This window comes from Dioscorea cayenensis, chromosome 7, assembly GCF_009730915.1.
Source record: "Dioscorea cayenensis subsp. rotundata cultivar TDr96_F1 chromosome 7, TDr96_F1_v2_PseudoChromosome.rev07_lg8_w22 25.fasta, whole genome shotgun sequence".
NCBI lineage: Eukaryota > Viridiplantae > Streptophyta > Magnoliopsida > Dioscoreales > Dioscoreaceae > Dioscorea > Dioscorea cayenensis.
In genome coordinates, this window is record NC_052477.1 from 2,998,372 (window position 1) to 3,070,460 (window position 72,089).

General features: G+C 33.9%; 5 protein-coding genes across 6 annotated transcripts; 2 read left to right on the forward strand and 3 right to left on the reverse strand.

Annotated features, from left to right (window-relative positions):
• The first annotated feature begins 15,158 nt into the window (after window positions 1–15,158).
• LOC120265623 (60S ribosomal protein L10a-like) lies at window positions 15,159–18,791 on the forward strand. Of its 2 annotated transcripts, none has more exons than XM_039273572.1 (6): window positions 15,159–15,240; window positions 15,379–15,423; window positions 16,025–16,244; window positions 16,663–16,828; window positions 17,646–17,851; window positions 18,491–18,791. In XM_039273572.1, exons 2-6 carry the CDS (start codon window positions 15,419–15,421, stop codon window positions 18,542–18,544), a joined length of 651 nt encoding a protein of 216 aa, XP_039129506.1. In that variant the 5' UTR covers window positions 15,159–15,240; window positions 15,379–15,418; the 3' UTR covers window positions 18,545–18,791. The 2 variants fall into 2 exon arrangements, with proteins under 2 accessions (XP_039129506.1, XP_039129507.1); XM_039273573.1 differs by having other exon boundaries at window positions 15,166–15,310.
• Window positions 18,792–24,947: 6,156 nt separating this feature from the next.
• On the reverse strand, window positions 24,948–26,014 carry LOC120265571 (cuticle collagen 2-like). Its single transcript, XM_039273509.1, has 2 exons — window positions 25,743–26,014; window positions 24,948–25,226 (listed from the first exon to the last, which is right to left on the reverse strand). Exons 1-2 carry the CDS (start codon window positions 25,982–25,984, stop codon window positions 25,112–25,114), a joined length of 357 nt encoding a protein of 118 aa, XP_039129443.1. The 5' UTR covers window positions 25,985–26,014; the 3' UTR covers window positions 24,948–25,111.
• A 4,148-nt stretch (window positions 26,015–30,162) lies between these two features.
• Window positions 30,163–33,833, forward strand: LOC120265788 (zinc finger protein CONSTANS-LIKE 13-like). The gene is made up of 4 exons (XM_039273754.1): window positions 30,163–30,906; window positions 31,740–31,952; window positions 32,731–33,038; window positions 33,336–33,833. Exons 1-4 carry the CDS (start codon window positions 30,253–30,255, stop codon window positions 33,433–33,435), a joined length of 1,275 nt encoding a protein of 424 aa, XP_039129688.1. The 5' UTR covers window positions 30,163–30,252; the 3' UTR covers window positions 33,436–33,833.
• A 5,554-nt stretch (window positions 33,834–39,387) lies between these two features.
• LOC120265866 (protein TOPLESS-RELATED PROTEIN 2-like) lies at window positions 39,388–43,346 on the reverse strand. The gene is made up of 5 exons (XM_039273834.1): window positions 43,279–43,346; window positions 42,786–43,190; window positions 40,472–40,611; window positions 40,190–40,285; window positions 39,388–39,524 (listed from the first exon to the last, which is right to left on the reverse strand). The coding sequence occupies exons 2-5, from the start codon at window positions 42,934–42,936 to the stop codon at window positions 39,522–39,524; spliced, it is 390 nt and encodes a 129-aa protein (XP_039129768.1). The 5' UTR covers window positions 42,937–43,190; window positions 43,279–43,346; the 3' UTR covers window positions 39,388–39,521.
• A 21,377-nt stretch (window positions 43,347–64,723) lies between these two features.
• On the reverse strand, window positions 64,724–71,312 carry LOC120265363 (CASP-like protein 1E1). The gene is made up of 3 exons (XM_039273236.1): window positions 71,176–71,312; window positions 66,350–66,514; window positions 64,724–65,302 (listed from the first exon to the last, which is right to left on the reverse strand). The coding sequence occupies exons 1-3, from the start codon at window positions 71,250–71,252 to the stop codon at window positions 64,963–64,965; spliced, it is 582 nt and encodes a 193-aa protein (XP_039129170.1). The 5' UTR covers window positions 71,253–71,312; the 3' UTR covers window positions 64,724–64,962.
• Between the last annotated feature and the right edge of the window lie 777 nt (window positions 71,313–72,089).

A 72,089-nucleotide genomic window follows, 5' to 3' on the forward strand; every position in this document is an offset into this window, starting at 1 on the left:
TATACCCATTAGGATCCCCTATGTCATTCAATTTACCTTTGAATCTCATGCTGGACCAACAAGAAAGAAACCACATTGATAACTTATGGGCAAACAATCGTAACCCTTTTTTTTCCCCAAAAATTCTTACCTAGTTTTGTGACTACTTCCACTCCAAAAATCTTAAAACCCAACTGAATGATCCAATCTTGCTGCGAAGATCTTTAGATGCATTTCTCGACTTACAACATATAAATCAAATTCTGGCCGGAGAGATAAGTGATCTCAAACAAAAAATAGAGAAAATCGAAAAAGAATGGGGAAATGATGAAATTGAAAAAGAAATGTTGAAAAAAGAATGGGAAAAAGAAATCATGGCAAAAGAAGCAATCTATGAAAAATTTCCAGGAGCCTTGAGTCCTCTACAAGCAGTTATCATAAAAATCGTTTACTCTGAGAAGCATGCAAGGTGTAAAAACCTAATCGAACTATTACAAGATATGACGACATCAACACTCCTCAGACAAGAAGGACTTAGTTTTTGTTTAACCAAGTATAAAGGCCAACCTCATCCGGAAGCTCAAACCTGCATATGCCTTGAAGGATTCTCTATAATACATGCTACTGTCAATCTTCTAGAATGGAAAGAAAGTCCTTAGGTTGGCAATATTATTATCACTCCTGATCTCTTATTTGAATATGGCCTATTAAAAAAATCGGTCATCTCTGATGTAAAACAAATGCAATTCCTAACACAGTTCCCATGGAAGCTAAAACATATTATTAACTCTATGATAGAGAGTCATCCTAAACACTTTGTGGTACTTGAAATCTTAAGTGTTCCCCAAAGCTATCAAGGCTATCCTGTTCAAGCCCAACACTATATCAGAATCGATCTTGTTTACCATGGAAGACCCAAAGTCTATCAATGGGATGAAAACTCATTTCTTGCCCACCATATCAATATTCCAACAGATGAGAGGTTGAAAAGATGGAGGGCTTATTCTTTAGGAGTTGCACCAAAAAGGTTCCAAACTTATTATTTTATAGGAGAACAACTTAATTTGAAGATTTACTCAGCAGTCAGTGCTAGGAATTATAAGTCTCCTATGCAAGGAACTCTCATTACTGAGCCAAATTTGACTAAACACCTGAAAGTTTGCAATGCGGCTAGGTATGAAACTATTGTCGGAGATAACATGATCCATGTCAATGAAGAAGACAATGATTTTCTTGACTATGCTATTGGCGCTTTAGACACAGATGACCTTAATGACATTGATGAAATTGGACAAGCCAATATCGATAATGCAATGAAAACTTGAGGATAAAGCTAACAGAGTATGCTACCTATAGCCTAGCATGTAAACGTGTCCTAGATTCGCTCTTATCCTAAGTTAGAGTCATGTGTCAGAAAAGAAGAAATTGGTACAAATTCAAAGTAAGCTATGATGCCTACTACTTTGTAATTTTTCAACTTTTCCAAAAATACCCCTTAAGTAAAATAAAGTAAGGGTATTTTGAGTCATGTAAAAAGGTTTGCTTGCCTATATAAGTCTGAGTCTTGTAATATATTAAGTGGAAGTGAATGAATAAAACAATCCTCTTGAGCTATTGTTTGTGAATCCAACCACTCTAAAACAAAGTTAGTGTTCTTTACTTATTAGAATAGAAGTATAAGTAGTTTATTATTTTAGTTTGCATAATATTAGGTTCATGATAGCTTAGTTCTCCCTCCCGAAAGGGAAAATGAGGTCTAATAGGAGTAATCCTTGCCAAAGGTTGATGGTAAGCAACCAAGGATAGTCTTTAACCATTGGGTTGGTGAAGATGTCAAATAGTCGCGGTGAAAGGTGATTGGTGAAGTAAGTCTTGCCAGCTGTGAGGTGAAGTATTTTAACTGACCAGTGCCGAACCAGGTTGAACAAATAAGGTATGGTGTTTATTATATTATATATTCTTAAGGCTAAAGGACCAGTGAACAAAGTACCCATTGAGGAAGCTGGCCATTTGAGTGGAAAAGAGTAGCGTAGGTATGATGCCTGAAGGAATATATGGTATGATATGATCATCTAACTTGGTTTTGTAGGCTTGTGACTGAGGCAAATAGTAAGAAAAACAAATACCTTGGCAAGAAGAGAAAAACTGAAATCTAGTAACATAAGGTTATGGCATCAGAAGTAAGGCATGAATCTAGGAAAGACAGGGAAGGTGTAACGATTATTTCTTTAAGATACTCCTGAGTACTGAGTACAAAATTTTCATAAAAATGATTTACGAAAATAGTTTAATGGTTAAAGTAGTTTTAGTTGCTAAAGTAGTTTTTATTCCTACAAATATAATCTTGAAAGCTAAAATAATTTTTATCTCTGCAAAAGTAATTTTAGAATTTATTTCAGTTTCTACTATAAATAATCTAGCTAGTAGGTAAAATAGTTATTATTATTATAAGTTCCCTTGGTTTTGCTACGGCAATAATCCATGGAACTAATAGGATTAATTTTAAGATTTAATCTTTATTTCATTCTGTTTAGTAGAAATTAATCTATGGATATAATAGAGTTATATAATTATATCAGAGATATTTATCATAATAAGTATGCCCAGTATGTTATAGAAATAGATTTACATAATAGCATAAATCTATATTATCAATTAGATTTGTTATACCAAATATTAAGAGAGATTAGGGATAGATATGTGAATTATGGTCCACCTTAAATTATAGCTTAGAATGATACTAGTCTCCCTCCTATAATACCTCATTGACTTTAGGTCGGTAGAAAGACTCCCCCGTCTAAAATTGGTATCAAAGCTATGTTATTTCTTTTAGACATACATGATAAAATAGATTTATTGAATTATATTTAAAATTAGTAAGAAAATACTTAACTAGGCATCATATTAGGATAGAAGACCAGATTAGATACAGATTCGCAGTTTGGTTACTCACCGTAGAAGACTATTTATTACTAAAATTTAGATATATGCATGAGTATGAAGAAAGTGTTCCAATAATAAAACATGCAACAGATAATAATGGTAATATTATTGGAAACTGTAGAAGTACAATATATATAAAGGGGTAAAGTTTAAAAAATAATATTTAAAATTGTACAAAATTTCTAAATGGATGAGTAAAAAGGAACAAAGAAAAGCTCCAAAATATAACAAGTAAAAAGGAATAGAGGGATTAATAGATTTTCTAAATAGCTTTCAAATAACTTTTTTGTATAATGTGTTAGAATTTGTGTCATTTTTCCTCTAATAAACTTTAAACCATAAACTCTAAAGTAAAAAAAAATACAGTAAAAACAATAAGCTCAAAACCCTAAACGCTATAATATCTTAAACCCCTTAAACCTTAAAAAACTCTATAGAGTCTAGAGATCTAAGGGCGTGTTTGGTTGGCTTCAAATGGGCCTGAAGTGGCGGAAGTCAGTGTCTGACTTGATAGCTCACTTTGTTTGGTTGGCTTCATTTGTTGGCGAAGTGCCGAAGTCTGACTTCTGAGAACCTCCACTTCCAGCTTTTGACTTCAGGCAAAATAGTTCCGAAGTTGGACTTCGGCCAAAGTTACGTTGCGTGCCGAAGTCCCACTTCCTCACATAATACCACGTGGGGGCTTTTATGGTCACCCACCACTATCATGTTTCCCACCTTCCAATCCTTTTGTCTCCCAGCCACTCTCTAGGGTTTCCCATACCCTTGCCTTTCACTGCTCCGCTCCTCTTCAACTCTCCACCTTCCACTGAGGGTGTTCATCCCCTTGTCCTCGCATACCCTAGTTGTATACCATATCCTCGTTGCCAAGATATCCCGTAAGAACATAGTTTTAACCCGTACATCCTCACTGGTTGTGATGTTGTTTGTGTTTTTCAGCGATCTCCTATTCTTCTTGTTGATTTGTTTGGTTTTCCACAAACTATTTCATTTGTTCTTCAGATCTTCTTATTTCCTTTGGAATCTGCAAAGTATTAATTATGGAGATGTTGTGCTATTCACTCATGCTTTTATGTTTTCATGTGTTACATTTTTTTCCTGTGGGATATTGCCGAGATTCACATGTTTTGAAAGGAGTGTATGTCTTATTCTCGACATGTTTTTTTCCCACATATGATTGTTTTCTTCACTGAAAAATCATTTTGCTTGTTCTTGTTTTTCATGGATCTTGTGGAATTTTTCCCAGTCTTTTTTTCTTGTGTTTTACATAGTTGGTGCTTGTACCTCTCAGGATTGTTGCTTGTTACTCGACGATGCAGCATTTTTTTAACTCTGTATCTCTTGCTTCCCTTATAGTTATGTGTTTTCATCACTTAAACATACTTTTTTTTTTTTACTCTATTACTTGCTACCCTTGTGAAATACTTGTATGGATGAAATATTGAGTGACACACATGCAAAACAATAGCTAGATTGTTGTCATGCTTTCCTAAGCCGTGTTGGTCATGTTTTTGGCAAATAATTTTAGTGTTATTGTCCCCTTCATGTGTAATTGTTGTTTATGCATTATGCTTTATTGACACTATAAAATCAATTGGAATGTGTTTTAACTGTAGTTATACATTGCTTCATTTTAATTCACAATGCATTGGGGTTCACTACTTCCCCCATTTACAACTCTATAATTGCCGACAATGTAGATGGATACTTGGGCTCAAAATGAATGTGCAAGGCCTTTGGCTGTTGCATTCACCACAATTGTGATCATCATTGCTTTCTTGGTTGAAGAGTTACAATTACATAAACCTTTGAGGTATGCGGAGCCTTCATTGTTCCGGGATTTAACTAGGAAGCGTCACATGCAACGTATCTTAAGAAGTGGCCGAGATTATTGCATTTCTTACCTTAGAATGAACGTAGGACCCTTTATGCACATGTGTTCGATTATGCACAACAAATATCTTCTAATTGACATCAAATATGTGACAGTGGAAGAACAACTATCTATATTCCTACATATAATAGGTCACAATACAAAAAATAGAACCATGCGTATTGAGTTTCTTCGTTCTAGAGAAACGATCAGCCGTTATTTCAATGCTGCACTGAAAGCTATTTGCGCAGTCTGTGATGAATTTCTCCATCCTCCAACTGGTCTTTGTCATCCTGATATTGAAAATAGTTCTAATTGATACCCTTACTTTAAAGTGAGTAAACAAATCTTGAGTTACAAATAAATAAAATACCTTTCATCCTATTGAAATGATGTGCTATTTTTTACTATATTTAGGATTGTATTGGGCTGTTAGATGGCACACACATTAACGCATCTGTCCCAGCACAAGAACTGGCCCAATTTCGTGGTCGTAAAGGACCCACTCAAAACGTGCTTGCGGTAGTCAACCTTGACCTAAGGTTCACATACGTCTTAGCAGGTTGGGAAGGGTCTGCCTTTACAGTTCTCAGAGATGCTTTATCTAGGCCACAACTTGAGGGTATGAAATTAATAGAAGGTAAAAAATAATGCATCATCCACACATAACCAATGCACTTATTCATCTTTTAAAATTACCTATTTGTTGTAGGAAAATATTATTTGGTAGATGCCGGTTACACGACCATGAATGGTTTCATTGCTCCATACCGTTGTGTTAGGTATCACTTAAAAGAACATAGTGGAGGACCGCCAACAAATCCTAAAGAATTATTCAATCTTAGGCATTCAATGTTGCGCTCGCGTGTGGAACGCGCATTTGGAATACTGAAGAATCGTTTCAAAATATTAACTACACACCCTTCCTTCCCATTTCGGACTCAAGTGAAGTTAGTTCTTGCTAGTTGCATCATCCACAACTACATAGCTGGCATTGACCTAAATGATTGTATCATTCAAGAAAGCATTACTCAGGTGGAATACCAACCAGTTCACTCGCAACAACAATCACAACAGGAGCAACGTGAAGAGAATAGACAATGGGTCGAGCTCCATGACAAAATAGCTTCTGAAATGTGGACCCAATATAGTCATTCAGTCTGAAATTTCAGACATGCGCAATTGTGGACTTGTTCAATATTTTGGGTTATCTTGATGCTTTCTTTTGTTTATGCATGTTTTAGTTTTATAATTGAAACCTTTCTCATTCTCTCATGTGTTATACTGACAACTATTGAAATCCAAGGACAATGGATGGTGACAATGGCAAGCCTAACAACAAGGGTGGCACTCCCAACAAGTGTTAGAAGCCTGAATTTGACAACTTCCTTATTCCGGTGCTCATTGATCATGCTAGTAAAGGTTTCAAGTGTGACAAGTCCTTCAAAAGAGTTGTATTTGTATTCGCAGTGACATCTGTGAATACCAGGTTTAACATAAACTTTACAACTGAAAACATTGAGAACCATTTGACACACCCCTTGCGTGTGTGTACCGCAAGTGCACGGGTCGTCGAGGTAATAAAATACCTCGGTGAGTGGGTAGTCGAATCCACAGAGAATAGATGCTTAGAAACAAAAAGAATTTCTATTTAGCTAGAATGAAAACCAATTTGTGATTTGATTCAAGATATTAATGTAAAAAAAAAGTAAAAGAGAAAAGAGAGCAAACAAGAGTAATTGAAGAGAACAATCAATGGTAAAATGGGGTACCCTGACAATGCTCACTCTAGGACTAATGTTTCGAGTGTAAGACTGGTATTATGCCTCCCAATCGAAGTTTAATGAGTCGTAGAGATCCAAAGACACACGGTCCAAAACCTAAGGTCAACCGTGACTAACCCTCTGCACTATGCCCCGGCGGAAGGGGATAATCTCGACACTTCACACTGTGTGGGACTGCTTGAAGCTCTAGGGATTCTAAGTGATAAACCCTATTCCCTAACCTAAATCTAACACTTTGGTCCATGCGAAAGATCCCTAATCACGATTAAGCCCTAGCACTAAGGACTACTCGACACTTCACTCTGTTGCTCGCGCAATAAAACCCCAATGGAGTTCGTCACTTAACACTTCACTCTATCATGATCGCAAAGAACTCTTGGAACACAGAGGTAGGAAAAATCACGTCAGAGGGGAAAGGGGATGTTCACTACCTCTCGACTCATACTCTCAATCCTCTTCAATCTTACTAAGTCTAACCCTAATGAAGTTGCCACCCATTCAAAGGATTACCTAGGTGGATTCTCAACTTTAGTGTCACTCTAAGGGAAAATCACGACAATAATCATGGAAGATTGAAACTCAATTAAAGCATCAATTAAAGAAGCATAATAAAAGTCAATGAAACAAAATCATCCTAGGGTTTACAAGTCCAAATACCCACTAGGGGTTTAGCTCTCCATGGAGCAATACAAGGTTAAAGATGAATTCGAAAATAAGTGCAAGCAATCCATAGAGATAACCCCTTTGTTGTCCGTGTCGATGGTTTTCAAGAACCGCCTCGTCTTCTCCAAAGACTCCTTCGTCAAGCCTAGGGCACACCTCGCTGAATCAATGTCGACGAAAGCTCCCCCAATAGCTCTCCTCCAAAGAAAATTGATGTCGAATGCCATATAACCGCTCCTAAATCCCAGCAAAAAACCTCTCCAAACTTTAGCCACGCTCTCCCCAAAAGATAGGCAAAAGATAGGAAGAAGATCTCCAATTCAAACTCTCAAAGCGGTATTTATAGGGTTGAAATCGGGCATCCACAAGGGCATGTGAAAATTCCATACGGCAGTGTAGATTTCCAGGCTTCATTTTCCTGCTCGCTGTGAACAGTAACTGTTACAGTGATTTTGCTACAGTAAACTACTACAATCCTTTTACTACAGTGCTCCCGACTTCATTTTCTTCATCGAGGCCACCAAGTTGGGCACACAACCATGCGGTAGATCACGTTGCGTCTTGCTTTTCTAGCACATTGATGGAGCTCTTAACAATGTTACATGAGTCAGAACATATGAGTGTGACTGCCTTTGTGCCCCTCCAATTTGTGTATCTACTTGAACATTTTGGAGGTTGGCATACACCCACATGTCTATGAGCACAACTTGTGCTTTGATCATTGTTTGGTCCAAGAGTTACCTCAACAATTGCGTCCATGATCTATTTTTTTGCTTCCTTTCTTCCAAACTTGTCTCCACAACCCTAAATGCACAAAAAAACACAAATACACACGAATGAGACATAAAATCTGATAAAAGTAATGCTCAATGTAAGAAAAATATACTTCGCAATACTTATACACAAGCACTTATCACCATTATAGAACTCTGAAGGTTCGTTACATGAGATTAAGAAAGTAAAGGATTTGAGTAGGGCTGGTTGGGATGAAGAGAACAAGGTTATTACTCTAGACCCTGTTGTCGCTACAACTTACACTGAGGTAATAAGCACTGAAAACTGAATACCATATGTTATATTACAACTGAATTTGACTGTATTATAAATTTGTTTTAGGCTTATCCTGTGGCAAAACCTTTCATTAATAGGCCCACAGAAAACTATGAAGGTCTTAGAATCATTTGTGGCGATGATAATGCAACGGGGTCACATGTGACTTCCGTATTCGGTGATTTTGCAGGAAGTCCTGGTGACAATGATGTTAACGTTGACAATATTCATTCTGTTCAAGGGGAGGAGCATGATAATAATGAGGATGATGCCAATGGCACCTCCCCTCCTACTGTCCCAAACAGCCCAGCAACATCTGCTGCTGCTCAGGGTCAGTCCTCACAGAGGGCTACTAGAGACTTCTCAATGATGACTGACTTGATTGATGTTGTGGATGAAATGGCTGCAGCCATTAAAAACCCAACACACTGGGTTGAAACATTGTACGCGAAGATAATGGAGGTGGAGGGGTTTGGTGATGATGTGTTGGAGGGGGTCTTCGATTATCTACAGGAAAAGGGAAAATGTTGGTAGATAATTCATGGTTAAGCAAATAGACATGAGGCACACATGGATTGAGAAGGACATTTCCTTTAGGGAATGAATTCATGCTTGCTATATATATATATGTTGTTTGTCTGCACGCATGTAGTGCATTAGTTCAAGACTGTCTCCTTATGGCTTCTACTTGATCTGCGCAAGCTACCTTCCTGCTTTATCTGCATGTTAACTATCTACCTGCAGCTTCATTATTGATGTCTGCAACTTTTAAATTTTTATGTTATGAACTATTTGGACTATTTACTTGTGTGCATTTGCCATTATGGTGTGAACTACATGCAACAATATGTTTTTATTGTTATCAAAGGTTGCTTGACTAGATGCCATCAGGGGTATATGGTTTTATATCTTTATCTAGGAAACCAAGTTTGATGTTTGTCAACATTTTTTCTCAAACATGAAAAAGTTAATTTTGTGAACTTGCAAGTAATGAATGCCAGTTGTGATCAATGCAACTTTTAATAATAGAGTTTTTTAAACAAGATTATGATTTCTTTATTTCAACAACAAGTGAAACCATTGATGTCACACCCACCCCTTCTACCGAGGTAAATGTGGCACCCATCAGTTAAAATTCCCTTTTAACTGGAAACTGACACCCTGCTTTAAACAAAATCAGACCTACAAATCATAATTTACAATTTTACACAAACTACAGGTTCAAATACAGAAATACAATAAATACAAATACTCAAATTTGCGGGTACAACCGCTACAAGATCACAACACCAATAACAAGAAAGAAAGAAAGGGGGACCCACTGCAGTCATGGACTCAACCCTGACTAGCTCTATACTCGATCAGGCAATCTAGGGGTCCCTGCTCCCTGCATTTACTGAGACATTCGGGTTGGTAGGTAGTGGCTTAATAATTTCAAATACTTAAATACGATGATATATAAAAATATATAAATACCAACTGCTCAAATAATTTTTCCAATTTTTTTCCAAAAATACCGTAATTCTAGCAAAAATACAATCTTTAAAGAACTTTCGAAACATAAATTCAACATAAATCAACATCAATTTGATTTTCTCGGAAAACACAATTTTTTTGTGAGACCCGCCTCATCACAATTCAAAAATAACATAAATCTCAAATTCAAAATACAGCAATACCCAACACTCACCCAGCATAACATGGTCTAGAAAACTCTCTAAACCTTCGCCGTGGCTGGCTAGGGTTCGAGCCGTCAAGGAACTCATGTCCCTTAACGTTGACCCATCGGTTCACCGGTCGGTGACCCCGGCTACCCGATGAATATCCGATCGGGGCTCTGCACTCCCACCCGAACCGGCCCTCGTAGTAATCAACACCCGGGTCCACCACGCCACCTCTAAAGGGTCGACCCGTGGGGACCCACTCATCGCAGATAGTCGGGCCTTAGCCCGTCACCATCAAAACCATCAAGTAAATACAACAATAATACCATCTGTATAAATCATAACACAGGATCCTTTTCCAGGACAAGTATTCACATCACGGAAATAACCATTATTTTCCACAAAGCCAATGTCAAAAGTATAACAATGCATAATGCCAGTAAAGCCCAGATCCACGATACCATTCCTATACCAAGAATGAAAACCAATTCTACTAACAATGCCGATAAAACATCTTTAATATGCTCACATGGTTTCGCAAATCACTCCAAATCAAAGCATATATACCCATCAAAAATAAATACAAGAATTGAATAATTAAATCACATATACATGTATTTTTACTATTCACAAATACATATAATTATACAAAACGAATGTATCAATACGGTTATCATGAACATCAATGGCAAACAAATATACGTATATTTCAACTATATATGGAATCAAACATGATAAAATGAAATACTTAAACATTTATTTCCAAAATACTAGCCATTAAACAATTATTTCAAAAATAATAATAATTAATCAATTATTTAAAAATAATAGCCACTACCAACTCACCCTGGTCTCCTTGGGTTTCACTAGACACTGGAACTCCTCCCAGCCTAATCAACACCCTAGCGAGGGATAACATAATAAAAAAATAAATAACACATTTAAATAAAAAGAAAAACAATGAACAATAATAGACTCTCTATTGGGCCCACTCATTCCAATCGGTTAAAATCCGACCTTGCATAATCAAATTGGTCTCCAATTGCACTTAAGCCCAACTCAAATTGGGCTGACCATTCTCGAACCAACCTCAATTCCATTGAACCAAACTCAAATTCACTGAACCAAACTCAATTTCACTGAACCAGCCTTGAACCAACTCAATTCTTATACAAAATCCATTGAACCAACTTGGTTCAGTCCAAAATCTTTAACCCAAATCAATTGAACCAAACCCAAACCATCTCAACATGATTTGATCAAACCCAGACCAGATTAATTCAATTAAACCCAAACACTTCAATTCTCATCCAAACCCAACTCAATCAAATCAATTCTAACTTGGTTTGATCCAACCAAACCAACTTGGCTAACTCAACCAATTCCAATCTAACCATCATCATTAACACCTTATTAATCATCATCATCAACTTAATTAATCAAACCAAACCCTAATCTCGGTGATACAGTAATTGCTACAGTAAAACCGAAAATCTCATCCTCCATTTCAAGCAATTTCAACTCAAATACAAGATTTTTCCAAATAACTTCAAGCATTCAATCATCACTAACAACAATCTCATCATTTTTCATCACCAAACTTTATCTTTTCAAAGCAAAACATGAAAATTCAAACCAAAATACACACAAACATTCATCCAAGTATATCAATAAATAAATTACCAAAATACTTACCAAGAATACTTCATCCATTCTCCTCTCAAAGTACTAAGTTTTATCTCATCAAATTTCTCTCCAAACCTCTCACTCTTTTCTTCTCTTTTTTTTTTTCCTCTCGGGTACTGTAGCACAAAGATGAAGAAGAAGATGAACCATCAAAATCTAGAGTTTTCTCCAACTTAAGTTTTCAGCCGAAATTCACGTTTAGTCCCTCAAAATATAATTTCTTACAAAACAGTCCCTGAAAAACTCACCAATGATCCCTGAATTATGAAATAGTATTCTCAAACGGTCCTTTCAAATTACCCAACGGTCCCTGGATTATAACACAACATTCCAAATGATCCCTTCCATCTTACCTTTCAGTCCTCGGTTTCCATAAACATTTCATGTCCATCCTTTTCATTTATTCTTTAACCCAAAATCTTTTAAAAACTTTTACACTTAGGTCCTTATTCTTTCCACTTGGGGTTTCTCAACAAGATTACTCTGTAGAAAAATCTTACTGCAACTATAGTAATACCCTGAATATATTTTCCAACAGGTATCCAAAGGTTCAGGGTATTACAATTGAGGTTTTTGAAGAGCATGTCTGAAGAGGGTCATGTTGGCTTGGGTGCAGGTTTTTAAGTATTATTACTGATTTAAACGTTTTTTTTTTTGGAAAACATGTTAGGTTTGTTAATTAAAGGATTGACAACATTTTTGATAAACTGTTTGGCTAGCTTTAGTGATACATTTATCAAATGTAATTTCAGACTATAATATTTTTTTCATGTGTAATTTTAATTTTAGAAGAAATAATTTTTGCAATGTGAAAACATAAATCAAAGAAAAATATTTTTAAATTTTAATATTTTAACAATTCTAATTTTCCTATGTGTAATTACAAAAAATAAATGTAATATTTTAATTAAATCAATTTATATATGTGTGTTTTGTAAATACTCATAGAAATACATAAGTTGTCTAAATATTACCACATTGGGGTAATCTCACCCACATACCTGAAGTGGTGAGTGAAACTCCACTTCCATCCAACCAAACACTATGAAGTGTGGAAGTCACATTTCCCCAATCTCCACTTCCACCAAACAAAAAAAAAATGGTTACTGATTTGACACTTTCTTTTTTAACTAAACACATGGAAGTGAAACTTCTAACCGAACTCTTCACTTCAACAGAAGTGTCACTTCCAGACTTCAGTCACTTCGGTGACAATGAAATATACCAAACACCTCCTTAGTGGCAAAGAGGAATTGTTTTTTTTTTTTAATAAATTACTTTTTAACTAGATATTAAGAGAGAGAGAAATAATTGAGAAATCTATTCTAAAATTCAATTACTTACGTAAATCATTACTTATTTTAGTGGAGGTTTATGTATGATTTAATTGAATTGAATTGAATCAAACTTGACTTTTTGGTAAGTTGTAATTAAATATTAACTCTTTCAATTGATTTACAAAAATTAAATCGATTAATAAAGTAATTAGTAAAATATAATTTAAGATTTTTGATAATTATGTTTCATTGTGTTTGGTATTATATATATATTGCCATGATAAACGATTAGGCTGCTAAGAAAGACAAGAGTATGCACAAACCTTAATGAAGCAAGAGGGGGCGAGGCCCGCACACACATAGGGTCCATTTGATACGCAAAATTTTGTGGTACAGCACAGCACAACTTCTCTTGTTCTTTGTTTGGTTTGTTATGAAGTTGAAAGTACAGCACAAGAGGATGTCAGAGTATAACACAAGTAGTTAAAATTTTTGTACTACCAAAACCTCGGTACAAAAGTTTTATCGTGGTACAACACAATTAAAGACTAAATTACCCTTAATAAAAAATTAAAAATACAATCATGTATATCACATCCCACGACGCTCATCAAGTCTAATCAATTTTAATAATATAATATTTTTTTAAATATAAGATCGATATCTTAAGATTAAAATTTTAAAACATAAAAATTAACATAATTTTTTTTAATATTTCAATTTAAAAATTAAAAATTTAAATTGTATAAAAAATAAATATAAATCTCTTTATATCTTATATTCCTGAATCATAGATATGATTTTCATAGATATATCAAACATATTAGCAATCTCATATAAAAAATAATATTATTTAACTGATTGATATATTAACATGAATTTATCATGTATTTTTTTAAAAAAAATTAATTTTGCATATATTTTTAAAATTTTTAAAAAATATAATTATGATTTACTAAATTGATTAATTATAAAAAAAATTAATTAAAATATTGAAAACGATATCTTATTGTGAAGTTGTTTATTGTAAAACAAACATAACATAATATAAAGGGTATTAGAAGTAATTTTATAATATTTTTGTCTAGTACTCGTAATTTTATAATATTTTTGTCTAGTACTCGAGAAGTTATCCATAGAATATCAAACATGGTACAAGACAAATAGTTGTGTTGTACCATAACTATTTGTTCTGTTATGTACTGTTTGTGCTGTTCTTAGCTGCGTATCAAAGGCACCCATAGGTATTGAGACCAACAGCACACAACCACTAGCACACTCATAGAAACCCAATAGACTACTTGATTTTTAGTTTTGGTATTATATTTGAAAGAGTTATTTTAAAAACAAAGCATATTCTTTGTACATTTTTGTAAACAAATTAGACTATAAAAATATATATTAGAAATTAAGAAAATTTATGAAAAAAATATTATATTATAAATTAAAGAAATTAGTTCAAATATAAAAAAAATATAAACAAAAATAAAACTCTTATTAAGATGAAAATGCATAAAACAGATAAATACATAAATCCCTTTTAGCTATAATACAATGTGTGCATATTTTCAATTCTACGTAATTAATTATTCATATTATTATGATGATGATTATTATTATTTACAAATGCAACAAACACAGTAGTCAAGATTGAAAGAGTGGATGCATAGATCAAAAATTGATGGTCCAGTCTGCGTTTCCTCACTTAGGGCACATGAGATTCAGGCTATGAATTCGAACCCATAATGGAAGATTCTTTACAGCCATTGCGTTTAATGAAACTTCAACTTAAGACATTTGAACATCGTTTAGAAATAAATTCATTATCAAATTATTATTATTATTATTTTTGAAACGGTTGTTTATTCGTTATGAGAATGTTTTTCTAATTTCTCAAAATTTATAATATGTAACAAGCATAAATTAAAACAAATCCAAATATTAAAAAAAATACTTAAAATTATGATAGAAAAAATGGCAAATATTTTATCTAAATAAAAGAAACAATTAATTTTATCCAAAATTCTAGATTTTATATTCTCTGCTCTGATTTATTATCTTATTCTCCCCCAAATATTTATTCATAATTAATTTTAAATAAATAAAAAATTCTACAAATCCAAGGCCTTCTCCGTTTTTTGGCCCAAATTCAGGCCCAAGTCCACCAAACCGCTGCAACATCAGGGCCTGTTCGATATTTTAGAAAAGCTCAAGGGTAAGATAGTAATATAACATCACAGGTGCCCTAGGGTTAGGGTTTTATACTCTTCTCGCCTCCGCAGCTTGTGTTCTTCCTCTCTTGAGCCCTTCTTCTCTTCAAGGTTCGTGCTGCTTATCTTCGATTCCTTGGCCATTTTTCTTCGAAGATCTCTTCGATTTTCTCGTTTTCTGGTGTGTTTTTGTGTCTGGGTTTACGTGGATCTTGTTATTTCTGATCTTACTTTGATTTTGTCTTGTAGGCGACGAGGAAAGGAGCAATCCTTTAAGGGCTTTCTAACCATGAGGTGATTCATTTGGTTCTGTTTCCTTAATTTTGATTTTCTTTTATTGTTCTAGTGCTATTTCAATTGTTTGGCCTTGGTTTTACTTCAAAGCTGTGAGCTTTCTGAGTAGAGATCATGGCATGTTTTCTAACTTATTTTGTGAAGTGTATGAATGCATGTTTTTGAATAATATATGTTTGGCAAGAAGTTTGTGGTGTTGTTTTTGATTATTTGATTCTTTTGAGGCGCTCTGCTTTCATCTTTTGTTTGTTAATATCAAAAGATTTGAAGGCGAGAGTGTTTGAAGTGTTGTAATCGCAGTTTTGTAGTTTACTTGGGTCTTCTTTACGTATTTGTGGTGGAAGGTACTATTCATATGCGGAAAGATTGGTGCATTTTGTGCGTGTTTGTGAGATGTTGAATTGGGATGCATAAATTGGCCCATGGTGGCAAGGAAAGCACATTTTATATCAGTTTAAATCTCTTGGAATTATTTTGATTGCACCATCTGGCGAATAAAATTTTGTATATGTTGCACATTCTGAAATCTGAATTTTTAATTATTTTGTATTGATCCATAGATTTGACTGTTTTTGGTCTTTTTGTTGTTTTCCCCTTGCAGTAAGCTACAGAGTGATGTGTTGAGAGAGGCTATCACTCAGGTTGTTGGGGATGCAAAGACTAAGAAGAGGAACTTCACAGAAACTATTGAGCTACAGATTGGACTGAAGAATTATGACCCTCAGAAGGATAAGCGTTTTAGTGGCTCTGTGAAGCTGCCACACATTCCCCGTCCTAAGATGAAAGTTTGCATGCTCGGTGATGCTCAGCATGTGGAAGAGGTATTTTATTGCTGGAAAATTTTGCTCTACAAATCAAATTGTTTGACTCTATATGTGTTTTGGCTGTTGATAAGCCGTATTGGATTGTTTTATCTTGTGACCTTTTTTCCTGCTTTCCCTCGTGTTAAATATAGCACAGGCTGTCATTTTTATGCACAATATGGTTTCATATTTAACATTTTATACGGCCGCTCTCTTCCGCTGGCGATGTTTTTCTTGTATACTGTTTAGGTTTTTTTTAAGTGCAAGCCGCACATTGAACTACCTCCTTTAATTCAATTCTGAGAATCTACTGTTTTTGTTTTGGTTTGCTATTTTCTTTTTAGTTGAAAATTTTGTATTTCCGTAGATGTTTAACTATTTAAGCTACGTAAGTGATAGGTTGGCTATAATCTCTGTGTTGGCATGTCACATATAGGCTGAGAAGATTGGGTTGGACTATATGGATGTTGAAGGACTTAAGAAAATGAACAAGAATAAGAAACTGGTGAAGAAGCTGGCCAAGAAGTATCATGCCTTCTTAGCATCAGAGGCAATCATCAAGCAAATTCCTCGTCTTCTTGGTCCTGGTCTTAACAAGGCAGGCAAGTATTTTATGTTCGTGTTATTTGGTTATACATCTTTTTCCTTTCTTGTTTTAGACTGAAGTCTTTTACATTGTTTTGATGGATGAGCTGATTTGATAAGATGTGTATGGTTGGCGTTGGTGATACTCTGGTACTTGTTGAAGAGCTTGAGTTCTTGTGTTTTCTACTTATATGGATGTTTGATACTAAGTGGCTTGGGTGGTAGAGAGTAGGAGTTTGTGAAATTCTCGTTGCCTTGTTTATGACCTTATGCTAATTTATGTGAAATTTCTTTCTACAATGTTCTTTTCTGTGGTATGTGCATCAAATAGCTACTTAATCAACTCCAGATTTAGCCAGATTGTTCTGATCTTGCTAATCTTGGGGCAATATCTCGAGCCTTTCTTACTTGATAGATTTGTGAGGAATTTTTTCTTACATGTTATTGCTGATTATGAATCTTCGGCATCCATTTAAGACAATGTTTTTTCCCCCTGTAACCCATTGGAAGTTATTGTTTGATGTTGCAAGTGGGAAGATACATACCAGTGGCATGCATCTAATATCTCAAAATTAACTCAATGCAGACATTTTTTTTAATGGCATTTATTACTTTGCAAGTTTTAATATAGTCAGTCATTAATGCTGTAGCTGAACTGATTCAAAGTTCTTATTGCTAGCCAATTTCTCATGTTCATTTAATTGTAGGAAAATTCTTGCAGTGTGTATTTCTGTATTCTATATACCTTTATGTTTTTGTTGATAAATAACCCAGAGCTTCTTTTTGTGTGTTTCCAATTTATACTTGTTAATAATTTACTTGTTTTTATTACAGGAAAGTTTCCCACCTTGGTTACTCATCAGGAATCCCTGGAAGCCAAAGTGAATGAGACCAAGGCAATGGTGAAATTCCAGCTGAAGAAAGTCCTGTGCATGGGTGTTGCTGTTGGAAATTGTTCAATGGAGGACAAACAAATCTTCCAAAACGTGCAACTCAGTGTCAACTTCTTGGTCTCCCTTTTGAAGAAGAATTGGCAAAATGTGAGTTACTTCTACTATGCATGTGAACCAATATTATTTTCTTGCTCTTTGTTTTCCTAATTCTTTGAACTTGTTGATTTTCTGCATACAAAAATCCATTTCCTTTATTCATTGGCACAGGGAATATATACATTTTGGGATTTGTATTTAATCTACGTGTCAGTTTTTCAAGAAGTTCAATTTTTGCAGCTAAACATTTATAACTAGATAAGACTTTCAATTATTATTTTTCCCTTTAAACAGTTCTAATTGGATGGTAACTTAAGCAAATTAGAAATCATTTTGTATGACATTTATTAATGAAGGAACACATGGTGGTATTTTTTATTCTTCTCAGTGATTTGTTTTTCTCAAGTTGAGTTCCCATTAATTGATTGAATATGTACCATGTTTTCATGTTAGAGTGCACCTGATGTCGAAATCTGAAATGTTCTTGAATACGTACTGTCATAATAATCAATCATCAAATCTTGTTTTTCTCAAGTTGAGTTACCCATTATATGATTGAATATATACCTTGTTTGCCTGTTAGAGTGCGCCTGATGTTGAAACCTGAAATGTTTCTTCTTGAATATGTTTTCTTTCTGCTGTCATAATAATCATCAACACTGACTTTTTACGGGTTTGCCAATAAAACAGGTACGGTGTTTGTATTTGAAGAGCACAATGGGAAAGCCGGTCCGGGTCTTCTAAGCTACCTTTTTGTCTCGTCTGGAACTTGTTTACAGTGCCCACAGGAGATGCTGAACTCTTTTCGTCACATATTTGTTTGCAAGTTTATGTGTTTTTCCTTAAAATGTCTTTAGAGTACTTGCCCCTGTCCTCATTTTAATCATCACTAGAACATTTTTGTTTTTGTGTCATCATTTGTGTGAACCTTCTTTAAACTAAGCATATGGTTTTGATTTCAGTTCACTATTGCCAATGCTACATTCTTCAATCTAGTGAAACTAATGCTAGGATTTAAACTTGAATGTTGATTACTTGAATCAATAATTTGAATAATGCTGTGCAAGTTATCTAAGTTAAGTGTTTTTAAATGACATGCAAACAGGTTATGGGAAAACACTGAAAAATGTATTTTTGTTACTTGTTTTAACCTGATCACTCTGTTGCACAAGCTGGGCAGAGTTGCAGGAATTCTCAAGAGAATTGGGTAAGAGAAGAAGAAGAAAGAGAAGGATTGAGACAAGAGGGAATGAGAGGAAGGAGAGAGATAGAGATGAGATTCAGGCCAAAAGATACTCTCATTCCATTAATCATCATTCTTATAGTCCTTCATTACATAATCCTAACAACTTGTAACCACTTGCTAGCTTGCATTTCATCAAGCACCTATTGTGCCAGGACAACATGCTAACCGAATAGCACCTCCCCATTAATCCTTAAATCTAACTCAGTAAATGTCTTTGAGCCTTTGGCAACAATGGCTCCCCCTTCAGAAATATCCTTGTCCTCAAGGATAAACTTAGTAAATGTCTCCTTGAAAGCAATTAAATCCTCCCAGGTTGCATCTTCTGCTGGTTGTGCCTCCCATTGAACTAGTAACTCAGGAAAAACTCTTTCTTAATTAATAACCTCCCGGTATTTGAGTATGTGACTGGGCTCCAGCAAAGGATGCTGATTCAAAAATTCACCAGGTAGTGGATTATTGACAGCCTCCGGGTCTCCACTTTTTTAATTTTGACACCTGAAACACGTCATGTATTTTAGCTGATGCTGGTAACTTCAATCGATACGCCACCGCGCCAATCCGTTCTGTGATTTGAAACGGCCCAAAAAATCTTCGTGATAGTTTGTGAGAAACCCGGCACGCCAAAGAAGACTGACGATAAGGCTGTAATTTTAGAAGCACCACTCGCCTGGACTAAATTGAATATCAGTGCGGCCCACATTAGCCTGATTCCTTATACGCAGCTGAGCCCTCTGTAAATTCTCCCTCAATGTGGACATGATCACAGTGCGATCAGTGAGCAATTCATCCACCGCTACTACTGTAGAGGTGCCAACCAAGTAGTCAACCAAAGATGGTGGTGCTCGGCCAAAAACAGCTTCGAAGGGAGACATTTTTATCGCCGAATGCCAGGAGGTATTATAGTGCCACTCGGCCCACGGTAAGAAATTCGACCACTGACGGGGATTGTCTCCGGCAAAGCAACGCAGATAGTCTTCTAAATACCGATTCAACACCTCGGTTTGACCACGGTAAGAAATGGACATGAATACTGGATCACGGTCGGAGACGATTTGGGTTGGCACGCCATGTACTTTGATTACCTCGAGAACCATGAGGTCCGCCACCTGCTGGGCTATAAATGTATAAGTCAAAGATGAAAAATGTGCATGCTTCGACAACCTGTCTACCACGACCATAATTGTCATCTTCCCGTGAGACGGTGGAAGGCCGGTAATGAAATCCATTGAAACCAATTGACATATTTTCTCAGGTATAGGCAATGGTTGTAAAAGTCCCTGCGGTGCTCGATTGAAAGGTTTGGTTGTTTGACAAATGGTACACTTAGATACATACTCGTGCACCGCTCTTCGAAGCTCCGGCAAATAGAAGACACTGGCAACACGCGATAGTGTCCGTTGCACGCCGGCATGACCACCAGTTGGCGTAATGTGAAATTCGGCCAGTAATAACGGTTGTAATGCCGAATTCTCTGGGATCCACACTTTTCCTTTGAAGAGTAAGATACCATCCCGAATTGAGAACTCCACATTCTGGCCGTGGTCATTGGTAACGACAGCAATCAACTTTACTGTGTCCGGATGAGAAGTATAAGATTTGCGAATTTCTTTCCAGAGGATTGGCTGTGGCCTTGAGTCAGTGCACAAAGCATGATAGGATACTCTGTTAATTCTCGACAGAGCATCAGCAGGGCCATTGGTGACATCTGGCTTGTATTCTATATCAAAATCATACCCCACAAGCTTGTACAACCATTGTTGTTGCTCGGGAGTTTGAATAGTTTGGTGAAGCAAGGCTCGCAAACTCCGATGATCGGTTTGTACCGTGAAACGCCTCCCCAACAAGTATTGGCGCCATTTCTTCACGGCCTCCGTAATAGCTAGCATTTCTCGAACATAGGTTGAGGCGGCTTGCTGCCGAGAAGACAGTTGTTTGCTGAAATAAGAGATTGGATGCCCATTTTGCAATAAAATCGCCCCAATGCCCACTCCAGATGCATCTGTTTGGATGATGAAGGGCAAGTTGAAATTTGGTAGTTGAAGTACAGGAGTTTGCATTAAAGCTTCTTGGAGCTTCTGAAAAACCTGGGTAGCGGTTGGTGTCCAGAGAAAGGCATCTTTGCGAAGGAGTTCTGTTAAGGGTGCTGCCAAAGCGGAATATCTAGGCACAAACCTCCGGTAATACCCACATAGCCCTAGAAAACCTTGTAAAGCCTTCACAGAAGACGGTAATGGCCAATCCCGGATAGCTTGAATCTTATCGGGGTTGACGGCCACCCTTTCGCCTGAAATGATGTGGTCTACGTAACCAAGTGAATCACATCCAAATTCACATTTGGTGAGCTTGGCGAATAATTGATGGTCTCGCAGGCGAGTGAAAACCTCATGGAGATGAAGTAAATGGGACTCCCAATCTTCGTTGTAAATTAAGATGTCATAAAAAAAAAACAAGCACTAATTTCCTTAATACTTGCCTGAACGTTGAGTTCATCATGGATTGGAATGTCGACGGAGCATTGGACAGCCCGAACGGCATGACGAGGAATTCGTAATGGCCTTCGTGGGTTCGGAACACCGTCTTCTGGATATCATTTGAGTGTATACAAACTTGATGATATCCGGCTCGGAGGTCAAGCTTGGAGAATACCCAGGCACTGGCGATCTCATCCAACAGTTCCTCCACCGTTGATGGAGTTTAATGCTCTGTAATCCACGCAAAATCTCCAAGTTCCGTCCTTCTTCTTGACCAAAAGCATCGGCGATGAAAAGGGCTTGTGCTCGGACGAATTATCCCATTGGAGAGCATCTCACCGACCAGCTTCTCAATTTCAGACTTTTGAAAATATGGATATCGGTAAGGCCGAACATTAACAGGAGCGGTACCCGGCACAAGGTGAATCTAGTGATCTTGTGCTCTGATCGGTGGTAATCCAATGGGCTTTCTAAACACCTCTGAGAATTTACCGAGACGGGACTTCATGCCATCGAGGAAGACGACTGGAGCATTGTTTCCCATTTTCGGATTCGGGTCCGAGTTAAGTGGTTCCACCGTCAATTGATAGAATTGAGCTGCACCTGTATTTGCTTTTCTCATTGATGCGGGTCAGATCATATCATACTGGACTTGATTGAGTCCATGTAACCTGATGCACTTCCCTTGATGCGAGAATTCCATCCAAAGTTTGTCATAATCAAACAAAATCGGGCCCAATTGTCGCATCCACTGTACCCCCAGAACTAAATCAGCGCCATAGATGGGTAATAGAATCAAATCAACCGCAAAGATAGCATCTCTCATCTTTAGCTTCACCCCCGAACACTCACCACCGCACATCAGTGCATTGCTATTGCCGACGGTAACTCTCATGTGAGACGAGGGTTGTACCGTGAGCTTGAATTGGCCGGCCAGACGAGACTGAATAAAATTATTCGTGGAACCCTCGTCCACAAGCACGATGTCCTCCTGGCCATTGATTGAACCGGCGATCTTCAGAGTAGACGGTACGAGCTTGCCCATCAATGCGTGAAATGATATACAGGGAGCATCGGGCATCCCTAAGGTGTTCGTCGTCTCTTCCAGTGCCGTCACCGGATAGTCTTGTGGCGGGTCTTCTTCTGGGGAAACAGAGTAACCCTGTTCAACCATTAAACAAAGAAAGAGAGCAGGATTACACATGTGGCCTGGAGTGAATTAAGAATCACAGTTAAAACAGAGACCCTTCTCCCTCCGAGCAGCCATCTCCGTTGGGGTGAGTCTCTTAATGGGTAGAGAAGCCGAGGAATACACTGTCGGTGAGTGAATGGGAACTGGTGGCCAAGGCAACGATGGGCGGCTCATGGCAGCGTGTGCAGCGTTGTATTTATCTTCTACAAGGTTCGCCATACCAACTGCATCATGGAGGTTGCTGGGCTTCAACAAGTACAACTCGCGCTAAATGTCCTCTTTCAATCCAGACAGGAAACAATTCAAGAGACTTTGCTGGCTTAATCCCGTAACCCGTGTGGAAAACCACTCAAAATCATCAAGGAACGCCGTCACAGTGGTGGATTGCTTCAATTTGAACAGAGATGCTTCATGGTTCACGAAGGAAGACGGTCCGAAACGCAACTCTAACTTGCGGACGAAGTCGTCCCAATGAGTGAGTTGATCGGTAGAATAAAGCCACTAGAACCACTGTCGAGCTGAACCCGCGATATAGAAAGCAGCAATTACAATCCGTTGATCCTCAGGGATTTGATTGAATACAAAATAATGGTTGATCTGAAAAAGCCAACCCAGGACGTCGTCACCGAAGTAGAAAGGGACCTCGATTTTGGGTAAACGAGGAGTTGGAAGGGATAAACTGGAGTGGATAGATGGTAGGTTTAATGGAGAAGGATGATGGATCTGACCGACTGGCATAGATGGAGGTAACGGTAGTAATGGAGGTTGATGTGATGAAGACGAAGAGGAACCCTTGTCGAGCTGCTGGAGTTTCACCATCATCTCGGCCATAACCGTTTGCTGGGCTGCCAACGAGCTGCGGAGAATATCAAATGAATCGGAGTGACTCTTGCGTAAGAGCTCGAAGGATTCAGAATGATGCTGAACGGTGGAGCAGAGATAATCGATATCGGAGAAGACGGAGTCGTGACTGGCGAGTTGATCAGCGATCGCAGACAGCTGCTTGTCCACAGCACGCGCTCTCGTCACCATACCTTCCGTCATGAGTCAATGAAAGCACCAAATTGTTGCACAAGCTGAACAGAGTTGAAGGAATTCTCAAGAGAATTGGGTAAAAGAAGAAGAAGAAGAAAGAGAAGGATTGAGACAAGAGGGAATGAGAGGAACGAGAGAGAGATAGAGATGAGATTCAGGCCAAAAGATACTTTCATTCCATTCATCATCATTCTTATAGTCCCTCATTACAGAATCCTAACAACCTGTAACAACATGCTAGCTGGCATTTCATCAAGCACCTACTGTGCCAGGACAACATGCTAACCGAATACGACCTCCCCACTAACCCTTAAATCTCCTAATTACAACCATTCATCAAACGAACAATCATTTCTATCATTTCATTAAATAATCATCAAACTTGACGTGCTTTTTTCCCTGATTCATGCGCCCACTCTCTCTGGTTGTTACGCCTCCTTGGGTCTTTGAGCCTTTGGCAACACACTCCGAAGTTGATTCATGTATTATTTTACAGTATTTTTTTGTACTTGGTCAATTTTTGTGTTATTGTAAATTGTTGTTGTGTTGTGCCACTTTAGATTCATGTTTGGAAAAGTAAATAAAATATAAAGATCAAGAGACTCTGGATCAAGGTTGAAGATATAGGTATATTTTGTAAAGTATTTATATTAATATATATTTTTATCAGTTGCATCTTCTAATTTTTGGTCAAAAGTGAGAAAAGTGAGTGAATGTATGCTATTGTTAGTTTATATATCTACTTACAGGTATGCAAATGATATTTGCATGTATACCCTTTGTAAAATATAAATTTTTGTGCATAATATTCTATCTAAAATTGCATATATGGTAAAATTGAAAATATAATATTTGTGAGCTTGAAGGAAGGTAGCTACTTGGGTTTTGTTTTGTTATTTTATTTTATTTTATTTTATTTTTCTTTATTGCTTGCTAATGTTTTAGATGTAGAGTTATTTTTTTTTAGAGGTTTCACTGATTAATATATTGCAAATCCACATTATTTTCAATCTATATATATATATATATTTATATATGTTTTTTCTCAGTTCTCATAACATGACAAAGATGATTTGTCATACACAATTTTGACTGGATGCTGCTATGTAAAATTTGGTCTTTTTTAAAGTTATACACTTAATTATGAGTTATATATATATATATACTTGTAATTTAATATTTTTATTACACAAACAAAAAGAGTAGAATTGCAAATAAAATTTGATTATAAAATAGGCACAACATAAGGATAAGAAAGAGTGCAAATGTTTAAACACAAATCATTGATCCATTGATATCACAGAGACTCACTCAGTAACTCATTCAGGTTTGTTAATTATTTTGGCACATAATAAATCACAGTAATATCAGAAGGGGCCCGGAGGACCTGGTGGGCCTGATGGGCCTAGAGGGCCAGGTGCAAACCCAAACATAGGCCCGAAACAGTCTTGAATTAAACAACAGCAACACAGGAAGTAAAAGCTGCAAAAAAAAAATAAAAAAATCCACAAATAAATATGTTATTAGTCCATTTCACATCATAAAAAAAGAAAAAAATATCTTAATTATATAACATAAATATATTTTTGGCTTTAAAAAATAGAATTTAAAATTTTTTAACATAAAATTAAAATGGTAGGTTTTTTTTTTGCTTATAAGTCCTTGCAAAAATGAGAAATTGTATACCTACACTTCCAAAAATGGTTTTTTTTTTGGCTTATATACCACTCGAGCTAAAAGTTAGCTAAAAAAATTTTTTTTTACAAACTAAATTATTCTGTTTTTTCTTCATTCATTTTGGAAAATAAAAAAAAATTAATTTTTTAACCAGAGAAAATTTATAAGTTATCTTTTAACCAAAAAAAGTAAATAAACAAATATGTTTTTTTTTTTTTTATAAATACATATCAGCAATTATTCACTATTACAGGATTTCGCTAGCAAAATTTCTATAAAAGAAAAATTAGAAGTGCTAGCAAAGAGTAACAAAATGCTAACCAAGATGCAAAGGGATCACAAAATCCACCACCCCAAAAGGGTCCCCAACCTGGTCCAGGCCCAGGCCCAGGTCCTGAAGGTCCTCCAGGCAACGGAGCCCAACCAAATCCGGGTCCAGGCCCAGGTCCAAATCCAGGTCCCCCTGGCCCAGGTCCAAATCCAGGTCCAGGCCCAGCACCTGGACCTGGTGCTCCACCAGGCCCTCCAGGTCCTCCAGGCCCACCAGGCCCACCAGGCCACATTATTTTATCCAAACTACACCACCGGCATCATGATCAAACCATTATGTGCATATATATAGAATTTGATAAGAATAAAAGTAAAGCTAACGAACATTCAAAGCAATGTATCCAACTACCTGAATCTACCATTCAATGACAATTAAATTGACCTGCTGGTCACCACCTACCACAGCTCCATTTTCTTTAATTCAAACACTGTACAACCTTGGTTTTGTTAGGGTTTACAACCTACTGTCATTGTGTTAAGGGTATTAAATTCACCTGCCTGTACAACCTTCGTCAGAAATAATTTTTTAAATTCAAAATCATTTTTATTCAATTATATATATATATATATATATATATATATATATATATATATGAGAAAATGAATAACTAGTTCAAAATGTATTAAAAATAAAGCAAGTACAAAGTGTTAAAAGACATGCAAAACATAAAAATATTATGAGTCTCTCAAACAAGGATAATATGTAGGTGAGGACAAGTGAGAGAATGATAAGGGTTTTAAGAAAAAACTGCCAAAGAGAATTATTCATCTGTGACAGTTCTGTCACTCTTAAATCTCAAGAGTTTTGGGTCTGATTTACAATTGGAGGGAATTTTTCATTTACACTAGAATTGGTGCATATATAAGAAATTGAGACTACAATTGAAAGGTATTGCATAATCTTTCAAAATTTTGGATTACAACTGACCAAGAAGTAAATCAATGCACGATCAATTTTAATTAGAATTGAAATGTGCATGATGAAGCAATGATTGCAAATGCAATTATTTCTATTCAACTTGATTTTTCAGAAAATAGTATGAATCAGAAATTTCTAGGTGCCCCTACTTTAGGACCTCAAGTTGGGTTTCCAAAATGATGAGAATTTAGCCATGAAAGTTGGAAATCTAGTGCAGAGAAAATGTGACTAAAGTGATTCTAAATTTGGGTTGCTCGTGCGATTACCTATCACTTCGGCAATTTTTGGCAAGCTATATTACAGTTAGAGCTTGTTTATTAGAGAATTATCACTCACCCTTGGCATGAGTTCACTCTAGGAGTGGTAAAAATCTGGGTCTGAACAAAACTGGGTCCAAACAACTACTATTATAGATAGATAAACTTTTTATTTGGATTTGGTCCGATTTTAAATCCGGGTAAACCTAACTTGTTTAAACCTAGTTTCTTTTGAAACCAGGTTGCCCAAATGTTAGAATTTTGTCCGAATAATATAATCTATATTTAAGTTCACTCAAATATTAAACTATATAAAAATTATTTAATCCACGATAAATGCATAAAAAAAATAATACCCAACTGTCCAAATCCAAATCCAAATCAAATTAAACAAAAATCAAAGATTTATTAGAGAAAACTTTATAAATTTGAAGTTTTTGGAAGATTGGGCTTAAGATTGTGGGTTTTTTAAATTTTAGAGGTAAAAGGGCCCGATTGTTTAGATTTTACAAGGCATGGATTTAAATTCGGATAACTAAGCCATATTAAGACTTGACCTGCATTAGCACAATTTATGCCCAAACTCATTTTATTTCGGGCAAAATAGAACCAGACAAATAAATTTGGACAAAATATTGGCAACCCTAATTCACTCTAAGAGTCTAGGCGTACATTTCACCGTAAGTGAGGGAAAGTCAGGAAGTGGGAGAAGTGTCATTTTTCCTAAAGTGGAGGGAAGTGATATCATTTCAACAACTTCTGATATTCATTTGTCAGAAAGTGAGAATAGAACCGAAGAATTTAGGTGTTGGATGAAGTTCTATGAGTTCAAAAAAAAACAAATGAATGGAAGTAGTTTTTATAAATTAACATATTTTCCCCCATTTCAGTATAAAAAATTTATTGAAATTGGCTTAGTTCAAAATCCACTTCAGTCGAAAGTAGGGGAAGTGCCACTTATCCTGAAATGAATCGGAAAAACAGTTTAGAATGAAATATATATATATATATATATATATATATATATATATATATATATATATATATATATATATATATATATATATAATAAGAATAAAAGTATTACTGGGACTAATAAGGATGTGTTTATGCAAATAAAAATTTAAAAGTAATTAAAAAAAATTCCAGAGGTTAGTTTGTTTTTAACTATCTAGCTCTCTAAGCGATAGTTGATTACTTGACTTCCCTTCCAACTCAAAAGTTGAACGCTCAAATACTGTTTGTGATTTCTTCACATTTTTTAAAATAAATAAAAAAAATATTAAACCGCTTAATAATTTATTAGTGTTTTTAAAATCTTTTTAATAAATCTTTCAATCATTTGTCTTTTACTATTTTACCTATACAATCATGTTTGTAACTGAGATTTGAAATATAAATCTCAAAACATGTTATTGTCACATTTACATATTTTGATATTGTTATTACGAAACTGATAGTCATGTTAATATATTTTTAATTTGGTTCATAACTAAGATATTTTTTTAAGGGTTTTTTTTTTCCATCTAAATTTTGCTTAATTTTGATGAAACATATAACACAAATTTAAAATTATAATTTTTATAATTTCATAAATAAATATTGAGGTGCTACTCTACACCACTTGTCATTTGTCAACAAATTAAAATTAAGTTTACATGCAATGTCAAAGTAAAAAAATTATGGACATGGAGAATAATATGAAAATAAAACTCGTTTTAAAACAAAGCAAGATCAAAAATTAGCCCAACATTTTTTCAATCTCACTATATTTTATTTTACATCTAATATAAATAATTATCATGTATTTATTACAGTTTAAACACAATGTATCATTTTCAACCTAATTTTTTTTAATAATAATTTATTTAAATTTAAGTTATTTTTTTATTGATCAACAATAATTTGTCAAAATGATAGAGGTTTAAGTCACTTTTTTTTCTTGGACAATGTAAGCAAGCCACTTTATATGAGAGTCGAACTCTCGATTTTTTTATATAGGAGTCAAATGTTTAATTGCTAAGTTATAGACTGAGTGATTTTGAATTCAGATTCTTATATACCCCCCTTCTATTATTTTTTATTTGCCATTTTCTAAAAAGCTTTTGATTTTTTTTGTTATTTATCACTTTAAAAACCTGAGAGAATGTTAATCATTTTTCCCCCAAGTTCTTTTACCACTATTTTCTTGAATTATGATGAAAGAATTAAATGCATTACTCCTTCAAAATACATATCATAATTAAGCCAAAGGTGACTCCAACTATAAGTAGGTTGCTCTTTTGTTTTTCATAAAAAAATAAATTTTTGTTTTTTTTATGAATCACATTACCAATATCCTTTGCTTATTATTGTTTTTTTTTGGGTGAGAATAAATGTTCAAATTCAAATGGAATTTTTTTTTCACATTTTAAAAATTATGGAAAAGATGGAATATTTTTTTGATTGAAAATATGTCTTTGATTTTTAATTTTTAAATTAAAGTTTGGTGGGAATGAATATACAAATTTTCAAATTGAATATTTTCATATTTTAATAATTATAATAGGAGGGGTATATATATTTTAATTTATTTTTGATTGAAAACATACATTTTCGGTCTTTTTGATTTCCAAAACAAATTTTGGCGGACATGAATCTAAATTTTTCATATTTAATTTTTTTCATATTTTAAAAATTACGAAAAGAGTGAATATTTTTCTAGAAGATAAACATGTATTATATTTACTGCACTATCTCATATCAATTACTGAAAGAGAGAGTACAATAGTGCATTTAAGAATGCAGAGAGCGTAAACTTAAATATGGTATGTAACAAAGTAAAAAGTAATTTTAAAAACTAGGTGATACTTTAATAAAATAATTAATTTTTGTAATGCATGTGATATAATTAAAAGTGACAATTAGATAATAACACCGGACGTAAATTAAATAAAAAAAATATTTCTAAAGAAAAAAAAATAAAAATTTACTTTGATAAAGATGTTTTTTTTATATAAAAATAATAAATACGCGTCACATGAATGAATAAATAAAGCTCATTACTCATACAACCTCCTTTTCATTTATGGCAAGTGACTTGTTTCCCAAGTTACAAAGTTCCGTTTCCCATTTCCCATTTCCCGTTTCCCGTTTCTCGCTCCATCCGATGAATCATTTACCGCACGTTTTCGTTTCTCGGGGTCGTTTTCCACTTCGTTCTCGCTGAGATGTTTCTGGGTTTTCGAGCAACTCTAATCAATCTCATCCGTTTACACTGCCTCAAGATCACAACCCAAATCAAAATCTCTGATTTTTACGCTTATCTCGAGGCAAATTAACGGTCATGATGAGCAGCTTACCCGTTCCCTCTCTCGATAGCACCTTCATTCAAAGTCCTTCATCAGAAGACGAAGCTCCATTGACGACCACTCGATCGAAGAAGACGATGGGAGAGGAGGCGGCGACGGCAACGGCGACGGAGACGGCGACGGAAACGACGGTGGCGGAGAAGGAGGCTGGGAGTGGTGGCGCTTGTGAGTTCTGCGGTGAGGCGCCGGCGTTGGTGCACTGCCGGGCGGATTCTGCTCGGCTTTGCCTAGCCTGCGATCGCCACGTCCACGCCGCCAACACCGTGTCGTCCCGGCACTCCCGTGCGCTCCTCTGCGACACCTGCCGCACCGCGCGGGCCACCATCCTCTGTGCTTCCCACAACTCCATGCTCTGCCCTAACTGCGATTTCGATGCTCATCAGGATGCCGCGCAGCAGCATGATCGCCGTCCTGTTGAGCCGTTCTCTGGATGTCCGACAGCGGTGGAGCTGGTGGATGTTCTTGGTGTGGGTGGGGATGGGAAGGAGATTGGTGGGGGAGGGGATGAGGGTTTTGGGGAGGATGGGTGGGTTTGGGAGGCGCAGCCGATACTTAGCTTGGAGGATTACATTGTTCCTACGACTTCTTGCCATGGGTTTCAAGCTCTGGGATTTGCCCCTCTCAACAAGGTATCCTTTGCTTTTGATTGATAAAGGTATTGTTTTTATTGTTGCTTGGATATTAATCAAATGAATGGAGGTGTTCTTAGCTTGATTAATCCAACTTGTAAAGCATGATTCATAAATTCTATATATCATTTTTTATTGTGCTTGTTCTTTGTTGTTCTTTCTCATGTGTTTATTAGATTTAGTATGATTTATCTTTGGTAATATTTATTTATTGATTTTTTTTTTTTCTTATGCTTGTTGATGTAAGCAGATGAATTGCAGCTGCTCTTTTTATTTTATTTGTGAGCTAACTCTGAAATTAATATTTGTCTTACTGTATTTCTCTGAGGATTAGCAAATAAATAGAAATAATTCTGTGTGAGTTACAAATCATTTTCTATTTCAATATATACAAGAACTAAAATGCAATAACTTATCTTTATAAAAATTAAAAAAAAAAAACCTTTGTTAAAGTTCTCAAGTTGCAGGAATGTTTCTGGAAAGTGTAATTGATTGTCAAATTTAGATTCACATTGAAAAGCTTTTAATTTTATCTCATATATATCATTATTAAGCACACGCACAAAATCCCCATGGTCTTGAGGTCGACAAAAAGTCTATGCATGTAGGGTCAATGGTTATGTAAATTTAACCTTTCCTAGAACCATGTTAATGCTAGGGCTGTACACTGGGCTGCCCTAAAGACCAAGGGGATTTTGATAGCTTTTGTTTGGCTTCATTTATATTCATCATCTTCTCTGCTACATTTTTGTTTTTTTTTTGTTTTTAATCCTTCGGTGATGTAAGACCATGGGAGGAACAATTTGAGTAATTAGTTGTTTCCTCTGTGTCAGAATCGAAAGGCAGCCTGTGGGAAGCATAGAGAAGAGATACTGCGGCAACTTCGTGAACTAATGAAATCTGAATCCTATGTGGCTACTGATTGCTGGCAGCAGGAATCAGCTGTAGAATTCATACCTATGGAGCAAGAACAAATTCTTCAAGAGGGGAACATGGAATTTAACTTGAATCAGGATACCACATGCTTTAATGTGCCTACTTATGAGGTTAGACCCACTTTGTTGTACTAGCCTTGATATGAACAGTTTGACATTTTCTTTGTGAATAAATAATTGCTATATCCAAATTATAAATTATTTTTGCGTCTTTCATTTGTTACCATTAACAATTCTTTTGATTTTCATCCTAACAAAGCCCTCGAGGAGTTCAAACTTCCGATATTTCTGATGCTTTCCTAGTCATTTATAACAGAATTATTACTGTGATAGCTTAATTTTGAGAGTTTTTTCTATACAAATATAGGATCTAAAGTTGGTAACAATTCTATCAATATATATATTTATATATATATATATATATTTCATAGCTCTATGTTTTAAAACATTAAAGTAGCACTATGGTTTTTTTTTACCAACATAACCAACATAAAAAGAGGAATGCCACCAACGGAAAAACATAGTGCTATATTGAGAACACTTGCATTGTTTATTTTTCATTATAAACTTTTTTTGTGGGTTTGGGATTGTGTTTATTTTTTAATTTGAACACCAATGAAAATAAGCAGATTGATCACTCATATCTGCGCTCAGGCAGGAAATTGCTTGCATAATTTATGAGAATGCATTCAAGGTGAGGTCTATTTAAAATTATGAAAGTTCTGTGGATGAAGAGGGGAACATGATATGTAGATACTTAATTTTCTTTTATTGTTATTGGTCCACATTTTTTGATATTTCAGCTTAATACTTGTGCATGACTGAACTTTACAGTCTTTTGCCCAAGGAAGAAGTGAGTGATGTTTTGGTCGGATTTTCTTGCTTGCAGGTTAATTTTTTCCAATGGGACCATAGTGACAACCATGACCTAACCCATACAGTAGCCTTTCCATTTGAACAATTTACTGGAAGCTCCTTAATTGCAAACCATACAAAAACTGAAGAGGCTGGAGATATTGATGCAAGTGCAAACCAGGTCAGTGGTAGTGGTGATGGTGGTGGTGGAGGTGGTGAGTCAGGGGATGCAATAATCAAAGACAAAATTTTGTCATTGCCAAAGAGAAGTGGTTATGATCTGGCCTTGCCTGATCGTGACTCTGTTCTTTCCCGGTACAAGGAAAAGAGAAAAGCACGAAGGTATGTTATCGGTTTTTCAATTCTGAAATTAATCAGGGGTGAGTTCGCCCTACATTGAAATGGTCGTCCTAGTAGATTTATGATTATACAAATTTTAATGAATCTTTTTTTTTTTTGGACACTTAGGTCCATTTGTTAGGAAGATAACTTGATATGATTTCAAATAATCAAAATGTATTCATGATGCCCAGCACCTTTCCATTTTGAGTTTTTTCATTGTGAACCTATTATATATTAAACTGTGAAAAAGAAGGGACATTTCTGATATATTGCTTTGATTTCTACATTGAAATACAGATATGATAAACTCATACGATATGAATCACGGAAGGTTCGGGCAGATAGCAGGGTGCGAATCAAAGGCCGTTTTGCAAAGGCAAATCAAGCTGAGAAGTAATGAGAGAACTTCATATGATCTTTCATCGTTGCGAAATGAACAAAGTCTGCCCACTGATAATTCAGATTGCTGATGCTGGTAGTCCCTGAATGTGTTGTTCCAACTTAAATAGTATGCACATACTTTAAACAAGCAAAGAACTGCAACATTAAGGATAATAATTATTCGATCAAGAGATTGCGTTGTGATTGTTGCCCTGTTGGTGAATATGAGGACATCGATTATGTTGAATTATAGTTGGAGTGTGTATGTATTGTATATTAATGTGTTAGGGACCAAAGTTGTTTTACGGCCAGTCAAAACTTCATTGTAAACTGAATGAGCTAGATGAAGGTTGTTGTATACGTCATTGTAAAAAGATTTATTTATTTACATGGAGGTTTATGATGCCGTTCACACCCAACAGACTCTGCCCTACAAATAAAGAGTAATTCATGCATTCATCCAAATTTTTATAAGAGAACTCATCTTCTTTTTTGGGAGAATTAAGAAGATATTTGGGACAAGATTCTTGAAAATACTAAGATAATGACCATAACATTAATATGTTGAAATTTTAATAATCACTTTTTTTTTATTTTGAATTATTTTTTTTTTCTTATAATATCTTTTAAATCTTTTGTCGGTCTTTAGATTTTTTTTTTTTTTTGTTACAAATACGATAAGCACATATTAGTCAGGTTTGCATAGAACCAGGAATTGAATATTCAGTCATGCACTTTCACTTGATGGCATGGAGTTTGATCTGCAAGCCTACAAACAATAATTGAGAACTCAATATCAAAATTTAGGTAATAAAATTTTTGTACCATATGCTTTCACATTGAGACCAATACCAATGGCCCAAAAGCATGTTGCCAATTGCCATCCTTGTTTAGTGTCAATAATTCAGATACAACACATGGAATTAGAAAACTTTGGTAACATGTCCCTTTCAAAAGTTCACTGACTTGCTTTTACAACTTACTGTGCTTCATTGCATTTATTCTGAAAGAGTGTAGATTTGGCAATGGAGCTCTTGGCACAAAGGCCACAAGCATGCTAAACATTTTGCATAGGAAGCTACTTTTTTAGTAGATCAGGAAGGGCAAAATCAATGAAGTCTTTTTTTTAAAAAAAACCATTTGTCTATTTATCAACCATCTCTAGTTTTATTGGCGGGATTTTTTTGCACAGAGTGTTCTTGTTTTTTGACGAGAAGGCGAGTTTGAATCTTAGCTTATGTAAGATGAAAGACAGGTGTATTTAAGTATTAATTTTACATCTATGTACGTCTTTGATATGGTTTGTCTAGATTTTTATACCATTATCTAGATATTAATATATTATCAAAGGTTTTGATTTGTTTTTAACAATTAGCATGTATAATACCCAAGTATATATTAACTTTACATATGTGTACATTTGCATGTATAATGCCCTTCTTTATGCTTTCATATATATGGACTAGAGGTGGGCACGGGCCCGACCCGTCGGGTCCGGTTCACTAGAAGCCGGACACGGAACCGGCCGGTGCTACAGAGGAGACCCGCCGGGCCGGGTTGACCCGGCAGGCCCGCCGGGTCAGGGCCAAGCCCGTTTGACCCCGCCGCTCGCATGAGAAAATAACATTAACCAATTGACCAACAAATTTTTCTTGTTTTAGTATAAAATATAAATAAATATAAATAAGTTGCAAAATATTTTTAAAATTTAATCCCAAACAACAAAAAATTTAAAATAATTTATAATAACTTAAAAAATTTTAAGATATATCAAAATAATTTTAAAAAAGGATAAAAAAAAGCTACATTTTTAATTTATTTATCTATCAAATTAAATTATTAGCACACTCTTTTAAGTGTAACAAAATGTGTATATCAAGTAGTATTCTTATTTTAAATTGAAGTTATTATCAACTTATTTATTTATTATAATTAGGGTTGGCTCTAGATTTTACTTTGGTCTCTAACAATAGGGTTATTATTGTGCTTATCATGTTGTCATTGAAAAAAAAGTTACAAATCAAAATAATATGGTGTGAACCATTATTTAAAGATATTGTTTTTTACTAATATATTTTTTTATAAATTGATATACATAATTTAAAAACAAATTTTTGTAATTTTATTTTTTATTTTATAAATTGAAATAAAATAATCTAATATATATGTGGCAAATAAGAGTGCGCTATTTAAGAGAATTTAAGAGTGCATATGTAGGGATTTGGTGCTTATGAGCCAAAAGAAGATTAACAAAATAATTATTTTTTAAAAAAATATTTATGAAAATTTATTGTTTGATACTTTGATATTTTACTAATTGATTTGCATAATTTTTTAATTTATTATATGGTTTCTTAATTTTTTATAAACTAAATATATATGTAAAATATTTTGATTCATATCCTACATCTATGTATATATAATTCTTTCCAATAAATATTCAAAACAAATTGTAGCTCAAGTAGTTGGGTTTTTGCTATCCAAGTTCAAGATCATGGGTTCAAATCCTATGACCAATATGTACTTGGTATTAAAAAACAAACAATAACATTAACCCGGTTTGGAACCGGGTTTGGCCCGGCCCGCCGTGTTATAACCAGGGTTTACTATAGATTGCTTTAGCCCATTGCTATAGATTTTTCACCCAGATCGATTTTTTTAGCAAACCGGTTACATGAGCGGGATCGATTCAGTAGCGATCATTCATCGTAGAAGCTCGGGTTTGATAGCGATCCGTTCATCGTAGCAACCCTGCTCCTCGTAGCAAAGCACGATTTTTCCCTAAAACCTATCTTCTTCTTTTCTTCTCCTTCTTCTTCCCTACTTGGCCGAACCCTTCCCTCTTCCTAAATTCTTTTCCGGCGAGATTCTTGTCCTCTTCCTTCCTTCCTCACTCTTGAACTTGGTAAGCTTGGATTTATAGTTTCATACCGTATTTATTCTTGTATTTTCCTTGTTTTAGTTTTTTAAAAACCTAGATTTTCTCCATGGATTTGCATGTTTGTAGGCTTAAATTGAAGCCATTGATTTGTTGTTCATGTTTGAGGATGCTTGTGGTGAAATTTCTTGAATTGGTATTGTAAATTTGGAGAAAAATCTTAGTTTTAAGGTCGGTTTCTATCGTAGCAATTCCGAGGTTACTTGTAGCACCGACAATCTTTAGTTGTTTCTTTTTATTTCTTTTGGATTAGATTGAAGCTAAAAACCCCTAGAAACTCATTGGGAACCTTTAAACCTAGTTTTGAGCCAACCCTAGGATCGAATTAGGGTTGTTTGTTAGAAACTTGGGGTTTTCTTGTTTGTTTCGCTTTTTTTGCTAATTTTTTTGTTGTGATTTGTCATGCTTTGGCAAGGAGAAGAAGTCTTGGATGGAGGCAAAGGCTTAGCCGAGGAGTAGCTTGCGAGGAAGACAAATTTCCTTTTTCTCGTGAGTGGAATTATTTAGCATAGCTTTTATTAGAAGAATGCCAATAGCTATATATATATATATATATATATATATATATATATATATATATATATATATATATATGCATATCATGTTTTTAAGTAAGTTTTTATTGATTTATACTTGTTTGGTATTTTTGGTGAATGATAGTTATTACTTGAGAAAAATCTTGGATGTCTCGTTTGGCATTTGAATTGTTATCGTGGGAATTGTGATTAATATACATATTCATGAGTTCGTGAAATCTTTATTTAGTATAAAACTTGAGAATTGTTGTGGAAACCTTTGTTTCTGTGAAATGTTAGGCTTGGAACAAATTTTGAATTGTTGAGAGGAAAAAGGATTTCCATGTTGTTGCTTGTGTTGGGACTTGCAAATTATTTTTGTGTTAAAAAGTTTGGGCTTTGCTTATGTGTTTATCTTGTTCTCGTGCAAATGGCCGAGGTATTCTTGATTTATGATTATGACCGTATATTGTACTCCGAGTGGAGTTGTATTTTTATTGTGGTGATTGTTTTGGTGATATCCTCATCGCAGATAGGGCGGTCTTCACGGCCAGCCTTTTGAGGTGGCGTGTTGACCGGCTGATTACTACGAGGGCCGCCTGTGGGAGTGTAGAGCCCCTGACTCGGATATTCATCGGTAGCCGGAGTCACCAACCGGTGAACTCGATGGGTCAACGTCAAGGGCATGAGTACCTTGGCGGCTCGAACTCAGCCATGGCCACTAGCGAAAAGTTTAGAGAGTTTTTCTAGACCATGCTATGTTGGGTGAGTGTTGGGTATTATGTTTATTTCAAAACCATGTTTTATGATTTTTGTGTTGTAAACCCTAGTTGGGGTAAAAAGGGTTTTCTTGGTATTATTATGTTGTTTTACTTCTTTTTAAAGACTTCTATTATGTATGTTAATGTTTCTAAACTTGTATTATTTTGGTAAAGCATTTATTTTGATGATTCATTATTATTATTTTTTTTGTTGCAGTGTATTTTTTTCCGCTAAGGTTGTGCTAACCTCCCTCACCGAGTAACTTTTAGTTACTCATCCCTCTTTCTTTCTCCCACCTGCTGCAAGTAGTAGGTGTGACTGTGTGGCAGCAGACTCGGGCATTTGCTTCTGCTCTATCCCCTATTGTATTTTCTTCGGGCTCATGTATGTTATTATTGTCATGGAACATGTTATAAGACCTATGGATCCACTAGTGTGTAAAAAAACCTTGTTGCATGGTTTAGTATTTAAATACTCTTAAACTCGTGTATTACCATTTCCTACTATTGTTAGGGTGTTTCCCGTGTATTTTTTTGTGAACCTCTATATTCCCGTGATCCCTATTGTTGTTGTTGTTGTTGTTGTTGTTGTTACTGTCGTTGTGTAACATTGTTTTTTTCTCGCTCTATATCCGCGATATGTATATTGTTGAATTCCAGGTGTGTTGATTAGCCTTGCGGCATCCTGAGGGTTGAGTGGCGGGGTATTCCTCCTCGGGATTGCTGCGGCGATTGTCGCATCCCGTGGGCCCGCGGGTCGGGGCGTGACACGCCGGGCCCAACCTGGTTCCAAACCGGGTTTTGACCAGGCGGGTCAACCTGCCGGGTCACGGGTTGGGAAAACCCCAACCCGTAACCGGCCCGTCTACGATGACGGGCGGTTACGGGTCATTGAACCGGCCCGCCGGGTCATTGAACTGGCGGGCCGGTTTTCCGGACGGCCCGTGCCCACCTATGATATGGACTACGTTTTTGGTAATTACCGTTGTTTGGTCCTCTCTCTCTCTCTCTTTGAGAGCTTTTAGACTGATGTGTAAATGATTATTTTCTAAAGGTTTTGTATAAAAATGTAACTATATTAATTTTGCCATGTTAATACACTACACCAAAAGAAGGTTTTAAAGGTGGTTTTCAAGCCCTATAGAGGCGGTTTAAACCGCCTCTATAGCTATAGTGTTGGTTTTTTTACCCGTCTCGTATCAAGCCGGCTCTACACTTTAGAGCCGGTTTATACCAACCGTTGGGGTAAATTTTTTTTATTGAGGCGGTTTTTAATAATAAGTGTAGAGGTGGTTATAACCGTCTCTATTGCTAAATTTTTTTTATTCCTCCACAATGGTTTTAGAGGCGGTTATAACCGCCTCTATAGTTAATAATTTTTTATTTCTTTTAAATAGTTTTTAGAGGCGGTTATAACCACCTCTATAGCTCATGATTTCTTATACCTTTCCAATATAGTTTTAGAAACGGTTATAACCGCTTCCATAGTTAATAATTTTTATCCCTCCCTAAAAGTTTTAGAGGCGGTTATAACCGCCTCTATAACTAATAATTTTTTATCCCAAACTTTTAGAGGCAGTTATAACCACTTCTACATTTGTTAACTGTATGTTAATTTATTTATTTACTAATAATAAATAGATTTATTTAACCTATAAATCAAAAACACAAATCTTTAAATACATTCAAAAATATCCAAAATTTAAATTCATTGACTTTCATAGACAAGTAATGAGCTCAAGTGGTATTTTGATTAATAACAAAATGCAAAGAGTTTTACACTATTTGTCTAGTTTTATTACAAAATATTTTTTTGCTTAACTAAACAAAGTAAAAAGCTTCATGCATCCTCTTAATCTTCGACTCTTTCGATCTTTAACCATGAATTCTACTACATAAAAAAACAAACAATATCAAATAAAAAACTATAATTCTAATTAAAATCAAATAAAAAACAATTAAATGCTAAACCTCTAAAAATCAAATAATGAACAAATATCCCAACAATTGAACAACATAGCATGAACAATGTCCATAGTTAAAAATCAAAGAATCTTTTTACTTTTTCCACAAAAACCTCTAAAAATCCCATCTCTGCCACAAATCTATTAGAACATTCACTTACATTGCAAAATCTCATCAAAAGAACCAAGATTTAATACCTAATCCCCATCAAAATTAAATTTAAAAACCAATGCGAACACTCACATAGCTCGAAAACCCAACTTTAGCAAAGCATTCTATGCATGGTACTGTTCAATTATTGAACTTTTATTTAAAGGAAAGAAACTAAAAGCACAACTCTCTCAAAATAAATAAATGAATAAAAGATATTTCACCAATTCAGAAGTGAAAGGCTAATGACACCAAAAATTAACAGGAGAATGTATGCCTCCAGTCAAGAGAAATATTCACCTTGTCTAAGTAAAAATATGTTCTAATCAGTCATTTAATATAACATCATATCAGTTATCCTATAGCAGGATGCCTTTAGAAATATCCAAAAATCAGATTAACCAAAGCAAAGTAATTAAGGCAGGTTTTAGAAGTGCATACTTGTGCATCTGCCCTTGAAGAGACTAGCACATTCATCATCTGGGAAAATACAAGTCCTGTGATCTTCTTCTGGTGACCTTTTAGTTTTGTTTTAACCTGCATGCATGCAGTAAACAAAAGTGGAGGGAAAAAAGAGCTCAGAAACAAGGCACAGAATAAGTTTATTGCCCCCATCAAACTTCTGACTGACCTACCAATTACTTAAATGAATTGAATTGTTAAATGTACACATACACAAATGAAAGAATACACACAATACTCAATTAAGACTGCTGTAGTTACCTCATCAATTCGGACATTATAAATTTGAATAGAAGAGTCATCCGTTCCAATTGCAATAATGTTATTATCTTGAGGATGAAATGCCAAATAAGTGGCCGCAGGGGGTGGTGCCATGAAAGCTGTCATTACCTGAAGCAAGACTAAAATGACAAATTCAAATCAGAGAGACAGAAAAACTGTTTGTTTAGTTCTAATATGATGAATATCTGTTTTTGCACAAAGCCCATCATCGATGGTCTTCTGAGCACTGCATGTTGCAGACTCTTACTCATTCAGGTGAAACAATGCATGATGATTTGAAAATTGCAAGAGTCAAAATTGTTGACCTAATTGAAAGAATACACCCATAAACAAACTTGAACATAGATTTACAGCTGCGTATCAGTATGGCATTCATAAAGAGAGACATATACAACATCTCTCAAAGCCAAGGTCAATATTCAACTTTAGTGTGCTTAAACACCAACATATTTTTATAATTTTCCGGCTGAGCAAAAACCCATACTTGGATCAGAATGTGAAAATCATGCAAACAACAAAATTACATTACAAAGTGGCTTTCCAAAATATTATTAGAAGAGTGAAAGGGGGTTAATATATATACCTTGAAGGTCATCATGTTGAACACAGAAACCTTTCCCCTAGAGGTAGTCATAACATGGAATTCATTCTTTGACAAAGCTATACAACCAGTTGATTCTTCAGTCATGTTGTTGTCACCAGTTTCATTAGACATGACAATACCATTTGTTGGTTGCCATAACTGAACAACTTGTGATTTTTCAGTCATGCTGTTGTCACCAGTTGATTCTTATGTATTTATTAAAAAAATTTAAAAAATATGTGGACTTGCAGGGCTGGTACTTCTAATTATAAGGATTGCAGGAGTGTAGGTATGAAAGTTCCTAACTTAACAACCAAACTTATGGCTTAGATTAATCCCAAACTTATGAAGTATCAACCTCTTATTAATTTATTTAGCCAACCTGACAATGATGATTGATGGAAAAATGACATGTATGATTGATGGCAAAAACATACATGTAAAAGCATAAATTATAAGCACAGCAACGTTCAAGTCAGAGAAGTTCACCTTAAACCATTTGCACTATATGGAAAACATGACTAGAAATGACACCAAACTGCAGAGCTGAAAGGTAGCAGCAAAATCATGACTGCAGAGATTATGGAAAACTTTACTAGTATAGGAAGCTACTAATAAACAAACCAACCAACCTCTATGAGAATAAAGGTAGGGCGCTTTGGTTTCCCAAAATTGATGCATGGCAAATCAGCAGAATATCTCAGCTCTACACCACGAATCTTCACAAAATAAGCAAATACTATAATTTCAGTAGACTGGACATCACAGTCACTATTCCTATTTCTCCCACTTCCCTACTTAAGGGTGAACCTGAAAAAAAAATTGAATCAATTCCCACGAAGTAAGAACAACCCTTAGACACTTGAATAAAAATACTAGGAAACTAGGACAACAAAGCTAACAATTAAGGACAAAAAATTGTACATAGACAAGCTAAACCAATTAATGACTGGTGGAGTTAATGCAAAGATCAACTGTACATTTCAAAGACAAGGAAGCTCTTATAGATTAACAAATATGTTTGCCAACATTTAGCAGTTTGAAAATACTAATGCTCTCATTTTTTTCTAGGTTTCTTTTTTAACAAACTCAAAATCCAACATGTTGTGCAGTTCCCAACATAAACGTGAAAAAGACAAACTCAAAATCCAACAAAGGCCAACAAGTTTAAGAAATATTTCAAAGTGTTAATATAATACAATATAACTAAAGTTTGCATCTATATGATCATCCAATTCTTACAGAAAGCATAAAATTGAATAAGTACCTCAAACAGTGGATTTATCAAAATTAACCAAAATATTCACTCCAATAACTTCACTTGTTCCACATTCCTTATCGATATAAATATTAACACTTTCTCTATTGTCTTAACCATTTCATCAACCAATTTAAATGCACATGATAAGTACAAGAATAAACAAATGTGTTCAAATTTGTATGCACTAAACAAGACCTGCATACTCACCATTTATTGTCATTCAAGCGTTCTACTAGCAAAATTAATCATATTTCAACCAAAAAAACTCAAAAATCAACTCAAAAACACACAAAAACACCCGCATCCACAACATTAGAAACCAAATGCCATCAATAATAAATAAGAAATTAAAAAAAAAATCCAAAGTAGTGATTCTGGTTTTTTTCAAAAAAAAAAAAAAAACCAAATAGCAAGGGGATGGAGATGCTATTAGGGATGTGGATTAGTACCTGAATTGATGGATATCATCATTCTAGTGTGGGCAAAGATCATTGGTGGGGTTTTTGGGGGTGCGTCGGCCAGGCGAAGGTTGATGGATGTGTCGAGCAAGAACATCAAGGTGGCGGCGGAGGGAAAGAACATCAAGGCGGCGGATGTCATCGCCGTCGAGAACACAGCACCGGTGGAGGGTTCCTAGAGGCAGTTAAGAGCGGGGAGAAAAGAGGACTAATAGCTGCCGCTAGGGCCGATGATGCCAACGATGGAGGCCTTGGGGATTTCCAAGCTGATTCATTTCAAGATCGCCTCTCCAGTCTCCGATCGCCATTCCAATCTCTCAACTTGGATCATGGCTTCTTCTTCTCCGATTCGTACCTCCATGGCGTCATTTCCCAACAATCGCTCGCTGGCTTCCCCTGCAAGGCAATGAAAACTCATCAGCTATGGATTCATGGTGAAAATTATGGAGAAATTTGGAATTTAGGAAGTGAATGAAGGGTTTACATGACGCCGGAGTTGAACCCATGAATCACGGAGAGAGAGAGAAAGGAATGAGGGGAGTGAGATGTGGAGTGCTTTAGTTATTATTATTATTATTATCTTATTGAGCCGGTTGTGTTAAACCGGCTTGAAAAGATGTTGGAAATTTTCAATCTCCCCATTAGAGCCGGTTTTCTTAAAACCCCTCTACATGTCTGCCTCTACAGCCATAAAATGACGTAGTGATAATGTCACAAAAGTTCTGAACTCAAATATTATAAATATTGTTATAAAAACTACTCATATGCTCTTCCACAAATGTATGACGTAAAAGGTTGGCACTTGGCATAACATCAAATTAACCCAAATTACCCCACATTCCACACCAAAGTGAAGAAGAAGAAGAAGAAGAGCCATCCTAACATCAAACAAATGAACCATCAACTAACCCTTTTATTTCCCTCTATTTCTTGTCCACCAAATCAACACACACACAAATTAAATCCCAACTCACCAAAAAAAAAACAAAAACAAAAACAAAAACAAAACTTATACAACATTAATTTATAATCCTGTTCAGTAATTAAACCCATACATACAAACACACACATATATATAGAAATATTTAGAAAAGTAAAATGACTTTCTAGGGTAATATATATATACTTATAAATATAAGTTTAGAAAAATAGAGGATGACACAGAAAATAATACTTTGAAAATTAAAACTTAATAATATTATATATATGTATGTATAAGCGAAACATATACTGTGGATGTTAAAAAGGAAGACAGCAGAAGAAGAAGATAGAGAGAGATAAACGTAGACTGATCAATGTGGAGAAAGAGCACGACATGTCTGTGAACAATTCACAGTGCTCAAAACATTATATTTGTTGACGTTTAGGTGAAAGGTTATGGGTGTTTATAATTTTTTTTTTCAAGGAAGGTGCATCTTAGTTTGGATGGTCTAGATCATAGGGTTAGCTTTTCGAAAGATAATCCAATAGCTTGAAACACTTTAAACACTAAACATTGTGTATCCTACTTCACACGGGTCACAAAAATCACTTTAGCAACATATGTCTCATAGTCGTTTGATTTAATTATACCGAGAGTGTAAATCAGTTTGGATGGTCTAGATCATAGGATTAGTTTTTCGATAGATAATCCAACTGCTTGGAACACTTTAAACACTAAGCATTGTATATCCCAGTTCACACTGGTCACAAAAGTCACTTTAGTAACATATGCCTCATAGTCATTTGATTTTAATTCTACGATAGGGTCATGATCCATAATTTCATAGTCATATTTTTCGTCTTTCCACAATTGCAATGCAACAAGGAATTACTATTATGGGGTCACCGTATTTGATATATCATTTTGAGTGTACATGACAGGTCATCATTGCTTTGTATGTTAGCCTGTCCTATATAGTAAATCCATGTAGGATTGTTAAACCATAATAATTGAATACCCAGTGCTTGTGGCCTTTGTCAAAATAATAATAATAATAATATATAATATAAGTAAATAAACTTTATTTTACAATATTTTGAATTAATTACATATTTATATAAATATTTAATTCATGGGCTGAAGAAACTAAGAAAGAGATTGTTATAGTAAAATTCACACATGTGAACCATTTCATAAAAAATAAAATAAAAAAATAAAAAAATAAAAAAAAATTATATAGAAACTAACAACAAGAAACAAACTCATATTTATTTAAAAAAAAACGAGAAAGTAGATATACCAAAGCATAGGATGTTACAGAGGAGTACAAGGGAGGACATATCCAGAAAAACAAACAAGTCCATGGACGGTTGGAGCTAATTAAACTGAAATGAAGCACACTAGGACTAGCTAGGAGAATACATAAATTCTAAAATAATATAATATAATTAATTATTTCAAGAATAATTTATCATAGAGTCTAAGGTGTGTATGGATCCATGGAATAATAATCGTTAGCATAATAATTTTTTGTCACTTTTTTGATTTCCTTGCAGACAGTGCCCACTTCTGTTTTCAGTTTTTCACCACGCTGGCTCATGTCCTCCAAATTCTTAATATGTGTCTTCAAATCTTCAGCTCCAGTCTTGATCTCACGCATGGCTGCAGTCTCCATGTTCTTGTTCACCTCAACCGATTTAATATAAACCTCCATATGCTCATGAACATGAGCTATAATGTCGTCGAGCTTTTTGATGGCTATGGGAGTTTGCTCCATAAGGTCTCTAATTGTGCTGAGTTTCTGAACAGCTTCGTTCAGTTCAACATCAGCGATGTCTTTCTTACCTTTACGGGAGCTCTTACACTCACTTAAAAGACCGCTAATCAGTTCATCCAGCCGCGCCAACGCCTTGTACACCTGGTCAAAAACCTGGGGCTTACTGATGATCACAAGCAACGCAGAGCCTACTAACAATGCAACGGTGACCACAAAGTTAAAACCATTCCAACCTATCTGACCACCTAACACCCAGCGGATCTGTCCTTCCAGGTCTTGCACTTCCTTTGAGAGTTTCTTGATACGGAACTCGTGGTGCTTGGCCTGGGGCTCTAGCTTCTCCTTCAAAGTCTTTCTTTGAAGCAAATCTCTTTGGCATTTATACTTTTTGAGAATCTCGAGGACGGAACCTTTTCCGAAGCTGTCGACTGCATTGAACAGGAGGTTGGCGATGGTTAGGGTTTCTTTGAGGTGTTCTTCGATAGAGCTGAAGAGCTTGTCGGTATTGGAACTTTTCATGAGGTCTTCTATGAACTTGAAGGTCTCCGTCTTGCTCATGACTAACTGTGGCGCGTCAGTGTGCATGGCTGAAGAAGACGAACTCTGTGGCGCGTCAGTGTGCGTGGCTGAAGAAGACGAACTCTGTGGAGCGTCAGTGTGCATGGCTGAAGAAGACGAACTCTGTGGTGCGTCAGTGTGTGTGGCTGAAGAAGACGAACTCTGTGGAGCATCAGTGTGCATGGCTGAAGAAGACGAACTCTGTGGCACGTCAGTGTGCGTGGCTGAAGAAGACAAACTCTGTGGCGCGTCAATGTGCGTGTCTTCTCCTCCTACTCCGAAGCATAAGCTTCTGCATAAAGATAGGATGCACCCCATGATTAATTCTCTTTCTCTAGTTGTGCTTGCAAAGCTCTGATTTTTGTAAGTGATCTGTTGGAAACTATGTCTTGACTGTTCTTTCAAAACTCTCATTTTTATAAGTGGTATATTGATAATTGTGCTTTTGTTAATTTTTTTTTTATAAGTGGTATATTAGTAGTTGTGTTTTTGTTAAAAATTTTTATAAGCGGTCAGATTTTAAATCACGGATGATGGATTCTTTTTTATCTATCATAAATCTCTATTGTTTTTAATGTCATTTGTTAACGTCAAAAAGTATTTATTATCTTTTTTTTTTCAAAATTACCCTTAACATTTTATTTAATTTTTCTTTTGAAATTAAATATGAGAGAGAAATGTAAAAATATAAATTAGAAGTAATTGTGGAAAGATAATTATTTTTTTTATAAAAATTGGTGAAATAACTAAGTTTTTTAGTATGTGAGATTCAACACGACAGATAAAAAAAAATGAGGAAGTAGTTGTGTGCGGATAGTTTTAATACCCTCATGCGAGCCAACTTTGTCACCCATTTGCTTCTACGCATGTCTTTACTTTTTTTTTTTTTGTTTAATGGCTATTTATCTATCTTGGTAAAAGAAAAAAAACAGGTCACGGTTTTTATGTTTTTGTTGGCCAATAATAGAAGCATGGTGGGGGCTTGTTCACTTCCTCCATGATGAAATACTAGTTTTTTTTTAAAAATGATTTGACTATCTTTTTTGCTATTTTTGTTTTTCTTTAGTGTTTTTATTTGTATATTTAGAAAATATAAAATATTATTTTTAAATTTATTTATTATATTTAATATAGTTCTACAACTTTTTAATAAATCACATTCAACTACACATTCTATTAAATCATATTTTAAATAAAAATATTCTTGCAATGTTAATATATATATATATATATATATATATTATAAATTATAAATTATCAACTAATTAAAATGTACACATAAAAGGAACTAGAGGGAGTGTTTCAAAATAGTTATATTTTTACAATTCCAAAACAAGATTTATTCATTTTTTTTTAATTTTACTTTTTTTTTAATTTATTAAATTATATAAATAAAAAGAGTAATATTTATATTTCCATATGAATATGATTTTATGAAAAAAATAATTTAATAATTTAATAAATTTTTATGTTAAATTTTTAAAATTTAATATTATATTTAATTCTTGTGTATTATTTTTAAAATTATGTATACTTTAAAATGGAGTATAATTTAGTCACCCGACAATGAGGAAATGCATAATATGGCAATTAACCATTATTAATTAAGTTAACTAGTAATTGCCTAAAACTCTTTGGAAATATTTTTAATGCACAATTGGGCTTCCCAAATTTGGGTATTTCTAAAAGGACTTTTCCTTTTTTAACAACTTACTTTTTAGTACTTCTAACATAATACGTTGATAGAATGACCATAAATTTTGTAAGCAAAAACACATAATATTAAACGGGAATGTGAAATATTAAATAGAAAAATAAATATTAAGCGAAAAGCTAATATATTAAGTGAAAATTTATATGATTACATGTAAACATGTAATATTAAACACAAACTATAATTATTAAGTGAGAAGTAAATATTGTAAGATAAAATAAACTGAAGGATTGAGCTATAGTGACGGAAAAAAATGTACTAAAAAATAAGAGTTGTCTAAAAAATTCAAATGTTAGAAGAGCTATTTGAAAAGTTTTAAAACTTACAAGGGCTAAATATAATTTTCTCTTAAGTTAATGGATAAAAAGGAGTTTGGGTTTTATATTTATATACACAGCAAACTAGCCTTTAATATTTTTGGGTTATTATATTTATTTTGTACTTCCTCAGGTTCATATTAATAGTTATATTTGAGGAATTTTTTTTTTCAAATTATTTATAATTTTCAAGGGTCTCTACAAGCGTTTATTATTATTATTTTTTTCTAATTTTACTTTTTTTTTTTAAAGAGAAGTATGTGCATTAATAGAAATAAATAACTCTACCATTAGTAAAAACGTCTCATCATAATTTTTGTTAGATTTTGAAAATTTTAATAATAATTTTAATATTTGTGCAAAACTCAAATTAATTATTAATATGAAACCGAAGGAGTAAGTGAACTAAAAGTAGCTATTGGAAATGTTCACACACATAGGGCAAATTTGTTGAATGGACACTGTATTATAGTCATGTTTTATTTTGAGTATTAAGCTTTAATTTATATCATTTTTGTTATTCAATTTTAATTTATATTCACCTGAAGGATATCAAGGGGAGTTTTAGGAAAATCTGATGATATGTGCTCAACACCAGTTTATCGTATCATTTGCATGCACAGATATAATATAACATTAAAAAGAGTCATGTGACCATTCTTATTGACATGCCATATACCATATTAACCCTTTTAAGCCATCTTTTTAACTTATCATGTCCATGTCTGTAAATGATGTGGCTAAATATTATCAAATTCTTTTCAGAATTTTGTTAATATTTTTTATTAATATTTTTTAATAAACATCAAAATGGTATAAATAAAACTTGGATCTTAAGAAATGAGAAGGAAAAAGGAGGGGTTGCTACAAGTTTTAAAATAATTAATTAATAAAAATTAAATTTTTTTAATTATAAATACATTTTTTTTACAACAATAAGTAAAATATAAGAAAAATAATTAAAATTAATTAATATATCAAAATTTAGATTTCTTTATGATTTTGACTCAGGGGCGGCTTAAGATAACTAAGGTTCTATAAATTTATTTAATAAAATTTTAGAATAAACCCTCTAATTTATTTAATAAAAATTAAATTTATTTATATTTTATTTTTATAAATACTTATTTGAGATGCTTGTTAATTTGTGAATAAAACTCAACAAAGTAAAAATCTAACAAGAAAATTGTAACAATACAAAAACTATAAAAGCTCTTATTTATAATTTAAAAAATAAATATTATATTAATTTTAGAGAAATAAATGCATGAAAAGCCATTACATTGAAAAATTATTAATTAAGCATTAAAATAAAATATTTAATATTTTATTGTATTATTTTAAAATCTAAAAATTAACTAAGATTAAATTAGATTGATTAAATGTTAAATTAAAATATTTTTGTATTATGATAATTATTGGTAGTCTTTCAAAATTTGATTTTTTTAAATTATTATTAAAAAAAAATCTAAAGATAAAGATTTTAAAAAAATAAAGGGCCTAAAGAAATTACTTCATTCACCCTACCTTTGAATTGATATTGTTCCAATTTATAATTGTAAAAATATAGATAATATTTTAAATTAAAAAATTCTCATTTGCAAAGACATATGTATTTTAATAATTTATCTAAATTCAATTAAATAATTTTTTAAAAATTCAATTTTTATAAATTAGTTACATTTAAGATCATAGTAATTACAAAATAAAATGATTTTTAAATATTTTTGAAAAAATAATAATATTCATTTAAACTTCTATATAAATTAATCATAATTAAAATTATTTATTACTCAATCAAAGCTTTATTACTTCTCAAATCTCTAAATCAATGCACATTAATCAATTATACATATTTTTATAAATTTTCTCAAAATATTTAAAAATAGCAAACTCAACAAAAACATCTAATAAATAAAAAATAAATAAATAAACAAATCAAATCATTCACCTGAAAAAATAAAAATAAATAATAAAAATAATAAAAATATATAAATATAAAAAATTAAAAATTAATATATATATATATATATATATATATATATATATATATATATATATATATATATTAAAAAAATAATTAAAAGCTTTGAAAGGTTGTCGCTCCGGCCCTGCATCCATGTATACACCACGTTTTTGAATGATATATTGTATTTAATGCGTTTCACTAAAGAGCGTTAAATGTAATGACCTGTAGTCTATTTTTTGTAGGCATAAATTTAATGTGGGCCGTTCTATTGGTTTGGTCATTCAAAAATTTAATGTGGGCCGTACTCTTAGGCTTGTAAAATTATTTGTGTGTGTATGTTTGTGAATTTAATGAGAGGAGAGAGCCTTGAACTTGTGAGTTGGTGATATGTTTTCAACTTTTCACCCGGGAACTAAGTTTCATTTTTATTATTGGAGTACCCTAATGTTATACTTAGAGGGTTCATTTTGGGGGAAGTACATTAAAGTGGAAAAGTTGGAATTCTTTGAAAGGGCTAAAGTGCTATCACTTTTACTCTCTCTCCGTTTTTTTTAGTTATTATGTTTTGGAGTTTTTTTTTTAATTTTTTTTACTTGTCACATTAAAAATTTTGTACAATATTAAATAATTTTTTTTTTAAAATTTAACCTTTAAAAAGAACTCGAGGGAGTAAAGTTTATATATGAGGCTTCTAACAGGTACTCCGTCCGTTTTGAAAAACTAGTTGTTATAAAATATTCTAAAATGGTTGTAGTTTTACAATATCAAGACAGTATTTATTTATTTTTTTTTCAATTTACTTATCTTTAATTTCTTAAGTTATATAAATGAAGAAAGTAATATTTATAGTCCCAAGAAAAATATATAATTCTAAGAGAGATAATTTAGTTATTTGATTGATTTTTATATTAAATTTTAAAAAGTTTAATGCTATCTTTAATTTTTGTGCAACATTACATGTTTTTTTTTTTTTTGAATGGAGAGAGTATTAAATTAAAACTTTTAAATATTAATTTATTATAATAAATAATTATTATAATTACAATAAGGCTTTAAAAAATCGTAAGGATACAATTAGAATGAGGACCTCGTAATTGGGGCTCTAAAGCGGTTACTTCACTCACTTTATCCGCTTTACCCCTTGAGCCATTGCTACTTATATGAAAATTAAACACTTTAGCCCCACTAAAAAGAAAATCTTAAAAAAAGCTCATTAATTCATGGATGAGGCATTTATACAATGTACTCTCATTTTAGATGCTAAAAAAAAACAATTTATAAAAATCATATTTATCCTATAAAATAAAAATATGGTAATTGCCAAAAACTCCTTCATAATTTTTTTTATGGACAATTACCCCTCTCAACTTTTAGTATCCTAAAAAAACCCCTCTTTTTTCCTCAACTGATTTTTCAACCCATCATGCATCAAACGGATAGAAACATTGTCAATTAAAATTTTCATGGACGATATTACCCTTGCATGGGAAGTTGTGGACAACCACTATATAGTGCAAAATGACCATAATGCCCATTATGTAACCACTTTGGCACTTGAAAAGAAAAAACCAGAAGATAAACAGGTTTTTTTGGGTATTCATCTTTATTGGCGAAACTTTTTTCCTCTCTTCGGCCTTTCATCTACTTGCAAGAGAGGATCCGCACTTCTTTCCCTTGTTCGCCAAGCGTTTGATCCCCAAGGATATTGTGTTATGGAGAAAATAGTTACGGGAAGCAAACTTCCTTAGGACTTATGTTGTCATTCCTCGAACATAAAGAGGTGAACTTTGCTCCCCGATCATTTCTTTTCTTCTTCTTACCGAGTCTTGAATGCATTCTTTAGCTTTCAATACTGACCTTAGACCTCCGCTGTCAACTTAACTTATTTCTCATGTTGATAAGCTTCTTTCTTTTTCTAGTTTCCGATCTTCCTTCTTGCTTTAGAAACTATGGATTCCTATTCAAGTCTAGGCTCCAACAACGGAAATGGAAGAAGGACCACCTTCGATGGATTCTGATTTCAAGTCCTTGTTCAATGTTGATGGGTCACTGGGCTTAGAATAAATCATTAAGAATTTGTGTTATAGTTTTACATTATATGTTAATGCATATCTGATTAAGTTTAGTAGTTTCTGTTTAATAGTTTTTAGTTTCTGTTTATGAATACGCTTTTTACGTTTAATAATAGTTGTTTTTGTTTAAGTTATCTTGTTTCCGTTTATCAATCCTGGTTTCTGTTTAAACTAACACATTTCCGTTTAATAGTCTTGGTTTATGTTTAACAATAGTTTTCTTTTGTTTAAATTACCTTATTTCCCATTTATCAATCCAGGTTTGTGTTTAAGCTAACGCGCTCATTCATTGTAACATAGATCACATAAAAACGATCACATGTCAAGCAATAACAACCATTCAAATCGATTCTAGCCAAAATCAAACAACCAAAATTACTAACAAATTAATAAAATGATCCAAAAAAGATTCAATCTTCAAAGTCAAATACCAAAACCATCACCAAATCAATTAAACAAAATAGAAAAAACATGAACAAGAAATTTAGGGAATTTGAACGTAAAAGAGTTACCTTTTCATAGATATATGGATCAATCTCTCTGGCTCCGAGTTGAATGAGGCGGCCGAGAGAAATGATGCAGCTTTTGGCCTCCGAGGTTTGTAAAGCGAAGGATTAAATGCTCATTTGCATATTACCCCCTCAAATCCTCTCTAATTCTCAATTAATTCTTGTTCACAACCTCTCTCTCTTTCTCTTTCTCTTTCTTCGTTTCTTTAGTATTTAATGCTCATCTAATTTATCAGCTTATTTGCATATTATCCCCTCAAATCCTCTCTAATTCTCAATTAATTATTGTTCTATAAACTTTAGACTATTTTACCGTAATCCTTTAAATATGCGGATTTCTATCAATATTTCCCTCTGAATTTAGAAATTATTACCTCCTCAAATCCTCTCTAATTCTTAATTAATTCTTGTTCGGGTTTCAAAATTATCTTTATTTAAAATATGATTCAATAAAATGTGAATTTGAATATGAGTTATTAGAAGTTGAAGAAGTAAATTAAATATAAAGATAAATTTTAACGTTTTACATTTAACAATAGTTGTTTTTGTTTAAGTTATCTTGTTTCCGTTTATCAATCACGGTTTCCATTTAATTTAACACGTTTCCGTGTAATAGTCTCGGTCACTGTTTAAGTTTACTCATTTATATTTATCTAATTACGTTAAAGCACATTGTTAAATGTTTTAATTTCAATTTGTTGGGTTCAATAGTTTTACAATATATGTTAATGTGTATCTGATTAAGTTTGCTAGTTTGTGTTTAATAGTTTTGGTTTCTATTTATCAATACATTTTTTTACATTTAACAATAGTTTTTTGTTTTAAGTTATTTTGTTTCCGTTTATCAATCCAGGTTTCTGTTTAAGTCAACACATTTCTGTTTAATAATCTTGGTTTCTGTTTAACAGTAATTAATTTTTTTTTAAATTACCTTGTTTCCGTTTAATTATCTGGGTTTGTGTTTAAGCTAATGTGCTCCCAACAATCAGCCCTATAGTAAACATTCTGATAATTTCAAATTTATCCAAACAAAAAAATGGACATAAATCGGATGAATAGGAATTTAAAAAAACACACACACATGTACCAATTCAAAATCTCCAGGGGATCGACATAAGCCCTAAATCAGTCCTCCATCTCAAGCCTCTTCCTTCCTCTCTTACAAAACATCTCATCCTTTTCACCCTCCTCATTCTCCTTCCGCCCCATCAGATTTCTTTGGTTCTCCAAAGCATAGCACATCCCCCATCGGTATATCGATCCTCGCCGGTCTCTTCCTCTTCAAGGCTGAGCCGAGGCCGAGCGAGTTTCTCCCACCCGACTCCGCCGCCAAACTAGAAGGCAAACCCAAAGAATCCATAGCAATAGAAGGCGGCGACGAAAACGGTCGAAGCCCACTCGAGATGCACGGTGAGGCTCAAGGTCTTCCAAAAAAATGTTTGAAAAGAAGGCAAAAAAAAAGGGTGATTTGATGGTTAAAAGTATAATTTTCAAAAGGATGATGTGTTTTTTCTACCATTGCCAAGGGTAAAGATGGAATTCAATTAAATGAACTAGATAGAATGAGCTGCAAGGGGGAAAATTGAAGTAAAACAAAAAAGAAGGGTTGTATGGCAAATTCAAAAGTCAGAGGGGCTGCCTAGGAAGTTTTGAAATTGTTAGGGGGTAAAAAATAATTTTCCCATAAAAATACAAGTCAACTATACATATTAATTAATTCTGAGATTATATAGGATTGTTTTTCTAAACTAATAATAAAAAATGTACTAGGAGATTTTATTGCGGTGAAGTTGATTTCTTTGTTGATTTATGTACTATTTTTGTAACATCCCCAAATAAAATCTAGCTAAATTTATATTAACAATTTCTATTGTTCATATTTTCGTTAAAATGATATAATAATTGAGTAAAAATATTTTAAACAAATATTAATAATTCACAAAGGGTTAAAAAAGAAATAAGATAAATACTAGGGGTTAATAAAAAAAGAGCTAATATAGAATTAAAAGTAAATCATGGGGATCAATATAAATAAACAAAAACATATATATATATGTTTGTTAATCCCTTTTAGATTCCAATATAAATAAACAAAAACATAATATAGATATGTTTTTTCCCATATACTTCGATTTCTCACTTTTAGATTTTTCCAACTTTTTCCTTTTCCTTGCCTTAATCCTCTAAGTTCCAAAATTCTTTTTAATCTAAAGGAGTTAGATTGAATTCTAAATTGCAATTGGTGTTCAATATCAGTTTATAAATAGGTTTCATGATCTCTTCTTTGCTGTCTTTCTTTTTAAACATATTGAATTTGTATGCATGTTTATATGTATAGAAATATATATATATATATATCGATAAAAGAATTAATAATGATGTAGTTAAATTTGTTTGGTAAATCTAAAAGATTATATTTACTATTTAAAGAAACCTCATAAATTACTCAAATTTGTTGTAAGTGAAAAATTAATAAATGTCGTTATATTCATATCATCAAGTAAAATTAGGATGTATTATAAATATGTGTGTTTAGTTATAAGTGAGCAAAATGGGGTAGAGGGTGGACATACTTATCTTTAATGTTGGGTAGGTGTAGTTGTGTGCATGTTGATTGGACTGATTTTTTTGTATGTAAATCTAGACATGGCCACGGTTCAGGAACCGCCGGTTACGGTTCCTGAACCGCCGGTTTCGGTTCAAGGAAACCTTGAACCGGAACCGAACCTCCTAGGCAAGGTTCTTGGCGGTTCGGTTCCGGTTCTGGCGGTTTGGTTCAACGGTTCCGGTTTGACGGTTCATACGGTTCGGTTTTTTTTTTAAACTAAATAATTCAATAATTCAAATTAATTAACACAAAAATACAAGAATTAATTTAATACTAATATAAGATAGTAGGTTAAGTTAGTAGGTATACGGTATACCCAAGGTTTCAATGTTTTATTTATTTTGTTGTTATTATTTTTAATGTTCATGTATGTTATTTGTTTTTCTTTAGGAATTGTTTTTATTTTTATTTTTTCTTTTTCTTTTTGATTTCTAGTATACTTATATAAGTTGCATAGTTTACAAATTCAAAATCTTGGGAGTTTTATCTATATATTGGAATATCTATATATATATATCTTTAAATGATCAACAAAATCAGGCAAATTGATATATATACACATATATATTCATGTTTATTTTATTTTATTTATTTATATATTTTTTTTAATGATTCAAATCTTTTACATGAGAGCATTTTACTCAGTATATTTTCATTTATATAAAATAAATATAATTTAATATGAACTACGTTAATTTTTGTAAGTTTCAAAAATGGAAGATATATAAAAGTCTAGTCTTTGTTTTTTTATATTAAATTATAAAAAAATAATATGGAAATCTACTAAAGAATTGAATATTTAAGTACTTCTCGTTAATTAAATTATTTTAATAAATTCATATTTAATTTGTAACTAATAATTTGTGGCATAATCAATTAATTATAACTTATCCTCTTGCATGAGTAACAAAGTTTCGCATAGCACAGTACATATAAGTTGGACTGAATGTCACAAATCGGACTCTAATCGGCTAATCAAGTATTCGAATCGGACCTAATCAATAATCAATTTGGTTAATATCTTTAATTAATTATTTAAAATATCTTTAAACATGCAATTACTTAATTAATTACTAATTAATGATATTAACAAAATAAAAACCTAATCATAAATGACGTTATTTATATAGTATGACATTATTCATATTATATTTATATAATATAATATGAACTTTTGTTTTGAACCTTTGGTTGAACCGTATGTGGAACTGCCGGTTGAACAGCATATGGAACCGCATATGGAACTGCCGGTTGAACCGTCGGTTTCACGGTTTTTAAATTTTGAAACCGGAACCGAACCTTATATGAAGGTTCCGGTTCCGGTTTTAGGACGGTTACGGTTTTTCCGGTTCCGGTTTCGGTTTTTGGCGGTTCGGTTCCGGTTCCGTTCCACGGTTTCGGTTCAAAATGGCCACGTCTATGTAAATCTATATTTGACTGTATAATTATATGTGATTGAGTTTTATTATTTTTCTTGATTTTTTTGCTTGTATTCTATGAAGTATTGAGTATGATATGATTGTTCTTGGGTTAATGGTATGCTAAAATTTGCATTGTAATATGATAAGAATATAATATTTTTGTTTGAAATATAGACATAATTGAAAGAAAATAATGGGAATATGTTTTATGCTGTAGAAAGAAATTGGATTAATATTGAGATATAGATTAGTTAATGTTTGTTTAGATTGGATTTGTACTTTGACTTAGAGATTGATATTGTGTGTTGTAATCATTCTTGCTATTATTTATATAGGCGATGATAGGGTGCTGACACCTGTCCATATAGGTGACAACAGAGTCTCATAGTACTGTGTCCATATAGATGATGATAGTAGTTTTTGAGACTGATGAAATTGGGATGCATGTCCATATAGGTGACGATAGCGCATACCCAAAGAGAGATATAGCCATTAGACCATTGGACGTACTTAACTAGGTTAAACATGACCCAATTAGATAAAATGGAATAAGAGATGACTGTACAGAATAGGTGCCACACCTTAACCCAAAGCTAGACACATGGCAACTGCCGTGATATTTTGAATTAGACGATAAATCTTATCACTACCCAAAATATCACTAGGCTATAGGTATCCTGTGGTCATCTTTTCTTAAAATAATAGAAAATAAAACAAAAAAATGTAAAGACTTTGCCCAATACTAAGACGAATAAACCCTAGTACTTGCATGTCAAGGAGCTTCCATTCTTCTTCCTTCATAATTTCTGGTTTTGTTCCCAATAGTAGATGTAGTTTCTTACTATATAGATAGTTTTCTACATGCATCTTCCAAAAGAAAAAAAAAAAAAAAATCCATGCCATCGAATTTCACAAATCCCAAGGTAAATCCTTCTTTATTAGTCATTGTTTTTCTCAGCAACCAGGCTACGGTACCAATTGTTAGAAATTTGTAGGGTTGTGTAACCTAAATTCCACTTAAGAAGAACGAGAAAAATAAAATAAAATAAGATCAAGAGTAGAGTAAAGAAAAAAGAAAACACCAGAATTTATATAGGTTCACCCTTAAAATGGGCTACGTCATGTTTTTTGCTATCACTATAGTACCCACTATGAAGAATTGTTCAAGAGTACAAAAATACACCCTACACATTTTCTTTTGTGTGTTACACCTATTAAGAAAGATTATAAGGAAGCTGATCAATTCAAGGATGTCATTCCTAATTATGAGAATAATTCAAGGGATTGTATGGAGACTCAAATCATCTCAAAATAGTAAGTTGGAACAAGAGGATTTATCTCCTTTATTCACGACAAGTGGCGGACAAAAATAATGGGAAGTGACAACCCAAGATAGGAATTGATTGATTCCAATTTTATTTTTCCATTCTTTGTATGATTGATTTGAATTCCTATTTTCCTTCCTTTATGTGTATTGTTTTTTATTGTAACAAAGTCTATAAATATAATAAGAGTTGAACTCTCTTCTCACCTTGTTCATTTTCATTTTTTCTTTAACACCTTTAATAATATTTAAAGGATTTTACAATATTTTTGCTCAAGAACTATGACACTCATTCTCTCTTGATTTTTTCTCTTGCTTGTTCATAAGAACACTTATGAACTTTGGCACACCGCATCATCCAAAGATCTTTCCCTTTTATAGGCAAAGAGTTTGGATGGGTGGCTCTAATTACACACAAGGTGGCTATAAAGTCAAGATTAATGGCTACCAACCATTAACATGAGTGAGTTTTTTAATTTGTTTGAACACATGGGCAACTAGATTTATCTCTATGTTTAACACAACATCCCAAGGGTGTTTATCTAATTAGGATCATGCATCAACTACAGGACTTCAGGCATGGGATTCAATGAGTGGAAATTAACTTGCATAGGGCTTGTTTGGCTGCAAAATAAAAAAATATGGCATAATTTTATTATGTAGGAAATACAAGTAATTAGTACAAAAATTGTGGCATATTTTATTCTTACAGAATGAGTGTTTGGGTAACAAAATAAAAAAAAAATTACGGAGACCGGGCGATCGATGAATGGATCGCCGGTGGATCGGTGGCCGGTCGCCAAAGGTCGGCCGAACCACCGGTGGCCGATCGTCGGAGGCCAGCCGGTAAGCGGTCGGACCGCCGGAGGTCAGCCGGACCACCGGTGGACAGCCGGCGTGTCACCGGAGGTCTGTTGGACCGGCGGTCGGTCGTCAAAGGCCTGCCGGACCGCTGGTGACCTGTCGCCGGAGGTCAGCCGACCACCGGTGGACAGCTGGTGTGTCACCGGAGATCGGCTGGACCGGGGGCCGGTTGCCGGAGACTGGCCGGACCACCAGTGAACGGTTGCCGGAGGTCGGCCGGACCGCCGGCCGGTCGCTGGAGGCTGGCCGGACCGTCGGTAGGCCCATGGCTGGTAGTTGGATGGAAAGGAAGAGAGATTTTTTACAATGAGAAAATATTCCACTCTTAGTGGAATATTTTTTTATGCCATAATACCTATATTATGCTATAATTTTATACTCTAAAATAAGTACCCAAACAGCCAATATGGCATAATTCGCAGAAAATATTAAATTATGCCATATTGTACGGATTATGGCATAATTTCTGGCTATCCAAACAGGCCCTAAAACTCAAGATCTTGATAAAAGCATAATAAAGCCAAATAACTCTTGCTAATGTAGGCTATATAAATAAATGCATACAAAAAATAATATTGAAAATAATGGAAAAGCAAGAGATGAAGATCCGTCTCTCCTTCTCCTAGGGGATCATCAAGTGGGGATGCTCCAACAATGAGGAAAAATAAGGGTTTTAAGGGGAAGACATTGGTATGCTGCAGTGTATTACTATAGTAAAATCAGAAATTATTAAACTATCCTTCTACAGTATAAGCTACAGTAAAACAGTGATGGCTATTAAAATAGGGTAAATAATTTGAGTTTTTTTATTGGTATTATTAATTTATGTATTATTTGATTGTTTATATTTCTTATCATGAGAACTGAATTGTTCTTATTATTTGCATGTTATTAATTGTATTTCATTGTATGACTATTTACAGGATAGTATGAGTATAGTTTTTACTGAGCCGACGGCTCATCTTTTACCAACCATTTTTAAAAAGTAGACGATTGGGATTTCTTTTAGTTAAAAAAAGAAGGGTGCTATAATTTTTAAGCTCATTTAATTCTAAAAATTGTTTACTAAAGAGTTTATAAATGTTAATAGAAGTTTATATGTTTTAAAATGAAGTAAATCATACTAGCTAGTCAATAATTCATTAATTCTCTTTTTATTTTTTATTTTTTATAGCTTTTAAAGGGAGCTTTAAAATCATAAGCTTTATAATTGATTTATTTAAAATTTATACAATTTTGTAGCAGTACTTTATGTAATGTTTCATGTGCATGTACTATTTTATTAAATAAGTGGTGTATCTCTTCCCTTCATATAATTATAAGGCAAATATCTTTTAAATCACTTATGAAATATTTTAAAAAATCGGTAAGTCACTATAATTTGCCAATTTTTGTCCATGCTTATCTTCACACTTGTTGCTCTATATGCACAATAAATGCATGAAGATTCAAGAATGGTTCAGTCAAAAAGCCTTGTTATCACTGATGCAGGATTTAATGCCACACAAGTTGGCCGTTGGCTTGTCTATCTTAAGCTCAACACATTTGTGTAGCTATATACATAGCTACATATATCGTTACATCACTTGGTTTTATCCATCAACAATATCTACTGTTTCACATAGGGGTAAAAAATAATCATAATTAAAAATTCAAAAAATTGATTTATTTTGTTTTATTTCACCAATTTTACAAAGTTATGTATTTAAAGTGGCAATAATGTAAAGCAATGCATTTCAACATGTTGATTAGATTAAATTAAAAATTAATTTTTAATTTATATATATATATATATATATAATTTAGGACATTAAAAACTTTTCAAACATGCACATACAATGAGACAAACAAATAGTATAATAGTTGATAATATATACTTCACCCGGTCTTTTTTATTGGTTAATTTTAACTAATTCACATAAATAAAAAAAATTGGTTAAAATTAGTTGATAATCTAAAATTTATAAAAAGTTATATTAATTTTTAAAATTATTTTTATTTAAAATATGATTTAATATAATGTGCACTTAAATATTATTTATTAGAAATTATAAAACTACATTAAATGAAGAGTAAATTTAGAAAAAATAATATTTAATATTTATAAATAAATAAATAAGATAAAAAAATAAAATAAAATAAAATAAATAATAATAATAATAATAATAATAATAATAATAATAATAATAATAATAATAAATGACCATAGGAAGTTTGGTACCTCTTAGTTATATCGGCTTTTGTACTTATATCCACCTCACATTTATGTCATGTCGGTTATTTATATCGGAGATGTTGGTAGGTAGAAAGTAATTAATTTCAACATAAATTGAACTAATCTGATTAAAAAAAATTTCTCAACATGAAAATATTTTATCTTATTGGATTGACATTTATTGACTCAAGAATTTAACTTGGTGAAAAACTGAAACCAAAACAAGCATATTAATATGATCTTATATTAATGATGTTAAGATTTAAGGGGTCGTTTGGTTCTTTTACTTCTAGAATGGGTTATGTTATATTTAAATATTCTTTTAGTTCTTTAATCATTATTTCTAATTCTATAGTATTTTTCTTATCTATTTTTCTTTTCTTAGTCATCATATATTTCTAATAATTTATTTAAAATGTTATTTTTTTCTTGTATTATATTTTGTTTTTGAATGACTATAATTTTTCTTTTACTTTGTTCTTTCTTATTTCTTAATTTTTCTTTTAAATTATCAACCTCTTCTTCAAGAGTTTTGATTCTTTATAGTAATTGTTTGGTATAATTATTCAAGAACACAATATAATACAAGAAGAAGGTAACATTTAGATAAATCATTAGAAATATAGTGTCCTGTCTGTAATAGTAAAGTTTGGTATGTGCCATGTTAAAAATAGTAAGGTTTGGTAAGTGTCTTATTCCCCCTCCTCCTCCTCCTAATATACTCTCTCTTCTTGAGTTAGCTTCCGCCCTAACCTTTACTTCACCCAGGATGACATGGTAATATCATATTACCAACATGAGAATATTACCAAGAAAGTTGATAATTCTATTACTACCAAATTTGGTATCTATCTTGGATTACCAAGCATGTAGTAATCTCATAACTTGGTAATGATTTATTCCCAGTAATAAGAGTTCCCAACCAAATACGATTATATTAAATTACCACAATATTCTCAATCATATAATATTCTCACCCATATTACCATGGTAATCTCGTTACGTGGTAATATGTCATTACGACAAACCAAACGGCCCCTAAGGAACATGCTAGATTTAGAATATAATTTCAACCTAAAGAGCTATGTCGTGGTCCCCAGTATTGTAATAGTAGAAAATCTCAACAAAGTTACTGTTTATAATCATTGATGCAATATTGTAGCACTGTTACTGTTTACACATACGGTCCGTAGTATGTAGATGCACACTGCAGATAAACCTTTATGCCAAGTCTATGCAACCTCTATGCGGGCCACAAGGAGCTTGTTTAGCTTTATAGGGATGTTGTGTGGCCTTTGTGCTAGAGTAAAACCTACATAAGTCATATACAACTCTTTAAAATACAAATTCACTCTCTTTTTTATGTAAAATATGATAATGAACTCTAAAATAGACAAATGCTAACAATCAATGCAAGGCACAAATTTTAGTATGAAAATTCTTCAAATCTAGGAAAAAACCATTGGACACTTTAGAAACTTAAGAACCTTTTCACTACATCATCAAAGGGATTAAAATCTACATCTCTCTACATACAAACTAGAGGTTCATAATAAGAAGCGTGCCATCTACTCAAGATGGATTTATAAGAGATAATCTCAAAAGGAAATCTAGAAGTATCACAACAAACATCAAAAGAGAGATCAAGAAGGGATCAAACAAATAGATTTGTAGCGTAACTAATAATAATTCTCTTCCACAAATTGGAGTTAAATGCAACTTGATTTCACAGTCCAATCGTCTTACAACCTTACTTTCTCCTCATCCTTCTTCTTAGGTTTCCTTTCTCTCTTTCTCCACTCTCTCTCTCTCTCATCTGTCTATAGTCTGCAGTTTTTTTTTTTACTTCTTCTCTTTCTTCGCTTCACAAGAGTGAGTTTCCCATTTTGCCCTTCAAAGCTTCCGTGGTTGATTTAGTCTTTTTGAGTAAGGAATTGGGCCAAAGTCCAATTTTTTTCTAGCCCCAACAAGAACTAGTATGATTAGAGTTTATGAATGCTTAAATGGGCACATATTAATTTTTGAACACATGAAATTGAATCAGTTGAAAATCCAAATTAAACTGAAAAATAATAATCAATTAAGAATTGTTTTTATCCATAGCATGTTCTTAATAAATAAATATCCACATACTACATAAATCAATTTCCGAGAAGTTAGTCATTGTATTTTTTTTTTTTTCTTTTAGGTGCATCATTCATTTTTCGATTAATGGTAGAGACTTAAATGTGTGTAAATGATAGTTTGAAACCTTAACATGTTTCTTTAATTTTTTTAAATAATATGTGTATATATATAATATTTTTTAAAAAAATATTATGTTTAAAACATATTCATTTTGATTTTTTTTAAACTAAAAAAATAATATTTTATTTTGGTTTAATTTTTTTATTTTTAAATAGGACAAGTCATTAATTTTTTAAATTAATTTTCCACAGTTTAGATGTGTATAAATAATAAAACACTTTAGGAAAACATGCACAAACCCTCTAAGAATCTTGAAATTACTAAGATAATGTCCATGACATTAAGAACTTGAAATTTTAGTTACGATAACTTTTGAATTATGTGTTTTTTTTTAATATCTTTTAAATCTTTTGATGGTACGTGGGATATATATATATATATATTTTATAAATTATATGATAAATGTATGTTAATTAGGGGATACACACATATAAAAATTGAAGATCCTGACTGTGTCTTTTCACCCGATGCTATAGAGTTTGAGCTACAAACCCACATATCACAACTGAAGATCCATTACTACTATTAAATCTAACGAGTTTTGAATTTGAGTAATAAAATTCCACACTAATTTTTTCAGTAGTGGGGGTGAATTCCAATAACTAAAAATCTTATTGGCAATTGCCATCCTTCCTTAACTGGTGTCAATAATTCACATACAACACAGGAAATTAGGAAAAAAAAAAATTAGTAACATACCTCTTTTCAATGTGCTTCATTGGATTTATTCCGTAAGACTGTAGATTTGGCAATGGAGCTCTTGGGACAAAGATCAATAGCATTGTAAACAATTCTCATAAGAAGCAACTTTTTTATTAGATTATGAAGGGAAAAATCAACGAAGTCTTCTTAACAATTCAATCTCTCTTTTTTTTTTTCATCAGGTCTTTTATTGAGAAAATTTGTATTTTTAGTGAGGAGATGGACTAGACTCTCAACTCACATATAGTTTGGTGAATTAAAATATTAACTCTGTGTATATCCACATCTTTAACTTTTGATATCAACAAAAGTTTTGAGTGGCTTCGTTTACTATTACCATGTATAATGCCCTTCTTTCTGCTTTTATACATATATGAACTTCTTCTTGGTAATTACCTGGAATAATTTTTCTAATGAACATGGTGTTGTTTGCTCCCTCTCTCTCTCTCTCTCTCTCTCGCTCTGTGTGTGTGTGTGTGTGTGTGTGTGTGTGTTAAGCTTTTAGACTGATGTGTGAATGATTTTTGTAGTTTGTAACTTATATATTATAATTAAGGTTTTGTATACTTATTTTTTTATAACTATATTAAATTTACCATGTTAATAACGTTAAAAAGTTAAATATTGTTATAAAAACTACTCATATGTTCTATCACAAATCACTCCACATTCCACACAAAAGTGAGGAAAAAAAAAAGAAAAAGAACCACTAACATCAAACAAGTGAACCATCTACCATTTCTTTTATTTCCCTCTATTATTCTCAACCACATCACCAGATTCATCATACACACACTCAAATTAAGTCCCAACTCACAAACTAAAAAACAAAACTTATACAACATTAATTTATAATCCTGTTCAGTAATTAAACCCATACATAAACAAACATATATATAGATATATATATATATATATAACTTCCAATATGAAGTATCATTAATTTGAACTATTTATCTTTCTTATGAAGGCTTATGATACTAATCAAAGCCAAGAAAACATAATTCAAAGCTCCAACCAGTGAGAGTATAACAGAGATCTTAACATGAGAGCAAAACTTGGTGAAAACATTGCAAATCTTGTTCCATCCAACATGAGAGTTTCCATTTTCTCCGACATTTCCGATAGCCGCCGCAGCCCCGTTGCCGGAGAAGAGAAGAGCTAGCATCAATTCATCTATGATAAAGATCAACATTGCTAGTTTTCCTCTTCTCCCTCTGTTTGCAATTGCTCCTCCAAGAGATATTATTGAATATCCGCATGCTATTGCATTTGCTATAATAAAATACCTGTAATATTTAAACAAGTAAGATGTAGTGTATATTTTCACTTGTATTTCATAAAATAATTGTTAGTCGATTTGAATAATTGAATATAGAGAGGAATGGATTACTAACTACCATATTGTTCAAGTGGTGGCTTTCAAGATATAAATTTATTAGAGTAACATATCAAAAATGGTAAAAATCAATAAAAGAAAAATGGGTAATTTTAGAAGTTATTCTTCTTCTGGTGATCTCTTTGTCTAATGTTTCCTTCAAATAATGAAGCATGCATGAGTATGAAAATTACTCTCTTTTGATAAATCTTAAACATGGTAAAAAACCAAACTAAAATTTCAAAGGATTTAACTTCAAACAAAAAAGTTAAACATCCATGAGCTTCAAAATAAGTTTCTCTCTCTTTATCTAAGCATGCATCAGTATGAAAGTTCCTCTCATTCTCTAGACATTTTTGTTGAAAAACTGAGCATGCATGACTATGAAAATAACTCTCTTTTTTCTTCAAAAGCCAAACATGCATGAACATGAAAACCAACACAGATATGTACATTTTAGTTTCAAAGAAAAGAGTAATTACGAAGAAAATGACTAATATGCATGAACATGAAAACCAACACAAATATGTAAACATTTTAGTTTCAAAGAGAAGAGTAACAAAGAAACAGTATGAAATGATCATATACAAAACTAAGCATGCATGGCTGTGAAAATAACTTTTTTTCTTCTCAAATGCTAAACATGCATGAACATGAAACCAACACAAATACAAGCTCAAAGAAAACAGTAACAAAGAAACAGTAGGAAATGCTCATATAAAAAAACTAAGCATGCATGGGTATGAAAATAATAACTCTCTTCCTTCTTCAAATGCTTAATATGCATGAACATGAAAACCAACACAAATACAAACATTTTAGTTTCAAAGAAAAGAGTAACAAAAGAAAACGAAAGATGCATGGGTATGAAAACCAACATAAAGACAAACATTTTAGTTCAAAGAAAAGAGTAACAAAGAAACAGTATGAAATTAGTGTTAATACATATATATCTTACACAAAGGCTGAGGAGTAGCTAGACTTAGCAGTGACAGGATAAAGAACAGCAGGCAATGAAGGTGTCAATTGCAAGGGGACTTGCTCAGTTTCCTTGGCCTCACCCATCACTATGGCAGCTGCAAGCGTTGTTGCAACACATACAAGCCTAAAAACAAGCTCACACTGTTGAAGCTAAAGACTGATGCAAGAGTACAAAAGAAGCTGACTTTGCATGGGACTGGTCACGTCCATATGAGCTGTGTGTGCCCTTGATGTTGACAAGTCAACTTTATCTTTATATTTAGCTGTTAAACTAGAGTATGCTATTAGTCCTTTTGGTCACCTTTTGACACTGTTATCATATCAAGTCCAGCTATATATGCTGGTTGTATGGCTGTATTTTGAGTAGAATGAAGACTTATCCTATTACTCAACTTAAACCTTGACTTTCATTCTCTACAAAGTGGTATCAGAGACATTTACTTCTTTTCTCTTCTTCAAGCCAAAACACATCAACAATGAGTGAAACCAACTCTCAACTTCCGGTGCCGATACTCAAAGAGGGAGTGAGATATGAGAGATGGGTGTTGAAAATGAAAGCTTTACTGAGATCTCAGGGTGTGTGGGATCTAGTAGAGAAAGGTCTACCAGAAGGAGAAGCGGATGAGCAAAAGTTGAAGAAGGAGGCTAAAGCCTTTTTCTTGATCTTACAAGCTGTTGATGAAGACACTCTTACAAGCATTGAAGGAGCCACCAGTGCCAAAGAAGCATGGGACATCCTCAAGGCTGAGTTTCAAGGTGACAACAAGCAGGCTATTCTCAAGGCACAAAACCAAAGGCATGACTTCGAGGTCATGCAAATGAAGCCATCTGAAGGTGTTCAGAGCTTTGTTGCACGAGTTCGTGCAGCTGTGAATAGGGTTCGTGCATATGGTGAAGAAGTAACTGAAAGGACGATCGTCACCAAAAGTATTGAGAAGCCTCACACCCAAGTATAACTTCATTGTGGTGGCTATTACTGAGGCTCGAGACGTCACGAAAAATGACACTAGAAGAGTTAAGCAGTGCATTGCAACTGCATGAAGCTCAAATGTTTCGCGGTGAAGCTGTTGAAGGAGCTGCATTTCATATTCGTCACGAAGCCAAAGGAGAGTCAACCAAACAACGAGCTGAAGCTGGTGGCAGAGGTTTCACTAGAGGCCGAGGTCGTGGAAGAGGAAGAGGAAGAGGTTACGGTCGTGGTAACAATTTCAACAAAGAGACGGGTAATGTAAACACCTTCAATGGTGAACAGAAACCTCAACTCAACTACATACAGTGTCATCACTGTAAGAAATATGGTCACATTAGATCCCAGTGCTGGTATAAAGATCAACCCATGAATGAAGGTGCAGGCTTGGTTGCTGAAGAAGAAGACACTAGTGAAAATTGCAACCTCTTCATGGCTTGTGGTGATGATGTAATGCTTGAGCCATTGGTTTGGCTAATAGATAGTGGTTGTTCAAACCACATGTCTGGAAACAGGCATCTCTTCACAACTCTTGATGAGTCACAAACACTCACAGTTCGGTTGGGGAGACAACAAGGAAGTGGAGGTTGCCGGAAAAAGGTACTGTGGTGCTGAGCTCAAAGGATGGAAAAACAAGGTTGTTGCATGATGTCCAGTTTGTTCCAAAGCTCGCCCATAATCTCCTCAGTGTTGGGCAGCTCATGGCCAGTGGATTCATGGTTGTCTTTGATGACAACTGCTGCATAATTAAACATAAAGCCACCGGAGTGCAACTTGCGAATGTTCGACAAATGAGAAACAATATGTTTCCTTTAGATGTGAAAGAGGTTAAGGGTTGTAACATGGTTCTAAGAGCTACTTGTAGCTCTACCCTATGGCACAAAAGGTATGGCCATTTAAACTACAACAGCCTCAAACAATTACACTCAGACAACCTAGTTAATGGGCTACCAACTATAAAGGAAGAAGGAAACTGTGATGATTGTTTGTATGGCAAACAAGTGAGAAGACCATTCCCTGTTGGTAGAGCAAATAGAGCTTTAGAAAGGCTTCAGCTCATCCACGCTGATCTATGCGGGCCGATGCAAACAAGCTCTCTAGGAGGTAACAAATATTTTGCTCTTTTCATTGACGATTGCACTCGCATGTGCTGGGTGTACTTCATCAAACTTAAATCAGAAGCCTTCAATGCATTTCTAAAGTTTCAAGCAGCAACAGAAAGACAGACAGGCCTCAAAATCAAAACTCTTCGCACTGACAGAGGTGGGGAGTTCACCTCACATGAGTTCTCTTCTTATTGTGAGACAATGGGCATCAAAAGGGAGCTCACGGCGCCTTACACCCCCCAACAGAACGGAGTTGCCGAAAGGAAAAACAGAAACATCGTTGAGAAGGCTCGCAGCATGCTAAAAGGGAGCAACTTGCCGACTATCTTCTGGGCAGAGGCTGTAGCGACCGCAGTATATCTCATCAATATGTCCCCAACTTCAGCTCCTACAAGGTACCATTCCATATGAAGCATGGCAAGGTGAGAAACCTTCTGTATCTCATCTTAAGTATTTGGTTGTATAGCTTTTGCTCTAATTCCCTCTAAAGCTCTGCAAAAGCTAGATGAAAAAACACAGAAGTGTATCTTCTTGGGTTATTGTCTAAACACCAAAGGTTTTAAACTATATAATCCCTCTACTCGAAAGGTTATTGTTAGTAGGGACGTGGTGTTCAGAGAAGACTCATATTGGAGTTGGGAAGATAAAGGAGAAGAAGGCGAGAATGCTCAACTGAAGATTTCACTAATGAGTGAAGATGAAGTTGAACAAAACTGCCACTCTCCAGCTGAGGTAATATTCAATGATTCTACACACAATAATAATAATCTCAATGAAGGCTCTCCATCTGAGGCAATGTTTGATGACTCTACACACAATGAAGCATTACCAACAACCGACTCACCTCCTAGAAGAACCCGAAGTTTGATGGAACTATATGAGAGCTGTACATTTGCTCTAAATATAGCTGATCCAAATTCTTTTGAGGATGCTGTCAAACATCCTGGATGGCGCGCAGCTATGGAAGAAGAACTAAACTCCATTCAAAAGAATGGAACTTGGGAGCTCACAACAATACCTCCTGGAAGGAAATTGATTGGTTTGAAGTGGGTTTTCAGAACAAAATATGGAGCAGATGGGGAAGTTCTCAAGCTCAAGGCTCGCCTTGTTGCCAAGGGCTATGTCCAAGAGTATGGAGTGGATTTCGAAGAGGTTTTTTCTCCTGTTGCAAGAATGGAGACCGTAAGGCTTCTTCTTGCTATTGCTGCTCAACAAAATTGGCCGGTTTTTCCATCTCGATGTCAAGTCCGCATTTCTCAATGGAGAAATCACCGAAGAGGTTTACGTTGAGCAAACCACTCGGTTATAAAGTCCGAGGCAAAGAAGAAATGGTGTATCGACTGAGAAAAGCCCTCTACGGACTGAAACAAGCTCCGAGAGCTTGGTACAGTAAGGTAGATGGGTTCTTTCTTCATCTTGGCTTTGTTCGGAGCTTGAATGAACACACCCTGTACACCAAAAGGGATGATCATGGGCATATAATGCTAGTTTGCATCTATGTTGACGATGTGCTCTGCATGGGATCATCAATAGACCTCGTGAAAGACTTTCAAGCTAGCATGAAAAAGAAGTTTGAAATGTCCGATTTGGGCCTACTTAGTTACTTCTTGGGTTTAGAAGTAAAACAAGGGCAAAGAGGTACTTTCATTACTCAAAGAAAATACATACAAGACTTGTTGAAAGACTACAACATGACGGGCTGTAAAAGTGTGGCAACTCCTTTGAATTCAAATGAAAAACTTAAAGCTGAGGATAGTTCAGAAGCCATGGATGCTAGGATCTTCAGATGCCTCGTTGGGAAGCTCATGTACATCACTCACACTCGACCCGACATCTCCTACGCAGTAGGAATTCTGTCAAGATTCATGAACAACCCAACGAAACACCACTTCGGAGCGTGTAAGCGTGTGCTTAGATACTTGGCCGGCTCTTCCAACTTGGTCTACTGTATACTCACACCAAGGGATGCACATTGAGGGTTATTCCGATAGCGACTGGGGCGGCTCAATCTGAAGATCGCAAAAGCACATCAGGCATTGTCTTCACCATAGGTTCAGCCGCTATCTCCTGGAACCCAAGAAGCAAGATATCACTGCGCTCTCCACCACCGAGGCTGAATACATCGCGGGCCGCTGCGGCTGCATGTCAGTGTGTCTGGTTAAGAAGACTCTCACAGACTGCGGCCAAACTCAAAAGAATGCATCAATAATTTGGTGTGACAACCAGTCCACCATCAACATTGCCAAAAACCCAACTCTACACGGCAGAACGAAACATATTGACCTTCGCTATCACTTCATCCGGGATCTTGTTACTGATGAAATTATACTTGAACTATTGTACTACGGATGAGCAACGCGCAGACATTCTCACCAAATCCCTACCTACGTGGAAGCATGAGCACCTGAGAGCAAGTTTGGGTCTTTGCACTCTTTTCATCATGGGAGGGTGTTGAAGCTAAAGACTGATGCAAGAGTACAAAAGAAGCTGACTTTGCATGGGACTGGTCACGTCCATATGAGCTGTGTGTGCCCTTGATGTTGACAAGTCAACTTTATCTTTATATTTAGCTGTTAAACTAGAGTATGCTATTAGTCCTTTTGGTCACCTTTGACACTGTTATCATATCAAGTCCAGCTATATATGCTGGTTGTATGGCTGTATTTTGAGTAGAATGAAGACTTATCCTATTACTCAACTTAAACCTTGACTTTCATTCTCTACACACACACCCATAAGGTACTTCCTTTTGTTCCCACTTTTCCATTTGTTCCATCATTCAAACTATTCTTTCCATTGGACTCCATTGAAAAAAAGAGAGGAAGAAGATAGAAGAAGATGGTGGTGGTGATGTAGTTGCTAGATGACTCATTTTATACTGATTTTTTTAGGTTTTAAGGTATGGTAACCATGTAGTGTGATTACCACTAACAATTCCAAAAAATCTAAATGTTTTGGTACTGCTATTGACTTGTTCCTAAGTTGATATTGTCATATTGATATGGGATATTTGGGACTAATTATGAAAGTGATATCAAACTTTCGTATTAATCTTTGTTGTTATGGGGTTTGGTTTTGTATTACTTAGATTTTGAATTGATAATGAAAGTGACAAAAAGGATTTAAGATTAAACAAGAGGATATTAATCTTTACTAGGATGAAGATGTTTGGGGAGAGAACATAATGTAAATTAAGATTAAACAATCTTTTTTTCACAAATAAATGAATTTAGACTAAAAAAATGATATTAGTTAATCTTAAAAAAAATTGAGGGCTATTTAGATCTGTTTGCTTTTATTTCTCTCTCTAGGAAATCATTATTTCATAACATCTAAACTACTATCTTTTATTAATATTAATATTAATATATAAATAGTTTTTACATAACACTTAATTGTTTTGGTGGAAGTATTAAAAAAAGTTTATATATATATATATATTAATAAAGTAAGCACATTAAAACTAGCCATTAATACTATTTTTCTAATTTCCTATATCATATTTAAGTGAAACTAAAAGTAGTCGTTGGAATTGTTCTCACACACATGCATGTATACATACGCCATGTCTTTGAGTGATAGATTGAATTGAATGCATTCCACTAAAGGGCTCTTAAATGTATTAATTGTAGCCTGTTTTTGTA

What these genes read in the sequence shown, in the direction of transcription:
- LOC120265623 (XM_039273572.1), top strand. An exon ending in TCCTGGTCTTAACAAGGCAG is followed by an intron (nt 16,829 to 17,645) that starts GCAAGTATTTTA and finishes TTTTTATTACAG; the next exon opens with GAAAGTTTCCCACCTTGGTT. An exon ending in TGAAGAAGAATTGGCAAAAT is followed by an intron (nt 17,852 to 18,490) that starts GTGAGTTACTTC and finishes CCAATAAAACAG; the next exon opens with GTACGGTGTTTGTATTTGAA.
- LOC120265571 (XM_039273509.1), bottom strand. Translation starts at nt 25,984, where the DNA reads ATGTGGCCTGGTGGGCCTGGTGGGCCTGGAGGACCTGGAGGGCCTGGT. An exon ending in TGTGATCCCTTTGCATCTTG is followed by an intron (nt 25,227 to 25,742) that starts GTTAGCATTTTG and finishes TTTTTTTTGCAG; the next exon opens with CTTTTACTTCCTGTGTTGCT.
- LOC120265788 (XM_039273754.1), top strand. Translation starts at nt 30,253, where the DNA reads ATGATGAGCAGCTTACCCGTTCCCTCTCTCGATAGCACCTTCATTCAA. An exon ending in GATTTGCCCCTCTCAACAAG is followed by an intron (nt 30,907 to 31,739) that starts GTATCCTTTGCT and finishes CCTCTGTGTCAG; the next exon opens with AATCGAAAGGCAGCCTGTGG. An exon ending in TTAATGTGCCTACTTATGAG is followed by an intron (nt 31,953 to 32,730) that starts GTTAGACCCACT and finishes TCTTGCTTGCAG; the next exon opens with GTTAATTTTTTCCAATGGGA.
- LOC120265866 (XM_039273834.1), bottom strand. Translation starts at nt 42,936, where the DNA reads ATGACATCCGCCGCCTTGATGTTCTTTCCCTCCGCCGCCACCTTGATG. An exon ending in GATGATATCCATCAATTCAG is followed by an intron (nt 40,612 to 42,785) that starts GTACTAATCCAC and finishes TTGTCATTTTAG; the next exon opens with TCTTGCTTCAGGTAATGACA. An exon ending in ATAATGTCCGAATTGATGAG is followed by an intron (nt 40,286 to 40,471) that starts GTAACTACAGCA and finishes GCATGCATGCAG; the next exon opens with GTTAAAACAAAACTAAAAGG.
- LOC120265363 (XM_039273236.1), bottom strand. Translation starts at nt 71,252, where the DNA reads ATGGAGTCCAATGGAAAGAATAGTTTGAATGATGGAACAAATGGAAAA. An exon ending in AAAGGAAGTACCTTATGGGT is followed by an intron (nt 66,515 to 71,175) that starts GTGTGTGTAGAG and finishes TTAGCTTCAACA; the next exon opens with GTGTGAGCTTGTTTTTAGGC. An exon ending in AGCTACTCCTCAGCCTTTGT is followed by an intron (nt 65,303 to 66,349) that starts GTAAGATATATA and finishes TAAATATTACAG; the next exon opens with GTATTTTATTATAGCAAATG.